The 71,213-nt window shown below is 42.5% G+C and overlaps 5 protein-coding genes across 7 annotated transcripts in view; 3 read left to right on the top strand and 2 right to left on the bottom strand.

The window, feature by feature from the left end:
- Window positions 1-5,736, bottom strand: part of errfi1a (ERBB receptor feedback inhibitor 1a) — a 6,412-nt gene extending 676 nt beyond the window's left edge. The window contains exons 1-4 of the mRNA XM_061069873.1: window positions 5,518-5,736; window positions 2,828-3,027; window positions 2,541-2,629; window positions 1-2,356 (exon numbers count right to left, since the gene is read on the bottom strand). The exon at window positions 1-2,356 is cut by the window's left edge and continues 676 nt beyond it. Of these exons, the coding sequence (XP_060925856.1) occupies window positions 1,362-2,356; window positions 2,541-2,629; window positions 2,828-2,973 (1,230 nt within the window). The 5' untranslated portion in view covers window positions 2,974-3,027; window positions 5,518-5,736 and the 3' untranslated portion in view covers window positions 1-1,361. The remainder of the gene's footprint in view (window positions 2,357-2,540; window positions 2,630-2,827; window positions 3,028-5,517) is intronic.
- Window positions 5,737-35,028: 29,292 nt separating this feature from the next.
- LOC133000510 (taste receptor type 1 member 3) lies at window positions 35,029-40,190 on the top strand. The gene is made up of 8 exons (XM_061070456.1): window positions 35,029-35,234; window positions 35,318-35,618; window positions 35,956-36,312; window positions 37,542-37,952; window positions 38,062-38,265; window positions 38,409-38,529; window positions 38,964-39,334; window positions 39,431-40,190. The coding sequence occupies exons 1-8, from the start codon at window positions 35,029-35,031 to the stop codon at window positions 40,022-40,024; spliced, it is 2,565 nt and encodes an 854-aa protein (XP_060926439.1). The 3' UTR covers window positions 40,025-40,190.
- Window positions 40,191-41,943: 1,753 nt separating this feature from the next.
- On the top strand, window positions 41,944-48,442 carry odad1 (outer dynein arm docking complex subunit 1). Its single transcript, XM_061069182.1, is given in 15 exon segments — window positions 41,944-41,962; window positions 42,054-42,150; window positions 42,601-42,790; window positions 42,890-43,015; window positions 43,660-43,773; window positions 43,907-43,974; window positions 44,065-44,252; window positions 44,933-45,067; window positions 45,367-45,449; window positions 45,664-45,832; window positions 46,537-46,700; window positions 46,797-46,900; window positions 47,271-47,355; window positions 47,358-47,379; window positions 48,375-48,442. Coding segments are annotated over 15 exon segments (1,632 nt in total).
- A 10,011-nt stretch (window positions 48,443-58,453) lies between these two features.
- Window positions 58,454-61,073, top strand: si:ch211-222l21.1 (prothymosin alpha). The gene is made up of 5 exons (XM_061069647.1): window positions 58,454-58,627; window positions 59,232-59,330; window positions 59,747-59,858; window positions 60,027-60,100; window positions 60,194-61,073. Exons 1-5 carry the CDS (start codon window positions 58,577-58,579, stop codon window positions 60,263-60,265), a joined length of 408 nt encoding a protein of 135 aa, XP_060925630.1. The 5' UTR covers window positions 58,454-58,576; the 3' UTR covers window positions 60,266-61,073.
- Window positions 61,074-63,285: 2,212 nt separating this feature from the next.
- On the bottom strand, window positions 63,286-68,798 carry slc45a1 (solute carrier family 45 member 1). Of its 3 annotated transcripts, none has more exons than XM_061070593.1 (9): window positions 68,378-68,798; window positions 68,177-68,269; window positions 67,296-67,520; window positions 66,451-67,079; window positions 66,187-66,375; window positions 65,937-66,090; window positions 65,638-65,814; window positions 65,269-65,474; window positions 63,286-63,558 (listed from the first exon to the last, which is right to left on the bottom strand). In XM_061070593.1, exons 1-9 carry the CDS (start codon window positions 68,796-68,798, stop codon window positions 63,286-63,288), a joined length of 2,367 nt encoding a protein of 788 aa, XP_060926576.1. The 3 variants fall into 3 exon arrangements, with proteins under 3 accessions (XP_060926576.1, XP_060926575.1, XP_060926574.1); XM_061070592.1 differs by having other exon boundaries at window positions 66,187-66,500; window positions 66,558-67,079; XM_061070591.1 differs by having other exon boundaries at window positions 66,187-67,079.
- Between the last annotated feature and the right edge of the window lie 2,415 nt (window positions 68,799-71,213).

Genomic DNA, 71,213 nt, shown 5'->3' with positions numbered 1-71,213 from the left:
AAGCTTCATCCGGGTCACGTATGGAGCCGTTTACCTTGTGTCTTTTAGATCACGATGTCACGATTTTGCCTTAGGACACAATTTAAAATGGGGGAGTATATGAAGTATAGGATTTAATATCAAAGGGAGGTAGTATTTGAGGCAAATTCATTCCAAGTAATGACTCACAGCTTGACCAAAACAAAAAAAAGAAAAAAAAGAAAAGAAAAAGCTCCACCAACTGTTTGACGGAATTTCAGTAAGAAGAGCATACATTCATTCATTTATGTTCAACAGGTCGATATCTGTGCAAGAGAATGGACCTGGCGACTGACACAAAGCAAACAAATGTGTGCACTTTGAGGAGGGCTGAGCTCAACAACCAGAGCACAGTAACAAATATGGTTGACAATTCCCTACTTCACTGTAGAATGTCACTCTTTTACAAATCACCGCAACACTTTTCCGACCGTTGTTCACATGCACGTATGCACAAACAAGTCCACGCACATATAATATACACAAACACACTCATCAGATAACTACACCATGTAAGCTGCACTAGACATTCCATTGGAAACATGCATAGCTACCAGTAATGTACCCCTCTCTCAGGACAAAATGTACCATGACAATGTGCCATGTGGGAAACACAAATTTACACAGACATAGTATAGGCCGGAATAAGACTGAATCTTCATCAAGGCAGGAGAAGCCATCAGTGTCGATACATAATAGCAAACAGAATTGAGAATTGCGTGCTAACATCCTTCAAATTGTTAGAAAGTAGTTGCCCTTGTGTTTAGACTTCATAGATTAAGCGATCTGTGGTGACATTACTGACCTTCTGTCCCCAGTGAGATAGGTAAGCAGCATCAAACAGCCTCAACCTTACAGACACAAAATACTGAGCACACGAGGTCCAAGGCCCGCTTGTCCCTTTCTTGACTGAACCACAACATCAGCAAAAACAGCACATTATTGAATGTCATCAAATAAAATAAAAATCATATCAAAAATAAGCTCTACAGTGTTGAATTTTGCCCACAGCCTTATCAGAGATACGATTTGTATGTAAGGTATCTCGATTGTGACGGCTACTCCAACATTACCAGTAACTGAATACAGTGCGCACATACCCTGTGTGATCAGAATACATAAGGGGTTCATAAAAAATATTTAAACTGTAAAAGCAGCAATTTGAGGGTTGTTAGTGTCCAGTTTCACCATTTTGTCAAGTGGTTTTTTGCTCATGTACAGCAAAGTCCTCTGCTACTTCCACCAAAACTTCAAATCAGAGTAAATCCTCCGGTGTTGCAGTCGCAGTCCGACATTTCTGTATTGCGAGCTGCAGAGCTGTCCATGTTCCGAAGAAAATGTCTCTACACGAGGTGAGTCTCCTGAGGCAGGATATAGTAATGCGTGTTGCTGACCTTCTCACCGTTTTCCATAACCGGACGTATGCAGGGGGAGCCCTCACTGTTCTGTCTCCGTAAACCTCGAAAGCTCACGTATTTAGGATCTGGTGCAAAGCTTTGGGTTGGAGGCATCACTCCATTAGTGTATGTTGGGAGGCTCTTGGGGCTGGGGGTACGAGAGCTGCCTCTGGAAAAAGGTTCCCTTGGGGGCAACTTAGGTGGTTTGTCTTCGTCACTATAAGCCCCAGATGAGACCTCTGCTGACCAGCGGCGGTAGTCTCCTGTCTTTGTTCGAGGAGGGATAGGGGGGGGCTGCTCAGGTTTATCCATACTGTTGGTGTAGCGTTTGTGGCAAGCGAGGCGCAATGAGACTTTGTTAAAGGATCCAGCCGGGCCTGAGTGAGAGCGCCGGAGCCTCCTCTGAGCCTTGTCCTGCTGTCTCTGACAGACCACCGGCTTAGGGGGTTCCTGACGCTGCTGCGGCTGCTGCTGCTGCTCATACTCTTCCCGTACTTCCTGTGGAGGTTGCATCTGATGGTGCTGTTGGGGCTGTCTCTGGATTTGTGGTCTAAATGGGCCATCGTAGTAAGAGCAGGCATGGTTTATCTGCCCGCCGTCCCTGAAGCTCCGTCGGCCAAAAAGAAAAGGAAACGATTTGGGACTCGGATCGGACACCAGACACAAGCTGTCGTCCGTACTCGTGAAAAATTCCACCTCATTGTCTATGGCCTGCTCATGGGAGAAGTCTGTTCGTGGAGGGATGGGGGGCAGAGGCTTGGAGCATCTGCCCGGTCTCTGTGTTGGGCTGCTGCACTCGTACACCGAGAGCCTCTGGAATGAGGGGACCACCTGGTCGTCGTCAACAGGACTTGGGGTGGAGGGTTCAGCAGTGCAGGACAGGGAGAGATGGGAGGGCCGGCATTTCTTCGGAGGTAATCTCTGTGTGTTGGGACTGTGTCCTGTCAGAGGAAAAGAAAGGACGTTGAGGGTGATTCCTTAACAACAATTGTTACAACTACAACTTCAAGCGATCTTGTGAACTTTCTCTCCATTTCTGGAAAATCACAAATTAAATCTATTCTGTCATATTTGCATTTATTTCAGAGGACCTTTTAATATAAAGGTGATAGGTCATACACTTACTGTCATGACTTAGAGACGGTGGAGGCAGCCCCTTGTGTTGGGTTGGAGAGCTGCGTTCTGTGGGTGCTCTCTCCATACTGAAGTAGAAGCTGTTAAATAAGAAAAAATGTATCTTGTTAGATGCTTTTTTCCAGGCTAATAACGTTTCATTGGGATATACAAATAATCTCAGACTCAGACCATACAATCTAAGCATGTCATGCAGAATAGAATTAAAGAAATTTGTTTTCATTTCTGACAATCTTCCCCTGATGGATTACTCCTAGTCCTGGCCTCTCAACACTCACTTGTTTGGCTCTGGGCGGGAGCTCCAGGAGGATTTGGATCCAGCCATGTTGTGACAGTAGCTGCCCCGCAGGAAGGGGTTTTCTATGGGAAACTCCTGGGCAGTCAGGCCCACTGTGGACATGCTCCAGGTACACTCGGGTCGCATCAAAGCCAGAAAACACTCAGATCGCCCGGCTGGCTGCCCCTGCCTCTGGTGGAACTGCAACATAGCCAAGACACAACCGAGAATGACTGTTAAAGGAGGTTGGAAGCAAAGGCAGATGGACAGACACAGATGATGTGGCAGCACGAGATAACATCCTGTAGTGAAGCCAGGAAGAACCAAAATACTGATATTACACAAACCAAACAAGGCACAGAAACACCCCCCCCCCCCCCCCCCCCCCCGCTCTGCTGCCCACCATAGAGGCAAATGTTTAGTTATGGCCTTGTCTGTTTTGTATGATGACAAGCAAGGCTACAAATCTCATATAACAGAGGGAGGACAGGAGCTTGGTTTCAAAGGACGTTTATACACTTGTGTCCCAATGCGCCCTGAGGACAGATCAGAGTTGTTTATAATGTTCTGAGTGAGAATTAAAGTACTAGTCTTGATCAACAGCGAAAATAAGTCCCCAACAAAGTAAAACAGTTGCTAGGATCTGTTGCATTTTAAGAGAAAGAAACATTTCATTGGGTGTAAATGAGGAGAGCAAGAAGGGCTTGAATTTGAACTGATTCATGATTCAAGTGAAGTGGTATTACAATCGAAAGGTGTAGTTGTATATTGAGTAAATAAATGATCTCTTTACTCCCTTACAAACCTTAATTTTAAGGTGGAAAATCAGCTTTCAGATTTGCATTTCTACACACTGTAACGTCGAATCCCAACAGGTTTACGGTTTATTTTAAAACTTGAATGTGCTGTGCTCTGCTGCTGCAATCTCACTTGTCCTGAACAGCAGAGGATGGGACTCTCCTGTTACCACAGATATACCTGATGTTGCAAGAACTCCTCATGTCAAATCACCTGAACGTCTGTGTCACGTCAAGTATGCGTCGGAGTTGAGTAAACAATGTATACAATATTCACAGAGGAGAACACTCTGCAGCATGGTGATATTTGTGGGTTCAGCAGTAGACTGGATAAGTTTTTGGGGAATATCCCATTCATGATGTCCCAGGAAAATCTAAAAATGTAATGTTCAAGTCCACAGTGTAATATTATATCCTCGGTAACTAAAGGTGTGTTTGTCATACACCATGTCTGAATTCAGTGTGACACCAGCCGTGCATTGCTGAAGCAAATCTCATGACTTGAGTGGACCAGCAGTCGTCTTAACAGCATTAATCCTGTTTTACAGAATGCAGGGAAACAGGTGCCTCCATAACCCCGGTGCATGGTTATCTCTGCTGGAGACCACAAATGAGGTGTGTGCACACACACAGGGACACGCTGTCTTCCTTATAATGTGGGAGTGATGACTGAGCAGAACACGGCCCCCCCTCGCTCCTGGTCCCCTGTGAGCCATATTTATATGCTGCCCTGACAGCTGGCGAGAAACAAAGCTCTAAAACAACAAGAAGGCTTGGGCCATGAGCCCGAGCCAAACTGCCCAACAAGGCACGCCACCCCCTGTCGCCAAGGGCCGTCGATTCGGTTCGGCTGGGGGACGGGAAGCAACATGATCCTCGATAATGAATCCCCAGGGGCCCGAGCTTCCTCTTGCAACAGGTGCAGAGACAGTTCTTCCTGGCAGTTTAACCATAGGAGCATTTACAGGCAACAGGATTAAACAAATGATGTGAAGTCATGCAGAGCATTGACCCTCTTAAGGGAGGATGGTGTAAGTCACCAGTACTGACCATTTGAACACAGAATGAGCCTCCATTTCTTTTAGAATCATAATCATAATTATTATAGGCGTCTGGACCTTTCTGGTTCTTTTGGTGGACTGGCTCCATCTGTGTGTGCAGATGCCACATGGCTGCTGGGGGGTGAGGAGGTCTGCTGGGGTGAGCAGTGATGTCAAACACCAGCAGATAGCAGCGTGGTGGTGGAGTCGCACGCAGGCCTTGAGAGCAAGTTCACACCCCGCTCATGTCACCCCTGCAGCGGTTTCCGAGCAACCATACCCGCTCTACCTGTGCGGCAAGCAAAGAGCGCGCACACCCCCTCACTTTACCGGATTGAGATCATGTAATGGTTAAAAAGCCCTCTAGCAGGCAGGTGACTCACACCACAACACAAAAGTCAGCGATCTGGCAAGGCCACCTTATGATGATACACAATGAATGATCATTTCCTTTTACTTTAGGCGGAAAGGACATATTGAGATGTAACCCAAATAGAAAATTACTCCAGTGTATAATTTGTGAGCGCCTAAAAGATATCCAAAAAAAAAAATACATTCTGACTTTTTGTTTATTTATTTAGAACCGGTCTGAATCTGCTTCTTCTTTTTCTCCTTTATTCTCTAAGATACATTTTTTTCAAATCCTACAAATCTCAAATTTGAAGACAAATTCAACAGCCATGCTACTGGCAACAGCAAGATTTAAAACGTGGACACAACGTTGTTTTTTTTTCTAAAGGAGCCTGAAGTTGCATCAATGTGTGGAGCTGGCAGCAACATACAAAACAACAGGCAGGATCCCCCCCACAGCAGCAGCCTCCACCAGGACATGTCAGATCTCTGTGTGGACTCACCTAAATAACTCTCCAGCTTCCCTCCGCCGGCTGAGCCCATACACTCCTCCGCGGTAAATACGGATCCTCGCTCCTGCCTCTTCCTCTGTGGAGACGGGTTAGGGAGAGGGAGAGGGAGGGGGGGGGGCTTCACTTTGAGTCTCTCTAATCTTCAGACTCTCCTATTGCATCAGGATCGGGGCGCCAGCGGATTGTTGACGCTCCGGCTGCACTGTGACACTTTTTCAGACAAGTCGAGCATTGTAGTGCGCGGAGCCTTATAAGCCTGGAGACGTGCTGGGGCTCCGCCTTCGCGCACTTGCCCTTAAAGGCACAGTCTGGATTTGTTTTTGCACCAGTGTCTCTTTAACCGCTGGAGTTCAGATGGACTGGCACCGGGTCACCTAGTAATTGACGTAGACATATTATTGGTCATGCGTAAAATGCCTTAAACGCACTACTTTAAAGCAAGTGTTTATTTCTGTGAAATGGTAAAAATGATCTTTATTTGTGTAACGCTTTCCAGTTTTGATTACTACTGAAAACCTTGACAGCACAGTTTTGCCATTCACCCATTCACTCACACCGTGAAGCACTTTCTATATCATACATAACTCACAACTCAGAGCCATCAAGGGCAATTTAGGGTTCAGTATTTTGCCTGAGGACTATTTTGGTATCAAAACCTCTGGTTAGTGGACGATCTTTTCTTTCACTTGAGCCACAGCTACCGCAACTGCAAGCTGGAATTTTTTAATTAGCCCTTAAAACAAATTAAAGCAAAAATAATGACTAAAGTGACAATATGAACTTATTGAGCTAAATCTTCATTATGGTCAACCAATCAAACCTCTTGCCTTGAGCGACGAAAAATTACAAAAAAGATTTTTAAAAAGGGTTGTCAATCTGTTTTTATGTTGTGTTATTTTTATGAAAGTTGTAAATAATATAGGATTTTTCTTCTTCCGGTTGCTTGTTCACTAATGGAACGCCTACAGGTGTATAAGTGTATTGTTTTGTTTAGCAAAATTCCTTTTAAATTGCACGGAAATGAACTAAATAAACTAAACACATACACGGAGGGCTAATTTAAGCATGAGTCAACTTGATGTGTTCAAAGTCTGCAGAGCTTCATTTATCACTGGCTTTAACCCTGCAGTCAGAGGAAGTGTGAACACAAGGATCCACGCTCAGCTGACAAACTGTTCCAGTGGGATCAGCAGAGCAGACACATAAACAGTAGCTGCTCTGTGATTTAATTAAAGTACATTGCAAGGAGGCTGTTAAATTCTAGGCACGCAGCCGGATCATTCTCGAAAAAGAACAGGTTGATGTTTTACAGCTGCTCCTTGCAGGAGAAAGCGTCATCCTGCATGTTTAGCCCTTCAAATATAACCAGTGTTATATTTTAAATGTGTGGCTCTCTAAATAACAAGCATGCACGCTGTAGTCAGAAGTGAACTGCATAAGGCGAGATGTGCAGGGAGACAGAGGCAGTAATGGGGATGGCTCCAGGGGAGATAAGGCAGACAGCAGGCAAAGACTCACGGCCAGAAAGTCTCTTATCTGCACAGCATTCTGCCGTCAACTGAATGGAGCCCAGATTGCTCAGCTTTCTTCTTATCACATCAATCTGGGCCTTTTTTCTTTTTGCTGGACAAGATCTGTGTGACTGACACAATGTAAAACATCAAGGTTTGAGACACACATCCCCTGTTTGTTTCACTTCAGATTAAAGTAGGACAGATCTGGGACGTGCAATCCCTCACTCCCTCCATTCCCAGTCACTAAGCCAACTCAGACCCTAACTGGTGTTGCATTAACTATGTCTACTGAGCTGAACAAACCCAGCACTGACATGGACACTAACCAAACACCCCCGGTACAATAACTACAAACAACTCGCATGTTGAATCAATGGTGCCAGAGAGCGGAGCAGAGTGTGGAGTGAGGAGAGAGAACAGAGCGCTGTTGTGCCAGAGTTCGTAAATCCTTTACAGCTTGAACACAGGGGCCCCCCCAAACCCAAAGGGCTTATCATTACATATTTGGCCCCTGCATGGACTGGGCTCTCGCTAATCCCGCTTTATAATTTCACAGGCACATTTTTGGGATTCGGCCTGACCATGTGACCAGCAGAGCAATGGGTGAATATTTTCCCCAGTGAAATTTACAGTAGTCATCACAAACATTATTTTCAACTGACAAGCTCAAGTTTCAGGTCACGACTGGTGCAGGACACACTCATCTATAATCTCTGCAGGTGTTGCACAGCATTGTTGTCGGTTTTGTTGGTCTTTCATTGATTCTTATCGTTTTTGTAACATGCAAACTTGTGTTGTGTTGCCTTGTGTGTTTTCTGCTTTTATTGTTGAGAATTGTGATAATTTTATTTAGTTCACCCCACAAACCACTTTTGGAGTTTCAGGGGTAAACAGTGTTGCAGGAAAATCCAATACAATTAGAAGTAAATGGCAACCACCTCTTCAAACGTAAAAAAAAACAAAAACTGAAAAAGACAAAGCAAAAGATCTAAAACAGCGTTATTTACATTATGTTTATTGCCTCAATGTCCTCTGTCCTCTTCCTAGTCACTGCAGCGTTAACTGCAGCTATCACGAGTTCTTGCATGTAATTATATTAGATTCGGGTGCAGCGCTGTTTACTACCGGAACTCCAAAAGTGTTTTGTAGACTCAAACACTTCCCTGGAAATCGTTGTTTTTTTTTAGTTTAAACAAACAAATAAACCTGCAAACATACACAAGTGAAAACATGACCTCCTGTGCAGAAGAAACAACACAGCAAACTTTTAAAAAGGGGGAAAAAATTGTGCATATTCCTGCTTTACTGCTCTGAAAACTCTCTGTCTCTGTTCCACCAAACACTCACATTCAGGAGGGTACACAGGCTTCATGTCCAAACCGTCTCTCCTCCTACTTCAGCCCCCCTCCCCTCGCTGCGTGTGAGCGGCATTGTGATGTCATCAGTCACAGGAAGCGCCTTATAAAGTTCGTCAGGAGGGAAGAAAAAAAAGGTCAGGGCGGGAGATGAGCACCCTCAGCCAGAGGCAGCTCTGATGAGAGTTTGAGATGGCAGATGAAAGAGGATATCATTCCCAGGAAAAAGTACTTACTTCTTACTAGATATCTTTTCTTTGGTTTCATGACTCACATTGACATTTCTCCACCACATCCAGCTACACCGCCCTTCCTCCTCTGAAAAACTGACACCTTTCGCTCCTTCTCCTTTTCCGCCAAGCTCTGAGCTGAAAGGAATTCCGCTCTGTGGCTCACGCTCACTCACAGCACAATGGTAGAGTTATGATGTGACGCCACAGTCTCTCAGCTGATTACTATGACTCCCTCGCCAACAGGAAGGGTGGAGTCAAGTTGGAAACAAGGTTTAAAAAAAAAATTTAAAAAAGCACTGTATCATCAGTGTAAATGATTTATTCACTATGGAGGTCACAGCATTGATTGCCCCTGCCTGTCCAGGTAATTAAATTACAAGTATATTCGGTCCAGAGTTCACACTGATATAAACAGAGCAGTGAAAGGTTCAGTGTTGTGAGGTGACGTCAAGCCCGTTGGCCTTTGGAAGACTGCAGTGGAGGGTGTTACACTTTGTATTTGTTCTGTTTACATTTGTTATATTCAACAAACAACTCTTTTAAACTAAGGTTTGCTAGTTTTAGGAAAATCATGTGTTTTGTGACCAGAAAATTCTTGACTCCTTGTTTTATAGAGGTACTTTTTTTTGGGGGGGGGGGGGTGTTAGGGTTATGTGTTGGATTATCTCATGGCCGTGCACAGTGATTTCATGAAGTCGCTGTTTGTTGGTTTATTTGTATGTTTGGTTATTTGTTTGTCAGCAAGAGTAAACAAAAACAGCTTAGAGGATTTCATCAGAACTTGGTAGAAGGATGGGTCAGGAAAGAAACCATTAATCATTGGTGTGGATCCGGATCAGGGGCCTCTACTGAGTGTCATTCTAGTTTTGACATGTTTCTGCAAAGATTAATCAAACACTAAGTGATAGATTTGCAGAGATGACTATAGTGGAGAAGACTTTTGTCTTGGGTTGTGGCAGAAATTACACGTGTGAAGTTAGAACAATTTACACAGTTGAGGATTTCAGAATATATAGGTCTTGATAATTGGGGTAAATCGATTTGGATTTACATGCTTAATGTTGTAAGAATGAAGTTTGCAAAACATTGCCTCAGGGACATTTGACAGTAGCCCACAGAAAGAACACACTTTATGTGTTTGTGTCCTTCCCTCACAGTCCACACTCAGCTTCAGTGCTGCGTCCAGGCCGTGCAGCTGTGAGCACAACAGCCAAAGCTCGGGCTGACACATCGCGGCGTATTACTGCTGGATCGTGGTTTCGTCTGGCAGACCCACACACACTTGGCTTCTGCCGTGGAAACACAACACAAATCCCCAGGCAACGGGCTGTCATCTCTCACTACAATGTAAATATGACCAAATTAAAGCGCTTCTACTTGTGAACCATACCAAACTCCTGAGAGTCCCCCCCGGCTACCTCAGTTATTAATCACGTCCTGTGCTCGTTCAAAGACTTCTGGGAAATGGAGGTATTTGTCGGGTAAATTGCCTCACACGCAGGTATTTTCTGTTTCGGAGCGCGTTATAATCAAAAGCAGCAACAGCGAGTCATCGTTGCATCACTCCTCAACATTGTTATTTTGAGTGGTTCAAGTGCAGCCACAGCCTGCTGTTAGTAATGGGTGGAGCGAACCAGTCCGCCTCCTTGATGATGACAGGGTGTGTTTACTCTCTGTGACCTGAGGATCAGTGCAGACACAGACCGGGGGAGTTATCGGTACGTTAATCCAATGACTGAGTCTGAATCAAAGTCACGTTAGTAATCATCACCACAGTTTACATAGTGTTGCGTTGCGAAGCAGTAAAAAAGAATGGGAACATTCTGTCGATTACGTTCACAGTCGCACATAAACACCCACACAAACACTCAATTGTGTCTGATGTTAGTGGGAGAAGCTGTGAAACCGACAGCTGTGGTGTGATGGAGAACGTCACGCTGGTTTCAACACTCTGCAGCCGCTGGTTCAGAGCCAACTCTGCTCACAGGCTGCACCGCTGGAGCTCTGTACGGGATTGACTGACACAGATGGAAACACGCTCCTAATATGCCTTGTTTCCGGCCTCGTAACTTTTATCTGCTACAGGGAACATCAGTAATCTTTCTGCCTACATTAGGATTTTTTCCGTTTTGGCTGCGTTATTGAAATGTCTCGAGAAGGAACACATAATGAATTTCCCGCAATGTAATGCCTGTATTGTATTTCAAACGGCCAAAACAGGAGTCTCTGGCGTTTGGCCGATGAGTATCCCAGGTTTCCGGTGTTCCTGATGTCAGTCTGCGAGGGAGAGGATTCAGGCTTCGCTTAATGTAGCAATCTATTCATCTTAAGTAACACGTGATTGCTGTGGGAGTTTGTCTTTCCCCCTGATTTCCTGGTCCAGCCTCAATCTGGAGGGATATAAGAAACACAGGACGCAGTGGGACCCCAGGCCCCCAGCTTCTCTGATAAAGATTTCAGATGTTCTCCACCAAGGACATCTGCAGGAATGCCATCAAAGGGGGCACTCAGATATAAATCAATAGCCGGCGGGTTAAGAAAGCATTGGACATAGGACAGAAAAACACATGTGAAATGAAGGTTGCAGTCCACAGATGAGCTGAAGTCAGTGAGCTGAACAAGTTCTGTTTTCCTATTTGTGGGTGTGAGAGCATGTGAGCGTGTGCATGTGGCAGAGCTCGATGACATGGACTGAGTCATTCAGGGCAGAGTATGTGCTTTGTCAGAGCACCTTTTGTTCCATTCACACATGGATTTAGGGCCCCTGATGAAGTCACCCAGACTACCTGATCTGGTGCTGAGCCGCAGCCGCATTAATTCCAAACAACAGCGAGGCTCTGGACCATTTCTCACAGAGGCTCCTTAATGAGCGAGCTTATGGGCTCAGGAGAATGTAGATGAAGTCCGGCTCCCATTTTTCCATCCCTGACAAGCAGGTGGGCTGTGCAGACGCATACATTTGGTGCAAAATGTGGCACTCCGGGGAGGGAATGGTGCGTGGGTGGACATGCAGAGTTGAGTCGTGTCACAATCTCAATAGCAATTGGGTAAAGACTATAACAGCCTTGAGGGTACATGGTGAAAACTAAGCCAGATGAATAACTCAACATTTCCACCACCCCATTTGTTTCCTTTCTCAAGAGTTAATGCAAAGGAGAATACTGAGGAGACAATGAATACAGTTTCATCAGAGGGTTTATTTACAGACACCTTGAGTTTTTAGTTCATATAAATACATTTGTTCTCATAATATTACCGTTAACTGTCATAAAGTACAAGCAAAAACGTACTTTAATTCAACGATTGAAAAAAAATGTATATGTTATGCCCAAAAAAAATATGAAGAAGAAAGCAAATGCTTCACTCTTAAGGCTATGCTAAAATAATTGTGTGAAATTATTAATGATAATAATAATAATAGAAATCTGTTATCAGTTATCAGATAGGTGGGTTGTACAATTTCTCAGTGTATGAAAACAAAAAAACTGAACGTAAGTCACCATAGTAAATCAAAATGGGCAATTTTGATCATGTTTGGATGCTGGTATAAAAATGTTAAGTGAAATAAATGAGGACAAATTCTTCTGTTTCAGGGCAGGAGGTGTCAGACAAAGAGTATGGACATTTATTTTTGCGTAATCCTAACAAACATATAGATGAAAACATAACCTCCTTGGCAGATGTAATAAGGGAAGATTGTTTGGAATAATGGTGTTAGTCCCTCAAGAACAGTTCAAAGACTCTTGGGATGGCTGAACCACACACTTACACGCTTTATGTTTATCTTCATATTTGATCATATTTGTTTCTATTTTCTCCTTAAAAAGTCACATTTTCCCACTCCATAGTCCTAAGATGAAGACAAACAGGAAGCAAAGTAGAGGTTTCACTGGAGCCACCTTTAAATGGTTTATAAATTTAACTCCGAGTGGAAAAGAACATTCAATGTCACGTCTAACTAAGGGCTGTAATTATCCTTGAGCAGCAGATTATTCTCAGCTCTGCAGACAAATAATGGGTTGTAGCCGCTCATCACCCTATTTTTAAATTGTGTTACAAGTGAAGGCACAGTCTAATTCAGATTTAGCATGTAAAACATAGTTCAAGCTGGTCTTCATTAATCTGACGGTAGGTTATTGTATGGCTTCAGTTTAAAGAAGTGATGAAATATGGAATTAATGTTTGTTAGGTCTTAAAAAAATAAATAAAAAAATCTCAGTTTATCCTAGTCGTCTTTCCACCTTCTGGTAAACCCTGCAGACGCTGTCCTCGGCGCTCTACTGTGGTCCCCGGCAGGAAGTAAATCAGCCGGTGACCCACCCCAGACCAAACACTGGAAGTGCCTCTGGAGCCTGGAGGAGTGTGGGAGGTGTGCGCCGCACTCATGGGGCACAGAATAGCTTGTTACTTCCTCAACAAGTAAAAAAACAGACTTTGCTGTACAAACAGACGTGCACATAAACTCATATTGACTCATGCAGAAACGTGTGCACACGCTGACGCCAGCACATAGTCGAGTTTACAGTTCGGCAAGGCAGACGTGCACAGGCTCCAGTCAAACATTTAAATTGTTTGTCCACTTCAAACAACACTGTGAGAGTAATAGTCTATACTTAACACCAGCTATCCACAAATCTTCCTCTAAAACTGTGTTTACTGTACAGTCCCCCCCAATATAATTACTCATATTCACCGCACAGGAAGAGAATATCAATTCAAACTTTTCCACTAGATAACGCAATCACATACGTGTTCCTCTGACCTCAGACTGCCTTTGTTGAAGGACTTGCTTTAAATAGGGCCGCACATTGAAGTGGTTCAGACTCACCATGACACTCTGCTTGTGTTAAAGAGCTGTGTAAGTTATCTGCCATGACCTGAACCAGGCCCTGGATGTGTCGGACTGCAGAGGACATTTTCAAAGGAAATAAGATATGAAGAATTTCTGCACTTTCACAAAAAGGAACATCATTTTTAGCAATGGCTTCATGTCAGAACTCAGGGTAATTAGCTGCAAACATCATTCTGCTTTCAAGGGAGATGAAACATATTAGACATCAGACGCTGGCCCTGAAGCATGTCTCTCCCCGACTCACTCTGGGCCTGGTAATTAGCCCTCCTTAATTAAAATGCTGACATAATACCCTGGAATAACTCAGAATACACTTGAGCACCAAACTTCAGATTAAAGCATATTCCCTATGAGCGCGTGTGCCCGTGACATCTGTGTCCTTCATTTGTGGGTGACAGTTTCCAGCCATCCATTTACCAATCACATGTTCCATGGTTCACCCACTCTGGCGTGAAATATCTGTCACATTGGGGCAAGATTCAGCTCCACGATTTTTGCCTCCTCTCCAACACAACAATGACACAGACTACAACACAGCTGCAGGACTCGTATTATAAAACTGGAAAAACGTAGATGCTCGAAGGCAAAATAATTAATGAATGAAATGATTACGATTTTATCATATAAACACATGTTGGGTCAAATAAATAATGGGGGGAAATGCTACTGAGACATGGGAACACTTCTGGCTTCATATCAACCTGAGCCTGGAAAGACATTTATACATGTCAATTAATGGCTAGTGTCCCGTTTTATTTTGTTTTACTTGATGTTAATGTTGGGTCAACATCTAAAGGATCTGTACTATTTCTGCTTTGCGATAAGCTGCACTGTTTTGTTGCAGAAAAATAATTAGAATCACAAAAAAAAAGATGAGCTTGGCTGTTTCAGATTCCCAGGGATACTCTGGTCCCATCTGCTCTTTAGCTCATTATCTAATTCTCTCCATTTCTGGATGAGGAGGAGGGAGGAAGAGCAGCAGCAATGTTGAGATCACCTCTAACACACACACACACACACACGCACACACACACGTCCAGCTTCATTCCCCATAGATTGAGCCTCTCAGGCCACCATTGTGCTTTTAATGAGAGAAAAGGACACTCTGAGTGACCGAGGCAGCCAATCTCCAAAGGTTTGTTCAGATTACAGTTCAAACCGAGAGTATTCATCTTAAAATGCTGTAGAAGGCAAAAGGAGAACAAGATGGAAGACAGTTTATATAAAGAGATATTTGGCACATAAACGTAAAGAAGTGTCATAGAAAATTGTTGTTTATATGAAACAATGCGGCTGCACATTGAGTGTGTGCTTTGATCTTATCCTGAAATCCTTTTATGATGTGTTCCCACTAGAATGTGTCTTAATCAAGCCAATTAAAATGCTGAAAGTAGCTCCTCTGAAAATCTCTCTGGAACGCTGCACACACCAAACAAATCCATAAATCCAACAGTCAGCAGTCAACGTCAGTGTCTGTCTTCTGTGTGCTGAGAAAGTCTAGATATAAAGATGTTTTTACACGCAAGTCTAGTGAAATACATGCTACCATATTTGCAGCTCTGTTAATTGTGTAATACTGTGTTTCCAATGAGTAGGGGGGCAGGGAGTCTCTAACACTCTCCCAAACTCTGCCCAGCACTAACTAGTGATGCATACCAAACTCAGCCCAGATAAGATTGTAAGTCATTGAAAGGGGTCCAGCACACCCAGCTCTTCCCTCCCCTGCCCCAGCAGCTTCTTTCAGGGATATCTCTTCTTGGCCCTGTCCCAGGACAGGAAGCACCCGGCCAAGAGAGACAACAACAGCTCTGCTTCCTCTGGCCTTTCAACCATCCTGGGAAATAGAGAGTAGATAAAGCTTCTTCCAAGCTGACATGTGTTGAGTTTGTTTTCATGAGCTTTCACGTACAGTAATGTCCAAAGGCACAAGTGCAAGTGAGGCAAAAGACATCAGCACAGGATGAAGAGCAGAACTCAGGACGCAGGCGGCACTTCGTGGGAGTATGTCAGCATGTTGTTGGCACTCTATGTGAGAAGAAGCAGACGTGACACTGGATGTGTTCTCCTAGTCACTCGTTGCCTCTTACTGAGACGAACAGCAGACACATGGAGGACGTACGAGTTTTGTAATGGGAAAGCCTAGGACTGGACGTCCTGCCCACAAAGAACACCTTACTTGAACACCACTCCTTACTTTCTACCGGCCTGTTGTGTTTGCATAGGCGCATGTTCATGTGACGTAATGCAGGTCTCTCTTATGACACGGCTGTATAGCTGGCAAACAGAACCGTGTCACGCTGTTCCAACGCCGGTGTAGTATTCAGTCAAATCACGTTGGAGAAGTCAGGAGGAATTTCTCAGGCTGCAAATACATTCACTGACTCGATGATTCACACGGAAACAGGGAGTTAGAGCAGAATAGTGTGTGAGGGAGTTTGTGGAAGATGGGTCAGGGAGTAGTCACAGGAGGGAAGACACCCACACTCGCCACCAAGCCTTGACTCATGCAGTTTGCTTGGCACATGGCTGCGGCACGGGATGATTAAACGGGGTCTCCTCTCCAGGATGTGGTGCCGGGGGCCGAGCCGGAGCGGCAGAGCAGAGAGGAGCGTCACCGGTAACAGCTTTCACGATCAGAGCCACAGACAGCGGCAAAGAGACGACTCATAGGCATGCATAACACATGTCATGAGGGTCACTCCTACAACAGTGAGGATTTGTAGCATGCCTCAGCAATGAACAACTGCAGCACTTTGTCATTCTCTTCATCTAATCATTTCCCTTCCCACATCTATAATGTAAAAAAAAGAGGATGGGTTATTCCAATTACAGAGACATTGAGGAATGACAGTGTGTTCTCTTCTTTGGACAGTAGTTAAACTCACTCTTTACGACCCACCATTTGTCACATTGTGTGCTTGTTATTCTCTTATCCACTATATCCATGTTGCATAATATTCTCATTCATTTCTGAGCGGTGGTCAAAATAAAATGAGACAAACTTTCTTCCTGAAAGAGATTTTACTTTCCTTCACATGCCAAAGTGAAACATCTGAGAGACCAGTGAGCTGTGATCGTCATTCATCCTGAGAATATTTACAGTTCTTGTTCGAGTCAGCTATCAGCAGGTGCGGTTGCGATTATATGTAACACCTGATGTTTTTGTTTGTTCTAGCTGCGGGCCATTCTTTCCAGTTTTCATCTGGCTGGTCACTCGGTGTACGCTCTGTTTCTCTTCAGCTTGTATAGCCAAGCTGATAAAAACCCTCCCTCCTATGGACATTGAGATAAGCCAGTGATTACGACAGGTGCGACAGCTGGTGTGCACTCTAACCTGTGCACAACGCACATGTGGCGTGTATAAATCTATTCCTAACACAGCTCCCTCGGGTGTTTTTCTGATTAGTTGTGTCGATACCTTCTCCTTCGCCTTCAGAGGCCACACTGTAACACAATCTCAAATCTTTCCTCGAGTGAGTGCCGTGTTTGACACAGTTTCTCACAGCCCAGGGGCCAAGTTGTGTTTGCCACCAGTATTTTGAACTAGAATGGGACTCAGTAGAGCACATACCTCCCCCCAAGGCCCCACAGTCCCCATAAATTCAAACATGCTGGATGGAACGACATTTAAATCTGCCTTATTCCAATTTTACTTTTTGTCACACACTTGTAGATCAGTCCTCGAAACATGCCAGATTTTTTTTCATCAAGATTCATGAATAATTCCCTGTGGAATAGGTGGATTTGTCAAATAAAGCGATGTTAAAGTAAGTGATCATGGATCAACCCTTTTGTCTGGATTCACACCAACATTTAATGGGTTCTTCCTGGCCACCAAGACCTTTTGTGGAAACCCATTCAGTAGTTTTTGCATAATCTAGCTAACAAACCAACCACATGTGCCGGAACTTTTCATCAAGATTCAAGAATTATTCTCTGGTAAGACCAGATGCAGCAAACCAATGACAGATTAACCACCATCCAACAGTGGAACTTTAGATGTTTGATATATTTTTGAATTAGTACAACCGGGCAAAACATTTCAGTCTGGACTTTTCCTCCCAAGGTTATTATGACCTGTCATTGTTCTGTTGCACCATGTTACCAAAAAAGCCTGAGAAAAGTTAAACATTTAGGAGTCTGCTCATCCCGGCGTCAAGTCAGCTCCTCAATGGAAAGACCTTTGTGAGCCTTGCATCCAATCGCAACCCAGCTTGCTGGAATAATGTTGTATTGAACCCACATGTTTACAGAGCTTCCCATTGTGGTAAACATGGATTTGAAAAAGTCTGACAGTTTTTAAACTCCCACCACCCACTCTGTCTCGTACAGGCAGGACGTGGTTGAAAATACAGTTTGAACCATGGGTGCAGGCCTCCTTCTGTTCCCTCTAACTGCATTTTGTGTGGCTGGCTGATTTGAGTCTAGTATTTCATACACATACAAAACCCACACATTGTTTGTTTTACTTGTTGCCCTAGTGATAGTGGCATCTCTCAATAGACCTGAATAGATGCAGAATGGAGGAAGGGGGGGGGGGTGCAGGGCACAGCTTACATAGGTTTGCTTCTGCTAAACTTAAGAGAATAGGAACGGATCAGACATCTGTCCCGGTAAATAAACTATTCTGGGTTTGTTTACATTGTCTTCTTTGTTAGGACTTAGTGTCGGCAGCACAGATATACACTTACAGTGCTGCTGACCACAAAGCTTTGTCTTAAATAAGACCTGTCCAGCAGTTCAGGTCAAAATTAGATAGTCTCACTCTCAGTGCTGAGTGTTTAATTAGTAACTCGACCCTGTGTGAAGGGAGGCTCAATGTCTGTATGTGGCAGGGGAGTCTGTTTCTGGAGTGACAGTGATGGAGAGTGACCGAAACAGATCATCTTGGGCCAGATGAGGAGGGGGCGGGGGCCAAAGTGCTGTTTGTTTCGGGATCAGCAGGCTGCTCCTTTTCCTGCTCCGTTAGCTATTTGATAGGCAGAGGGATATATTACCGCTGTCTGATTGCTTTACAACCCATTGGCACCAGACCGTCTGCCTCAGGTAGGATCAGCACCTGTGTGCACAGCTGATAGCACAGGAACACAAACCACACACAGCTCTGAAGTGTTTCCTTGGTCACAGGAGCTACGAGCAATTACAGTGCGGAGAATAAATGAACCTATACAACAGCGGCAAACCTCTGACATAACATTGCCTCTGTTCTGATAATATTCTTAATCACAAATTATTATAGTACAAAGATTTATATTCATTCCTCCAAATATGTTGTAAGGAGTCCTAACAAGGAATATCCTGGGCCGGCCAAAGAAATGTACAAAAAATAAAGAAAGAAATTCCCTCCAAAGTGTTTTAGCTGCACTATTAAGAAATCACTGGGTTTCAAAGAACGACTTTTGCAGAGGGCTCAAGTGTTTGTCTGATAATCGTGGGGCAACACCGAAGGTTTGTCATCTGTGACTGGTTGGACCTGATCTGTCACATGTATCTCTGTCCTCTCACTGAGCAAAGAGGGTGGGGTTTACCCCTGGCCTGTCTGTGCTGAAGAGTTTAAAAAAAGAGAGAGATTTACAGTAAACGTCTCCATGTCCATATAGTTGAGCACTTTCTTGCATATTCCCATTTTCCGGCAATAAAGCGGTTGAAAATAAAATATATTTTCTGATCAAATTAATAAGAAGTTGAACTGGCAGGTTGTATAAATAGTAAAAACATGTCAGTAAAACTACAATGTGCCCACATACTTTTTTATATCTACAGATTTCTGAGAAAGCCTGACTGTGAGTGAGAGGCACTGACAATACACTTGTCGGTATGTAGTTTATAAAAAGTGTCACATTTATGTCTAGCAGCTGTGGTACACTTAATCTTCACCTTCTTTGATACATGACTTGAATCCTCGCTGCATACACTCACTGGAGGAAAAATAAAAAAGGTCAGCATATTGCGCAATCATTCATCACTGGGATCATTGTGTGTGTGTCGGGTCATGTAAGTAAATGTGTGCAGGCGAATATGCAAATACTGCATTTTGCAATCTGAGCGTGCAACCAAGTGGATCATGATTCCATGTCCGTGTACATGCAAGGTTTTATTTCTCCGGTTGGACTATTTAAACGCTGGTTTGAAAAGAGACAGATTTTTGCAGACTGAAGTACAACTGGATGAGTCAAGCTTGGGCTCGCTTTGTGCTGTGCGTGTATTTGAAGTAAAAGAAAAAAAAAACTTTGAAACGTCAAACAGGAAAGTCAGGATTCATGAAAGCAGAAAAATGTGTGGCTGCAAGGTTAACTCGGTGTTGTACAGGAGAAAATGTACGTCCTGATCTCAAACTGAGCGACCCCCTTTCATCTTCGCCCACGTCCTAACCTCTGTACATGAGTACATGAGTGTTTCCATCACCTGTGGGTCTGTGCATATAAATGTGCACTGCAGACTCTGTGTGTGTGTTATATGACCACGGTTTACAAACACAGTCTGTCTCCCGTTACCGGACACCAGAGCTATTCTGGCCTCCTCTTCCGATGCACACCATCCTAGTGTCCGGTCTCCATGTGGAAGTGAGCAAGCCAAGGTCACCGGGTCAAATTCCTCCAGCTCTTTGGCATTCTGCCCCAGGGTTCAAGTAGTGTGGAAGCGTGTGTGTGGGTTTGTGTGCGGGTATGTGTGTGTGTGTGTGTTTTTGTGGCGTGTGTGCATGAGCTGTTTGTCTTCCATGCCACATACTGCATTCTGTTTGAGGAAAGGCACTGCAAGAGTTCTGTGCTGGTGAAAGTTAGAGGTACACACATACACACACACACACACACACACACACACACACACACACACACACACAGAGACAAACACACACCTAACACACACACACAGGGGTTGCATTTGAAATAGAGCTTTAAAAGGACATGTTATACAGGAGTGTGATTAATGTGGCTGTCTCCACACATACTTGCAGCAGTCCTGGTTGGCTGGAAGGTGAGTGCTATGAGAAACTGCTGTTTGCTCGAGGGTAGACACTGATCCTTAAGGATCAATCGCGGAAAGACATATTTTAAGTCTATCTGGTTGACTTAAACTTTGTGTACTTGACACTTGAGCACACGAGCGGATGTGAAGAGAGTTGGAACAGCACTGCAGTGTGAGAAATTCAGTTTAGCGGCTAAAAAAAAACCAGTGGTAACACTCGAGCAGAGGCAGAAAAATCAGTGTCTTTTTTAAATAGAGTGTGGGACCAATGGGAAATTAACCAGTTTCACAAATTGTGTTTTTTCAAATATTCTCTAATATGTAAATAAAAATAATAATACCAAATATTCAAATAAAAAATTAAACGTTCTGACTATAAAATCAAAAGATGTGCTCATAAAGCAGTGAAATGTAGCATTTATATTTTTAACCCTTATATCACTGGATGCAATAGATAACAATATACATATGATTGTTTACGACTGTTCTATTACCATGTAATATTTTAAATGGTCTGTATTGTCTACAAGTCTTGATGACAACTCAAAGTGCTTTACGGTAAAGTTTGGTAATTCACCTGTTTACACAAACACACTCATACAGTGCATCTATGTGCAGCATCTTCTTTATCACACATCCCTCACACAGGGCCTGCACAGCCGTCAGAGGCAAATTGGGGTTGAGTGTCTTGCCCAAGGACTGGAATGAGGGAGACTGTGATCAGTTGACTTTTAGTGGACGACCTGCTCTTCGCCAACCGTAGACAGTTAGAATGCTCTCAGCAAGTGGAGGTGAAGATTCATTTATAAACTGATCATTCTAGATGTAGGTCAAACTGAATCTTAATCTGCAACTAGTAATTATAGGGCTTTTCTCTGAAATAACATCTTTGTTTTGATAGTGAGGGAGAGAACGCCCAGGTAATCCCAGCATGAAAGACACCCTGTCCTGGTCCTGTTGTCTTCCCTGCACAGCATCTGGAAAGGGAAGAGCTGTCACAGACAAAGACATGCACGCACACACACCATGTATCTCTCTCCGGAGAGGGTGGGGCGAGGGGCGTGGAAGGCGAGACAAAGCTGTTTCTTCTGCAACAGCTGTGATTACATGACAAAACCAGTCAATTACTGACATTAGACATGTCTGATTGCTTCAGACAGACTCTGTGCCACCAGCACTGTCAGGGTTCTGAGTGGATGACCCACTCAGCGGTTTAAAGTGTGCCAATTTTCAAGTCGTGAGCTTTAAATCTCATTATGAAGCTGTGAGCTTCATTTCTACCAGAATATATTCTGGTATAAATCTCTCAATCATACTTAATTGAAACACTTAAAAGAGACTTTCAAAATATAAAAGCAGCGCCTCAAGTCACGGTAACGATTGTAACACAGACAGAAAACTAAATCATTGGATAAATGAAATTAGATAAATATGTGTGATTCAATGTTTACTTATATTTCTGCAGAAATGTGCATTGAGAAAACATTAGCAGGCTAAACATTGGTATTTAAGCGAATTGAATTTTAACACATTAAATGCTAAATTGTACATAGCAGGTTTGCATGCTAAACATTACATACTGTACATTCAATGCCTTCCATGTTGGCATGGGTGACATACTAACTTTAAGCATTTTAGTAGGCTAAACAGTATAATGTTGGTAAACATGTGGATATGCTGTTGCTGACACACTATCTTGGGTCTGAGACTGTTGAACCAGGAAGGTGTGTCAGGTCAGGAGCGCAACCAAGAGCAAGTCAGCCGTTTTCTTTTGACGTTTCCGGGGTTGTGCACTGGGTTCTTTGGCATCTGATGAAGGACATTTGGCACAAACAACCTGACTGCGGGTAGTTCCATTGTGAAGGTTTGCTGTGTGATCTCTAAGTCGCAGCTGCCGTCCAAACTCTAGTCACCAGTGATGCTGCTCCACATGAGTTTTCTCACAGAATTTTAATGTTTGGTCTCCGCTCAAGTGTGAGGTCCATGGTGAAAATCGCAAATATACATCTGCAAGTGATCACAAAGATGTGTTGATCGCATGGCGTAACCCGGATAAAGACTTACAAGAGTTACTGCTTGCACCTGCTGTGTGCGCGCTGCCAATGACGCAAAGTTTGTGTGCTAGAGCGACAGTCTCGTAACTTTTTGAAAACACCTCGTAAAGATATCTTGTGCACACAAGCTCCCACAAAAAAAATGGAGGAAATTCTGGATTGTCGCTTTGTATCGGAACATCTCGTTTTATAAGTAACAATGGTTTAACAGTGACGGAGGCACAAGACAAACGCCAACATGCACACATTGTCTACAGAGACATAGACCATAGAAGCTCTGATTAAAACACATACACAGGAAAAATCCAAAACCAACAACAATATGCTTGCTATGACGTTACATTATATCATAGATAATCAGTCTGAAATCAAAATAACCGAAAATTGCTTTTTGTTTTTTTTACCATTAATTCCAATCATATGCATTATACCTTTGGGATTCAACTTTGGTTAGAACTGTTTACCCAATGGTTAAATAAAATAAAACTTCTAAAAATGTATTAAACTTATAGCCAATAAGTTTGAAAGTTTGAATTGACGGACCCTGATACTCTAATACCAGTTGTATTTACAACATTACAGTGAAAACAGAATCCATACGAGGACATTTTCCAGAACTTCCTGGAGTTCTGTTCCCTGGAATTCCAAGAGTGCTGCCGGAAATCCAACATGAGGCAACAGGCCGCCCCCTGAAAGGGTCGCAGAGTGTGAATGAGTCCACAGAGCGAACATGGCCGTGGCCAACAGACGGACTGAGTCAGCGTCACATTCCAGTGGAGTCAACCATCCACTTTACCCTCAGAGCGCACACACACGCACACACGCACTGACACACACAAACACAATCACCTCTCTGCCACTTTTTTCTTCTCTTGAACACTTTGCAGGTGTGCCAGGTTTATATCATCCACTTTATTCTGACAGAATAATTCCTCTTCTCAGTGATCCAGACCACAATCACTCAGTCTGTCTTACTCATCTGCACGTACACACTGCTCTTCCTCCTTTTGTTCACCCTCAGTATTAATGTCACACTATCCAAATATGTGATAAACATGTGATGATTTAGGATATTTTACACATGAAGAGCAGGTTCTCTCTTATTATGTTTTACCTTGGAGCCCCCTGGTTTGTCTCCTCTCTCTCTCTCCACTCAGCTACCAAATGGAAAATTAGCTGAATGGTGATTGTTTGTGAATAGCTAGTTCTCCACACTGTCCACTACTGACAGGAAAAGTTCTGGAAAATGTCTGGAGTAACTGACATTTGCGTTCTCATTAACAGCCCCAACGGAAAATTTCCAGAGTTCCTTGGATGACAGAAAGAAGCTTCACGTACAAACAAACTCATACACGCTGTCCAATCAGCCTTACAGCAGTAAGAGACAGGCTGACTGTTCGTCTCTCCCATCGACCCTGAACAAACACATCTCTCTGTAGACATGACAGTCAGTACAGTATATCCCATACAGCTGCTGTGATAGTTGAATAGCATGTGAATATACCCCCAGACCTTTAAAACGTCCAATTACGGGCTGTGTCCGTGACCGAAAAGCCAACATCATGCTGTGATGGACCGGCTGTGCGGAGGTGAGAAAGGAGACTGTTGAACTTTTTTCTCAAGCTCCTTTTTTTCCATTCGTCACACAACTATTTTCATGTGAACAACACTATGACAGCAGATCATCCGAAAATGTGTCTTGTTATCCCTGAATTTAAACTATATGCCGTCTCCTACCTCTGAAAGAAGGTCAAGTTTTCGCTGGTGCTGTTTGATCATGACCTGAACCCAATCCTGAAAACTATCAATCCTCAAAGTCATACTTCATAGGAATTTGTATGCAGCAGGTTTCGCCAAATGCAATAACTCATAGTGTCTGTGCAGTTTTGTCAATCTGGTGTTGATTTAAAATGTAAATCAAAGACGCAGTACACTGCAAAAAGTATGCGGACACTGGCTTTTTTGCATCTATGTGGGCCAGTCAGGTCGCTCAATTCCAAATAAACCAATTTGTTTATGGACTCTGCGTCATATGATAAGTTCCCATTCTTTCATGTATCTCTTAAACAAAATACTCTAATGCCTAACTGTTCCCTGAAAACATTGGTCACTCAAATTGTGTTTCTCTGTCCATATTGGCCACAAAGAGATCGTTTCATAAAACAATTTCAAAGAAGTGATGGACATGTGAGAGTTTGAGCATCAAACTTGACTTGGGAAATGAAAATGCCCTTTAGACACAAGGCCATTGTCGTGCCAGAGAGAAGAGATTTCCACAAAGTGTTGGAATAGAGTAGAACACCTATATTGTATTATATATGTATAAATAACTAATATATGAGAAAAAGGCATTTTAAAAGTAGAGATATTTTAAATTGTAATTACATCAGTAATTTGATGACATTAAAAAACAGCTAAGATTTGTGAGAAAATGTTTGTATGGTGTGTGAAATAGTAATAATAAGCCTTGCATGGTGAGTTTAACTGTGGAGGTGGTTCATCACTCAGTCATTAATAATACAGAATAATTAAACGAATGCTATTTATAAAAGAAAATCTAGGTCTAATATAGATCAAACAGATCAGCGGGTGTCTGAACCCATTGTTCTCTGTGACTTTCCTCTCCTCCCTCAGTGTGGAACGGTGCTGCGCTGTCCTGCTTTGCCGTAACGGCGAGTGATTAACTCTGTGTGAGTCAGGTGAAGGTGTTTTGCAACGGAAGGGAGGCCTCTGGCACCGCCCCCTTCCTCAGGTTTATAGCTGTGACACATCTTTTCACGCAAGCTTACTGTCAGTCAGGTGCACTGGTTGTCATTTATCATACTGGAGGCAGTTGTAGGGTCTGCAGCTGTGGAGTCTGCGTTCCCGTTCTGTAGACCGGCCGTAGATATATGACAGATTTCTTAAGGGGGAATTGATGGGTTTGTAGTTATATGGTCAAGGATAACAGCTATAAAGCAAACAGAGGTAAAGGTGGATTATGTGGTAAACTCTCTGTGGACTCTAACAGAATATCTTTGGAACAGAGTCTTGGGTATTCAATCTAATCCACAGCCCGACCCTGTATCGCAGTGCTAAGTTGTCATCATGAGGGCTATAACCAATGCATGATAATAGTGATGACTGGTATTGTCACTTGCCCGGAGTAATGCAATGTGGATTTTCCTGTAAGGTCACCAGAGTGACGCAAAACCCAGTTCTCAAGAGCACAAACTGAGTCATCTATCCAAATAAAATACAATATACCTTGTGCGAGTGCCATGATTTCAAATGTCTTCTACTGCGTTGTGCCAAACTTGGTGCACAGCAAACATAATGTGCAGCAGCCCTCTTTTCCAGGTGTTCAGAATGTGCAGATGTCCCGTTTTGAGTAATACGTTTTTCCATTTCTGGAAAAACGTTTCTTTATGTTACTATAGTTACCTACAGCAAGATGGTCCAACGCAGTCTGATATTTCTGTCTGACGTTTGCATTACCTTCCCATATGGGTTTCCAATTTATTCCCACAGGCCAGATTAACTGATACTGATCTGTATCACATATATATGCTGAGTTTATATAGGACAGAGGACATCTTAAATAATAGGATCACATTTTGGTGTATGTTGAAACAATATTAAAAAATGTCCATATGACTGGATGATACTGCATGTATTAAAAAGTTAATGGTTTGTCCATATATTGGACAGATGTTCTTCAATGATTCCCCCAGCTTAAGCTGAGCAAACTGTCGGTAAATGTTGTATTCAATAGACTCAAGAGACTCATTTAGTTCTGCAAACTCAGACTGTTACAACCTCATATTAGCTCAAGCTGAAGGAGTGTGAACTTGGGCCCCATCTCAAGGAGTTCAGGGCCAACTTTTCCGATGTATTATGGAGCAGAGAGTATTGTTTTAGGACAGAATTATAAAAACAAGTGAACCTATCATTGGTCATAACCAATTTTAACACCGCACCAAACTTGTTCTGAATATTACTGTAGGGTATCTCCAGATTTATCTTTTGGAGCTGATCGTTCAAAGGTCAAGATCAACAAGAATATGATGTGAAAAAAACATTATCCAAGATATCCCTTTGAATAATCAAGAAAGAATGTAAAGTTTTTATTGATCAGAAAAATATTCATCATTGTATGATGCTATATGACGTCATTGAAAAGTCACAAAGAAGTCCGATAATTATGTCATGCTTCAATAATGCATTGTTGGAGTTATCTCTACATCATGTGCAGGGTATGCATCACCCGTCCAAAACTGAGACATTTAGCATCGTAAAAGCCAGACATTTTTCTCAAAGCTGGTGGAGACCAAAACAGAGATAAAATGAGAATTAGAATTAGTATCTATGGACAGAAACACACCTCATAATGAATCATAATGTTTCTAGAGTTATAGATAGGTCAGTAGTTAGCCAAACAGAGAAATGACTAAAAATAGTATTTTTCCTTGTTTTGTATTTTGCATATTTCCTTTATCTTTCCGTCTCGTTGCTTCCTCTGATACAAACGTCTGTCCTTGTGCTGCAGGCACTAAAAATACTTGAAATAGTGATACACTGTCAAGAAGTCTTAATGAGCAGCTGGAAACTACAGAGGTAGTGCCTTCATCTGCAACTCATCAGTGAACACTGGAAAATTTGAGCCAGTGATGCAGCGATAACAGTGATGTGACGGCTGCTCTGGTTAAATTATGTTCAGGCTTAGCTGCTGTGCTTACTAATGAGGAGGCAACTCGCAGCCCCGGTTTCCACTCATGGTGCCAAAAGATGCTGTTTCCATGTTCCCACTTCATCTAAAGACGAGGACAACAAATACTCAATACTAAAACATCAACATTTGAAAGTAAGAATTTCATCGAGCAAAATATAGATTTTTTTACCGTTTTGATGTGACTTTATGATTTTTTCTGGCCTAAAACAATTGAAATGGATTCATTTAAGAAGAAAATACAACTGAAAAAGCCCCCCGTCTCAGTCACTCCACGTCTTTATGTTTGTGGTGCGAAGCATGAAAAGGACTATGACTGGAGTCAGAGTCAGGTTTCCTGAAATGACTGGGCATGTGGCTGCACGGGGGCAGCTCCTAACCTGTGCTGAGTAGGACAGACACCCCGAGGGTAAGACCGTGGCAGCTGGTATGTTTCTAAAAACAGGCAAACCTCTCCCCCTCCTCCCCCACCTCTTCCTCACCCCTTCGTCCTGCTACCCTGTGCTTTGTAGCAGATGCTGATCTCTGTCTGTCTTCAGAAGGAAGCAATTATTGAGTCAGAGGGAAAGACGCACCTCCTTTTAATAAACCCACATCAAATCATCCGATGACTGACAGCCCCGGAGCGGTGACTCACGCTCTAGCCGGAAACTGAGAGAAACATTTCAACAGTGACAGAGAGGAAACTGAATGAGAAGTCTGAAAGGAGGCAGAGTCATGCAGACAGGACAAAGCTCCAGAGCACCAGACACAGCACACTTTCATTCCCCTCACTTCCCTCCTCATAAACATCATTTCCCTCCTCCACTCGGAAAGGATAACCTGGTCAGAGTGCCTCTCTCTCCCTCTCCCTCTCCCTCTCTCTCTATCTCTATCTCTCTCTCTGTCTGTCTGGCTGTATGACTCTGATCCTCGGACCTATGGCAGCTCAGCCTCTTACATAAGGTCGACCTGGTAAAATTCCACAGTGCTCACTTGCTCCCTGCTCCTCTGACTTCCAGCCGTTTCAACAACAATTTCTCACTGTTCGAATCCTGCCGCCCACTCGTAGGATGTTTTTCCAGCTGCTCACAGACAGGCTACCTCACTTCAAATGAGGCTTCGAAAAGAGAGAGGCTTTACCTATCAGAGATTTCATCATCTGAGAACACTGCGTGTCATTGTTGTGACGGGTCTCGCCTTCCGTTCTGGAGCGTCTCCTGAAGATACACAGGGGGGGGGATTGGCTGACACTGATCTGAAGGACAATAAACAGTGGCTTTTAGTTTTATTTTAAATTATTCTTGAAAAAATGTGCACACATTGAAAATACAGAACTTATAGTTCTTTTACTTTCATTATTTGATTACTTATTACTAAATTTCGTTTAAAAATGAATCATATTTGAGGTTAAATTAAACCTGCAGTGAGTTTTTCGGCCACTCAGAGGCTATGTAAACAGATCATCTGCCAAATCATCCCCTTGCAAACGTTTTAATTTACACATTGAGCAGTCAAACCAAAACATTAGCATTAATTTGAAGGCGTGTGTGTGGCCAACTGATGAATGCATCGTTCACTCTCTTTGAACTCTCTTTTTGGTCTCCACCAACTCCTGAAGTAAGTATCTGACTTTTCAGCTGCTGACTGCTCCAAAATTTTTAGAATCTAGTCACTAACTGCAGCTCTCTGCACAGAGGGTTGTGTATAGGAAGGAGGAAAAGTCACTACAAAGCTCCATAAAGCTGAGGGGTCTGAATATTCAGGTATTATTTCTTTTTAGATTCTTAGAACACTAAAAGTAACACCTTTCACATTCTTAGTCATTCTCAGACCCATATAGTTAAACTACAACGTCATTTAAGTATTAAATTGCTGTTCACATGTTGTGTTAGTCTACGTGTTGAACATCACCAGCTCCAGTAGGAAAAAACCGCAGCAGGAGATGAGACAGAGATCACAGATAACTTGTCTGATGAGTCACAGACCGGAGGATGACAGATTAGACCTATCAGTTAGCTTTGGGATGTAACACAACACCACCGCACAGGCACGAGTGCGCACAAGCACACTCACGCACGCGCACACACACACATACACGCACAAACACACACACACAGATATGGAGTGCTACCTGTTGCAGTACCCATGTTCATTTGAAATCCATTGAATTGAAATGGATCAGTTACATACTTCCTGGGAAATGTAATTTAAAACACATTCTGTTGTCTGGAGATACTGAAAGAAATGGAGAAGAAAAGGAAACGTCTCAAAATATTATTTTTCTGGGCACTCACAGGTCAAACATTATCAGATGACCAACTAACTCATTTTGATTCTGTACGTTGCATGCCCTATGCATGAGGTACAGTTACATATATTTAACTGTAGCTTTGGTTCAACCACCCTTATCTAATTTATTTGTCCATAATGTCACCATAGTATACACAGCTGTGACATCCTGGTTTTTCCAAAGACGCTGCTAATGCACAAACTGAAAGATCAGTTGTTACTACTATGTCAGATTTCACAGTCTGTGGTCATCCTCCTCTTCCTCAGTCCCACATGGCTTTTTGCATGACTTGCTTCTCTTTTCAGTTCATTTCATAACACAGAACAAGATTCCAGCACAAGGTAAAACACTTTGTTCCTCAGATTATATTCCACATGCTCATAAAGTTTCTATACTGGTTCACCCCTAATGGGCAGCTGTGAGTCAGTCATCCGCTGCTGTGTGGGGAACAGAGCAGACTGGCAGATGTGAAGCCAAACACTCTTGTCCCTGATTTGAACTGTAAATGGTTTTCAGACCTGAACACCAGCGAAGAGTTATTTACCCCCCCGCGACCTGCAGGTTAGTTAATCCAGTGTGCAAACATCACTGTTCCAGTCCTTGGGCAGTGCTAACACAGTTCTAAGAATCAGGTTAATTAGTAGGTACTATTTGTTTTCCCACTGCCATGTACAGTAATATTGATAATATATTGTAAAATGCATGAGCATGAGCTTGTATGTGATACAATGTAAAAGACAAGCAATGCACAATAACATATTCCATTGTTTATGTCTCTGCACATGTGGATGTGTGCAGAAATACAAGTTGCAACACACTTGTGAGCCACACATACACACACACACACACACACACACACACACACACACACACACACACACACACACACACATAGACAGTGTGAAGACACGAAGAAGAACAAGTTTTACTGCTGGAAGGAGGGAGGATCAATCCTTTATTTAACCCTTCGATGTGAGGCACCAACACCTGCATACTAGGCATGTGTTCAGGCTGAGATAACGTGCAAAGCTTCGCTGCATGCTGCTGTACACTGAGTCATGTTACACCACCACAGCTGGTTCAACCCTGACCAGCCGCCCCGCTGTCGCACAACAGGATCTCGGCGTTCCCACATTTCCCTCCAGCATCATCGCCACGGAGCTGATCAAGACAGATGGTCCCATGTCCAGCAGCACAGTCTAGTGTTTTGCTGCCTCGTTGGCTGGCTGTCCTCACTCTGCACAGAGAGAGGCTGGCTAATAATTTGTCAGCCCCTGTGGGGTATGAGGTCAGCATGTCAACAACGGGCCCAGTGTTTCGCAGGCCAGCGATGGAGATTAGAGAGCGAGGCTGATCCCGGCCACTCTGCAACCAAGGGGGGAGGGAAGGAGGGCGAAAGGAAGCAAGGGAGAGTGGGTGGTATTCCTGGGTCTTTCTCTCAGGGAGGCGCAAACTGTGTTTTTCAACAATCAAACTCGTTTTGGACGTGATAAAGGGCTCTGGTGGCACTTATGCTTGCCAGCTACAGTGCATAAACACTGGCACAAAGGCACTAAAGCACCCTGACGTGCAAGAGTATTTCTTCACGCCAGGATGTGTGTGTGTGTGATGTTCCCTTGATGCAAAGAGCGTCTTATGTTGTGTCAATCTGAGAGGTGTTGTGCAACAATGTTCCCTCCTCTGCAGGTCATAAGGCTAATAACCCTTGGAAATCTACAGACAGAATATAATTCCAGACTCGTAGAACAAACCGAGTTTGGTCAGATTCTGGGGAAACCAAAACACAGAGACAAAAAAAATCCTTTCAACATTTACACAGGTTGACTCGCCTCTGTTATCAGTTGTTCAAACAGCACTTTGCTACACAATGTACCTGCTGCCCACACAGCGGCAGGCGGCTTCAATTCGCTCCATCACCGGCAGCAACACAATACTTTTTCTCACCTCAGTCTTCCCACTGTTCATGATATATAAAGATTCCAATTTTCTCTATAAAGACACAGATGTCAACAGTCAACAAGAAAGAGAGAGTGCACGAGTCCTATAGATGAAGTCTATAAAATACACACCGCCGACCCCTACTGGCTGAGCTACGTAAATGTCTACACTCATGAGGTGGTGAATACTGTAAAACAAATAAATGTGTATTGAGTATCGAGGTAACATCTAGACTTGTCGGACTGTTCAGAGAAATCAACTTTCAAATGATCACCATCATCATGTAGATGTTTAGTTTTAATTTGCCTCCTCTTCAAATGGTTTCACAAGGTATCATTTCATCAGTGGGAAGTTCCACCGAAAACAGTTGGTGTAGATTTCGAACAGACGTAATGCAGGACTCACCATATAAATGTAAGGCTTTTAATTTTAAAGTTAATACCTATTTTATGATCATACTGGAAACATGATTGAAAACTAGAAGGGATAATATGGCGTGTAAATAGTATAATTATATCACCATATATCAGAATTCTTTATTTATTCTTATATCAGAACTTCTCAACAGTACATACCGATTCCTAATAACTTACTTTATAACAGTGGTGTGACCGATATGACTGACCTGTTGAGAAAGTTATGAAAAGGGTATTAAATAATTTAACTTAATTATTATTTTTGCTGAAAGAAAAAATACAATAGCATTGGTTTATATTGAAATAAGGAGCTTCCTACAGCTACTATGGCTTCCTGTCGTAAAACTGTTACAGAAACAAATTAAACCCAAAATGTATCTAGGTGGATTTTTTTTTATAGCAATTCTTCAATCTGAGGTTCATGAAGCAAAACAGTGATGGCACTACATCCACAGCAGCTCTTAACTACAACATTATACAAGTTATGACTACAGGGTTTCCACTTGGTTTTTTTTTTGTGCTAATGTAGGTAGTATATATTGAGAAATGTACATATAAAATACAAAAGAAATCTACAAACATGATTTACGTGGCTCTGATAACTGAGTCTACAAACACCCTGGTCAGAATTTACACTGTGGATACTGTCTCGTGTCCCTGCCCGTAGTTTGAGAGATAAGATGTGTAAGAAATTACTCCAGTAGACATAGTTTTTTAATTTCATTAATTATGGCTTTAACTATTTGCAACCTTCAGAAACCCAATACTATAATGAACAGCCCATAGACAGTTTACTTTAATAAACCTCAAATGGCCCAGTGTAATTAGGATAATGAACGCTTCCATGTCAGTGCCAGACTATTGAGACACACACCAGGAAACCAGTGAGAAAATGGGCTTGTATGTGTTTGATGGTGGCACAGATCCTTAAATGAAGGTTTTCTGAAGCTACAACAAACAACAGGTCAAAAGGTATATTCCCGCTTGAGAACGAAAGCTGCTCAAACATAAACAAGATGTTAATCTGAATTCACGAGACGCACACGAGATCCAGCCAGCGACTAGAGATTTAAAATGGCTCTGCAAAATAGAGTGATTCTTACTCTTCACGGGGAAGATAGTCTTGAATGCAGGTGCGTGATAAAAGATTGAAGTGTAGGTGTAACGAGCGGACAAGACTTTCATCACCTCTCTTCTTACGTCAAGATGACTAAGATAGGCAACATAACTCCTCCTTCATGTCCTTGAACAAACCCTTCCTGTAACTGATACATCTTCAGATCAGGCCTGTTCACATCAGAAACATAGAAAAGTAATTTTCGTATATATGCTATTACGTGTACTGTATGTACAAGAACATGCAGCCCTGCATACTAAAGATCTGTGGTTTTAACAGAGCATAGATCGTAAAGGAGAACGAGCTCCTATTTGAGGAATATATATTGTTCTGTAAGAGATATAATGAAAAATCATAAATAACAATGCTTTTGAAATGTCAGACTTTTATCATTGCTGAATAACATAAAAATGTGAATCTCATGTTGAAAGTTTAAAGATATGCACAGTAACAGCTTCCTCTGTCGACCGAGTCAAGCTACTAATGCTCGATGTGTTAATCACAAAAACTACCTTGTGAATCAGAAGAATACCTCTGGCCGTGTTGGGCACTCCCTCCTTTGAAAGTGAATATGCAGACATCAAAAAGACACGCTCAGGAACTGAACCGGTAAAACCAAAACACTTTCTAATAGAGCTGCGAATAAGTTTCCCTTTTGTTTCCCTTTAAAGTTTCTTCCTCTTGTTAATCTACACGGCAGCTGAGTAATTCCCCTGAATGATTCTGGAACATTACTAAGCTGTAATCTCCAACCTGACAACACTAGTGTATTCAAAACTGAGGATGTTATGAAGTAAAACGTTAGTGCTTTGATTTTAAAGACTATTTAAAAGTGCAAATGTCAACAGGTGGTTTATTCAAATATTGTGGCAGGAAATATGTCATTTTGCTAGTTGGGATGAAAAACTATGTTTGCAAATGATAATGCAAAACAACACTGAGGTGAATGCAAAACATGACGACCCAGAACAATAAGCTGTAGATCCTCTTCATGATGGAATCTCACCGTCTGCTACACCCATCATACATCCAGTACTGAGTACTCATCACTACAATATAACACAAGTACTCAGTAGTCATCATACTACATGAGCACTCAGTACTCATGACTTCAACAGTACATGACTACTCATAACATTATTACACAAGTACTTAGTACTCCAACTTCAATACTACATAAGTACTCGGTATTAATCAGTACAACACTACATGAGCACTAAGTCCTCATCACTTCAATAATACATGAGTATTATTACTCCGTTACTACAACATTACACAAGTACTCAGTACTCATCACTGCATTATCACGAGTATTCAGTACTCATCACTTCAATAATACACAAGTACTCAGTAGTTATCATTTGAATAATACATGAGTACTCAATAGTCATTACTACAATATTACAGAACTCTGTACTCATCACTAAATCATGACAAGAGTCGAATGATAAGAGACACACACAAACTGATATTTTGGAAGAACAATTGCTGTGGTAACACAGTTCAAGTGATTTGCTAATCTTCCTACAGATAGTTACACCAAACAGCATCAAAGTACAAGCCACAAGCAAATGTCAGGAAAATGTTCCGGAATGAAGAACACCACATGCACCGCAAACACGCACCAGTCGCACTCAAGGGAATCTTTCTTTTTTACAAGCAAATAACCTACAGAACATAGATACCGGTTATACCGTCAAATACGATGCCACCTTTTTAAAACTCATTCAATGTTCTGTCAATTTAGACAAAATATTGCAATGAATATTATAAATGTTGTTTTCTTTATAAATAAGAATACAGATATCTCTCTATAAACTTGCAATAGTGAGGGGTTAATTTCATACCACAAATGTAAATGTAGGTCAGTATTATAAGGACCATTTAACATCATTTGCAGTTACTTCATTTTATTTCTTCAGGTGGTCAGGGAAGGGAGGGGCCAGGGAAGGGAGGGGGCAATCACAGCGACTGACTGCAGAGCTTGGTGTTGAATTTGCATACAACAATATTCTACTGACACATATACACACACTGTTCACCTCACGCTAACTCCAGTCTACGGTGTATCTGCATCATGGCCTCAGCGTTCATTCTGCTGGTCCTGTGCTGGCACTTTAGACCGAGCTACAGTGTGAAGGCTTCACCTGAGTGGTACCACAACATTTCCACCAGCCTCTTCAGTCTGCCTGGCGACATTATGCTTGGAGGCCTTTTCCACATTAACCAGCTCTCCAGCAACCTCAGCCAGAGGACGGAGCCCAACAACATCAGCTGTGACAGGTAAGGTGTTATGAAAAAGGACTCTATTATCTGATATTCTGCACCAACCTGTCTAATGTGGCTTCTCCTTTGGGATCCCACAGGTTAAATGTATATGGACTGGGCCTCTCTCTAGTGATGAAATATGCAGTGGATGAAATCAACGCAAACCAAATTGTGCTCCCCGGTGTCAAGTTGGGTTATGAGATCTATGACACGTGCAGACAAGCTGCCGTCATCGTGAAGCCTACCATCGCCTTCCTCGCAGCAAAATCCACCAACGCGCTGTCTGTGGAGTGTAATTACACAAACTACGAGCCAGGCATATCAGCCGTGATTGGTCCGTTTAGCTCTGAAATGGTGTCCATCATTGGGAAAGTCCTCGGGTTCTTTCTCCTGCCACAGGTTTGGTTACAAATATGTGTTTCTACACTTTTTACTTACAAAATCTAAACCGCATTTCAATTTGGTCATTCATTGTTGTCAGATGTTCACTTGTTTGGTTAAAAAAACACTCTCTACTTGCAATGCTAATTGTACCGCAACTTCAGTAAAGGGTGTCATCAAGGATGGCAGTTAAAGAGCGCATACCTCCCCATAAGCACCAAATTGTTAATACTCATATTCATCAGTCCACTGAACATGCCCGTTTTTCAGAAATCTAAAAATATTAAAATATCTCAAAATCAGTGTAGTAAAATACTTGATACTCAAAACCATTGTATGACTCTTCTCATTCCAGATAAGCTATGGGGCAACCAGCGACAAATTCAGTGACAAACTTCTCTACCCTTCCTTCCTCCGCACCGTGCCTAGTGACAAGTGGCAGGTGGACGCCATTGCTCTTCTACTGACAGAGTTTCACTGGAACTGGGTGGCCGTGGTGGGCAGCGAAGAAGAGTACGGACAACAAGGCGTGCAGCAATTCTCCAAAATAGCAGAGAAGATGTCGGTATGCGTGGCCTATCAGGGGCTGATTCCAGTTTACAGCGACCCCATACCAGCAGTCAGAACCATCATCAACAACATCCTGGCAACAAATGTCAGAGTGGTGGTGGTCTTCGCTCTTCCAGAGCCAGCTGAGATCTTTTTCAAAGAGGTGAGACAATGTGGTAAAACACGTATGATAGCTGTTACACTGACTGACAGTGATGGAGAATGTATACGCAAACATTTTACTCAAGTAATAATGCGAATAAATAGACAAAAATCTGCTTAAGTGAATAGAAAAGTACAGTATTAACTTTTTCTTCTTGAGTAAAGGTAAGTGCGTTGCTTTTCAAGGCTCCATAATGTGACGTAACAAAAAATTACAGTGAAGTGAAGATTATTTGATAATCTACCTTGTGTGTCTCCCTGCAGCACATTCTCTATTTCTGTTGGCACCATGGCACAATTACCACAGCTGCACCTGTAGAGGGAAAAGCAACATTACTAGTGAAATAACAGCGTTTAAACTTACTGTCATGTCCACGTTTACGGCAACATAAGGAAAACACTAATTACGTAACAACAAGATTATTCACATGATGAAACACGCTTTATATTTTCAACCTTATAAAGCAACTGACCTCATATCAAATACAGTATTTTGTAACTAAGCGTTCAGTTACATGAGCTGAGCCTTTAAACCGAGCAATATTAGAAAGAATATTAGAGTACTATGAAGTCAAAGCAGAGGAGGCTCATTCATTCTGGACTTCGACAGAGGAATGCTCAAAAAGTACCTCATAATATTTGTGGCAGTAGTAAACGGAGCTTTTTTAAATAAAGTTTTGAGGAGAAAAATAAGCTCATCTAAACCTCAGGGCGACTACCGTAAACACGCGATAAATTGCGAGTAAAAGTGAAAAGAACACCTAAAAACAAATGTAATCAAGTACAGATACTTCAAAAATGTACAGAAAGGTTTGGTTTATACGATTTAGTGACATCTAAAGGTGTAATTGCATGTTGCAGCTGAATACCCTGCAACCCCCCCAACCTTCAGTTGTCTTAAAAACCCAAAAGGTGTACAGTTTGACCTACTGTAAAAAACATGGCGGCCTCCGTACAGAGGACCCGCTCCCAATGTAAATATTAAGTAATTTCATACAAAGGGGCCATTCTAGGGTAAAGAAAAATAACAATTTGTACAATTTAGATGATCACACTAGTGAAAAAATCATTGGATTTATATTAAATGTTTGCCAATAGATCCCATTCACCTAAATCTTACACACTGAACCTTTAAGTACAGTAACGGAGTAAATGTACTTTGTTACATCACACCACTGCTGACAGACTAAACTCAGTTCAGTACCAATCCTCCTGTCTGATCCCTTCCAGGTCATCAGGAGGAATGTAACAGGAGTGTGGATTGGCAGCACATCCTGGTCCCTCCACAACAGACTGACTTCTCTCCCCAACATCCAGAGAGTGGGAACCATCCTGGGCTTCACTGACATGACAAAGACCCTGGATCTGCTCATTCCCTACACACAGGAGCTCCTCGTCAAGCTGAGCCAGGAGAAGTCTGACATGTCACGTCCAGCAACAAAGTCATACAACAATCCCTGCCCAGAGTGTTGGGACTTCTCGCCTGATAACATCAGTTTGGTGAAAGACCCAGCAGTGCAGCGCTCGGCTTTCAATGTGTATGCTGCCATCTACAGTGTGGCAGAGGCACTGCATACACTGCTGGAGTGTAATTCAACTGCCTGTATGTGGGGATCAGAATCTAAAATCTATCCCTGGAAGGTGATGTTTGTTTTTCGTCTGCTGTTGTAGCTGATTGCACACAGTTGGAAATTAAAAGTTTTTTTAAACGAAAATAAAATCTAACAATGACCTAAATCTTCTTTTGCAGCTGTTGGAGGTTTTGAGGAACACGTCAGTAAACATAGGTGGCACAGAGATAAAGTTTGACAGTAATGGCAACCCAAACCTGGGATATGATTTGGTCGAGTGGAGCTGGGAGGCCTCAGGGTTAAATTTTATAAATGTTGGAAGCTTTTTTGGAGAACTGACAATCAACAAGTCCCTCTTCAAATGGCACACTGCAAACTCAGAGGTAATTTCAGCCACGCATCAGATACAAACCTCTAAACATGTAGTATATGCACTTTAAAAGATTTGTTATTACATTCCACCTGAACACAGATTTTTTTCTTTTGTACCATAACAGTCCTGACTATGATGCATTCACTTTCGCAGGTTCCCCAGTCCACCTGTTCAGCAGAATGTGAGATAGGACAGGTCCGCAGAGTCAAAGGCTTCCACTCCTGCTGTTTTGACTGTATTGACTGTTTGCCAGGAACGTACCAGGCAAATCAGGGTAAAGTGGTTGTACCTCTCACCCACCTGTTCTGTTCAAAGGTCAACAAAATCAGTTTACCAGTACCTCTGAAGGCCATTAACTAAAACGCTTTATCTTTGTTTTTACCCATACAAGTTGTGAAATTTACAATTTCATGTTTTGTTCTCACTGTGACGTCGCAAGAAAACCAGCAATGATTTGGCCAATACATAATCCTGCAAATAAAATCTCATCTTATGCTTTCACACTTCAGTTAGAATGGAACTAAATCAACAAGATATCACATGTAAATGTTGAATCTGTAGAGAAGCTCATACGTGGGTTTTGTTACCTCTGGATCAATCCAGACTAACTGCTTCCAGGGAAGTGGCACACGTTCATGGTTTGATTTGATTCCTCAGAGTCGTTCCTGTTCATCACACTAACTTCCTGCAGTTCTCTCTGACTCACAGACGACATCCAGTGTACCAGGTGCCCTGAGGGTCAATGGTCCCGGATCCGCAGCACCAAGTGCATCGATCCCATCTTTGACATTTTGTCCTGGGACGCACCTGAAGCTCTGCTGATGATCATGGCCGGGTTGCTGTTGCTGCTGTGTCAAGGGTCGGTTGGTGTCGTGTTCCTCAAACACCGGGGGACCCCGTTGGTGAAGGCCTCAGGTGGAGCCCTGAGTTTTGTGGCTCTTGTCAGCCTGATGGGAGCGTGTCTCAGTCTGCTGCTCTTCCTGGGACAGCCGGGAAACGCTGTGTGTCGTCTGCAGCTGCCACTTACCTCCATCTTCCAAACAGTCGCCCTCTCCATTATCACATTCATCTCCCTGCAAGTGAGGAATGACAGATGACCTACATTATTGTCATGTAGAATGATATAAAGAGAACACATTGTTAACAGGCTGAAACCACGTTTTTTTTTCAAACAGATATTCTTTGTGACTGAGTTCCCAGAGACAACCGCCTCTCACCTGCCCATGCTCCGAGGTCCTGGGATCTGGCTGTTCGTGCTGGTCTGCTGTGCCGTTCAGGCTGCTCTCTGTGGCTGGCTCGTTCAGGAATGGCCCTTGTTATCTGACCATGTGGCAAACATGAAAATAGACTTTGTGAGAGCTTTCCTGTCATGTCCAATGTCACCTTTGACTGGATTTGCCTTAATGCAAGGTTTCAACTGTGTTATGGCCCTTATCTCATTCATGTGCACCTTCATGGCGGTGAAGCCTCTTCATCAGTACAACCTTGCCAGGGACATCACCTTTTCCACCCTGCTCTACTGTGTGACTTGGGTGTACTTTATTCCAATCTACATAGGCTTGAATGACAAGAATAGGACCATTGTCCATGTTTCCTTCATCCTGGCAAGTAACTTTGGACTGGGGGCCGCCTACTACTGTCCAAAATGCTACTTGATGTTGAGGAAACCTGACCTCAACACAGCAGAACAATTCTGTACCTTTCTAGAGGGTGTTCCCCCAACAGCGGCTGAGGGGGAGGCAGAGCAACCGACACAGACAGACCAATAAACAGGTCTTTGACAGCCACCACAGTGCAGTTTTATCATATGGATAAAAACTCTGATAAACAATATTCAAGAATCAAGTATTTCGTCAAATTTACATTTGTATAATTTGTAGAGCCTAGGCTTGAAGTCAATGAAACATACTGCTACATTAAGTTAGTTATTGTATTACTTATATCACTGATAAACTGTTCATATACAAAGTATAAGTACAGAACACTGTACAATTTCAATATATATATATATATATATATATATATATATATATATATATATATATATATATATATTCATGAAAATAAATACTCTTCAATATGGTCCATTTATGAAGTTTGGTTCTTTATTGTCTCACCCAATTGTTTTTCATTCTTATGCAGTTGTAAACTGATATAGCAGTATTACTTCTCTTGGTGCATAAAACCACATGCTCTACACACTCTTGAAGAAAAAGGTTCTAGATGGAACCAAAAGGGGTTCTCCTCTGCGATGCTATAGGGCAGGGGTATTCAACTAAAATTTAAAGAGGTCCAGTTAGAGAAAATTTCTTGAGGCAAAGGTCTGGAAGACCATAGTGTCTTACTATTTAGTGTGATATATATATATATATATATATATATATATATATATATATATATTTAAGTAGCCTAGTAGTTGTATCAACATCTGCATTTTCTTACTACCTGACTGTCAAATCAAATGAATTCAGTACGATTCAAAAACTTTTTGACAATATTTATTGTCACGTAACGTAGATCTGAACATATATGTATGATTGCAGATATGTATAATGTTCTCTAATTAACTAAATAAAAGTAGGGCTGCATTTCAAAATAAGAGAAAATAGATAAAATGTGAAAATTGTGCATGTTCAAATAAAGGGCTTAACTTCAGAAAAATAAAATGAAGGGAGCAAAAGCTATAATTTCAAATTTTCCGTTTCACATCTTGACTCAAAAGTCTCAACCAATTACAGATAATAAATCTCAACACATCTTAACAATTGGACAGTTTTAGAATCACTTTCTTCCCCTCTTATATCCCACTCCAACTCTTTTTTCGTCTGTTTCTCTCCCTTCCTCAGGCTCAGTCGTCTGTATCTCTCCCTTGGTTTTCTCTACCTGTATCGCTATCTTTCTCATTCTTTCTACCGTCTTTTCATGTGTAACTTGACTCTAGCGCTCTCATCTGTCTGCACTGTAGAGTCGCAATGTTAACCGCCTGGAATGCACAGACCTGATTGGCTGAGTAGTGACACGTGGGATGGCTTAAATCGCATGTAATTGGTCTGTGCGTTTCCTCATCCGCTAAACCACTACCGTAAAGCCTGCAAAAGCTGCGCCGGTTACAAATAGAAGCGCACCGTAAGGTTTTCATAACCTTCTGTTTTGGCTGAAGGTCCGGGTCCGTACGGGACGGCTTCTGGGTCAGGTGACCCCTGGTCTAGCATATCTATCCAATATATTTTTTTGTTTGTTGTGAAAAGACAATCGTGGTCCCGATGCTGCACTTTAGGGGGCGCTTGTCTGTTTTTTTTGCCACGCCCACTCCGTAAAACCATGTGGATGTCTTCGGGGGGGGGCTGTTGTTACACACATGTAGTTTGAATGAGAGTTAACAATGAACACTGGAGTTACAATAATTTCGTGTGATGAATTTGATGAATTTTAGCACAACGCCACTAATATGGCTTTTGACGAAAAGTCACAGTACTCTTATGTCTACTTTATCAATGTCTTGAGACCGTTTGACACAGTTTGACCTGGTTGTGGATGAGGAGGGACAGTGGTGTTACTGCAGCCTGAGAGCCTGGACTAGGGCCTACGATTCCTTACACTTAGCAACGGTTGCTAACAACAGGAAGTTGGGCCACTGCTGTTTATGCTGAGAGAACCTCTGGGTTTGAAAAACGCTGAAACAGATCAGATGGATATTGATAATACAGGTAATATTATGATAAACTTACATTTTGATCCTCTCTCTGTGATTTTATTTGTCCAGTTGTAACAATCAGCATGATGGTGTTGTTTAAACAGAGTCAGAACTGGCCAAACTGCAGAGGCAGTTCAGGATCATGGAAGGAGATCGGCAGGCCTACAGCCTTCAGGCCCGGGAGCAGATCCGCAAACAGCAGTAACAAAAACAAACACTTTACCCACATCAGTGTTCATAATAGGGCTGCAACAAATTATTGATTTATCCATTATACAAATAGTTGGCAGCGAATTTAGTCATCGATTAATCGTGTCTGTTATAACATATGTGATAACATAGTAAGATTCAAACTACTTTTGTAATTCTTGTGGGTTATTTCATTATCGAAATCTACAATTCAGTAAAATTATATTATAGTGTACTATAATCTTTCATTCCACTTATCCGATATGCACTATTTAATTCTGACTTGTCATAAATACAACACCGTCAGAATTAAATTGCAGATATCTGTAATACATATAAAAACGCATTGTACAAGAAGAACTGCTGGAAAGGTTTTTATTAATATTGAGTAAATCGTTTGTTGCAGCCCTAGTTCACAGTGTGTGTTTGTATTCAGCTGCTGTTTGTGTGTTGTGGGTGAAGGCTGGAGATGGACCAGCTGCGGAAGGAGCAGGAGGAGCTGCATCGCAACCTCTCCGTATGTAAGAGCTCTTCCCACAAGCAGCAGGACAGTGAGGACACCCAGCGAGTACAAGCTCTGCTGGAGCAGGGAGACATGCTGGAGGAGGAGCTGAGAAAGGAAAAGCAGTGTCAGAAAGGCTTAAAAAGAGAGGTTATCAAGTCATTTTCACATTGTATGTCAGTAATGTCCAGTTTAAATTAGCGTTTAAACTAATTTGATCATCAAGACATGTGTCTGTATTGTGAGCAGATCTCAGACATGGAGCTGAAGCTGTCTGAGCTGAAAAAAGACGAGGTCAGCACCAGTAACACACGAGGGTCGGCGGTACAGCGGACTCAGAAGGCCATACAAACGCTGGAATACAAACTGGACAGAGTGAGTTCTGAAGCATCTTTGTCCAGTCAATAGTACAAATATATAAATTCTGACTATTCCAAATGTCTGCATCTTATGTTGAAATTCACCTATTTTTATATCTGCACATACCATTTTATATTCTATCGTATTATATACAATTGTGAAATTATATCTATTTATACATAGATAATTATCTATGCATATATATTTACATATCTTTAGATAGTTATACTATTGAGTATGCTACTGTGAAATTATACCCACATATATATGTAACACTTATTTTGATTACCATTGATTACCATTCGAGCCTATATACTTATAACAGTCTTTATATAAATATACTCTACATGTACAAGTCTATGTCGATATCTCTTTATGCTCGAACATAGTATACATACTCATGCAATCCTCCTGTGCTACTGCAGTTTACTCAAGTACATTTCTCTACCAATAATATTTCCATTTATAGTGAAAAGGGTAGGTACATATTTTCTGTATTTTTATTTTAGTTATATTTAATTGTATTACCCTTTTTTGATTTATTTTATACAGTCACGTGTTATCTTATTTTGACTTGTCTTAACTCGTCTTACCTTTTAACAGCTATCCTCCCATTTTCACTGTAATTTTTAAAGGTTTGTGCACAATGTCCTTTTCAGGCTTTGACTCGCTTCAATGAACAATTGTCCAAAAACAGCCACCTGAGGGAGGAGCTGCAAATGCTCTGTGTTGAGCGTGTCCGTTTTCAGCAGCTAGACAACAGGCTGGACAAGGTCAGAAGTCACACCATAGATAAGTCAAACTATTTTTGGTTTTGTTTGCCTGTTATTTAGTCTTGTATTCAGGCTTTTACGCTGGTTTTAAGTTGTCAAGAAAAAGCATGTCTCTGCACTTTGTGAGCTGTAGGAGCTGCAGGAGATCCGCAAGAAGATTGGAGAAATGATCAACCTGTCCACTGCTGCTTACGATGCTAGGTCAGGCTTGACACGGGTATAATGATGTAAAAGTCCCTATGATCTTGGTTTTTGAGTCCCCTTATTTATTTATGAATCCTTCTACTTCAGGGTGGAGGCTCAGTCCAAAATGGCCATGATGAGGGAGAAGGCAGTGAAGGACCTCGCCCAGTACAACACTGAGATGAAGGAATTGGAGAGAGTTATTGCACATGAGCAAATCCTGAAGGACTTTATGACCGTCAAGTGCAGCGAGAGGAGCGGGCAGGACAACGTCCCCGAGATGGGACACAGACACTGTAAGACAAGGCCATCCTGCTGTTGCTAATATTTCTACTTAGACATAATATTTACAATAAAAGGTTTTAGTTGGGCTGTCAGTGATCATATTAATGCGAACATATTTAAAGTTTATCTATCAGGATGACCTTCCCTAGACAGAATATGGATGTGGGCCATTTCAGGCCCCCTTGTGGAGGAAACTGGTCGGCTTGTAAAATAGCAAATGTGGCCCATTACCGGCAAGCAGGTGGTGCTCTTGGCTGGGTGTAATCTGGATGTGAACCTAAAGTGGACACACATCCGGTATTGATATGGCTTACTTTGTGTTTTCAGTTCAGGCTATAAAAAGACCTATCTCCTTCAGGGCTGTATATCCCATGAGTATAAGAGAGAATGAAGAATCCCACCCTTAGAAAAACAGAGACAATCTTACTGCAGGGTTGGGGGAACCTTTTCTCTATCAAGGGCCATTTAAATTTTCATAACATCCTTCGAGGCATACTAAATTATTGTTTATCATTAACACATCACACCATGTGCGCATGTTTTTTTTTGTATTCATGAATTAGTTCGCGGGCCAGACTTTCTACACCCCTTTCTTATTGTAACAATGGTCATTTTTAGGGGAGTCTGCACTATTTTCTGCCGCTGACTTTGACAATAATAAGAAAAGTAAAACAGTGATGGTTTGTCCTAGTGTCTGAGGGGAAAGAGCAGCAGAGGATGGATTTGAATGAAGAGTCTCTGGATGTTCTCGAGGAGGTTTTCAAGAGGATCCACACAGTGACAGGAGAGGACAACCTGGACCTGCTGGTCACCAGGTTCATCCAGGGTAAATCACATCCTGACTGCCATACACAGAGACAATGCTGTCTAATGACTCAGTCTATTGAGGGATCAGTTTCTGCAGCTTCAAATCGGCTCTTATTTAATGTAGATATACTTGCAATACATTTTATGTTGCGCTGTCGCCTGAATCATTTCTTTTTAGCAAAATCTTACGATGATTCATTTTCATTTCTCTATTTTTGGAAGGACAATAAATCTAAATAAATGTAACGTTCCACTTTGATGATTGGGATAATCAGTTTTGAGGATTTAAATGTCTCTCATTGCTGTTTCAATGTGTAGGTGAAGACCGCAACTTTGCACACTTCAATGTTGTTAATGAGCAAAATAATGAGACTGAAGCTCTGAGGGATCAAATCAAGCATGTGAGTATGTTTTATTTGACAATATCCATGGGACTTTGCTTATTCTCCTATAGGTGTAGAATAAACTTAAGTCCTTGTTCGCAAAGATTATTTGAAACCCGTTCATGGCAATTTGTGATTTTTGAAATGGGTTAGAGCAACTTCAGTGAGGAGAACGTTTATTAATTAATGTCTATTATCTTTTTATTTTTTCTGTTTGTACGGAATGTGTCAGATCCAAGAGGGGAAGGAGAACTTTCAAGTGAAAGGTTTGCAGCAGGAGCACGATCACCGCTCTTTGCTGAGAGACATCGAAGAACAGCAAAAGAAAACTGAATCCCAAACTGACGAGTATGAAAATCAAGCCAGCATCATAAGCAACATCCTGGACAAGAGTAAAGCAGGTTGGGCATCAAGTTAGTTTATGGGTCTATCTATAGTCTCTGAATTATTTCCTGGGTAGTGTCCTTGACACATGTCATTATAGGGGAAATAGAAACACTGCTTAATTAGTCTAATTCCATAATTCAAATTTTTGTTTAGCCTGGACTCTTTTAAATGAACATACTGTACAAACTTGGGAAATTTTATTTTGTTGTCTAAAGGAGAAATATTTTTCTCCTTTAGATCTGAAACAAATTACAAAAAGAAAATTCAGGAAATATCATATGAAGTTATAAGGAACTGTGTTTTTTTCCGCATAATCGCACCAAGGGCACTAAGTAGCTCCATCAAGGCCTAACATTCCACGTATGAAACCACATCTAAATTCACAAGATCCAGATTTTAGTTTGGATCTGCACAAAATTACACACACTTATAAATACCAGTCCCCTAAACATGACTGATTATTTGGCAATATTTATGAATTATCCTCGACTATATGTTAAAGAAAGTGAAAAGCAATTTCTGGATCCACCCCTGATCCAGAGCCGCACAGAAATACTGGGTTCTTTTCTTTGTCCATATGGCATCCTTCCACCAAGTTTCATGATAATCCATCCAACAGTGTTTTTGTAATCCTGCTAACTATAAGAAAAACTGACAAAACGCAGATGAAAACACCATCTCCTAATAAATCAGTGTCTCTCTTTTCTTCGTTCCACAGGAGTGAAAAGCACCTTCTCCACGATGGAGTGTGACCGCTCGGTGATTGAGGATGTGCTGGGCTCCTCCACAGGGATCAGTGAGAACAACATCATGTCCTATCTGGGTCTGTTGGAACAGAAGACTAATGAGCTGCTCACCATACAAGCTTTCCTCAATTCTAAGGTAACCTGCCAACCTAGGCGTCTGATATTCATACAATACTTTCTTTAATTTTCTGCTTTGTAACATCAGACGTCTCTGGTTGTTTTACACTTGCAGGATCTAGAGAAGGACTACAATCCAAAAGACCTGGCCAAATTCCTTCTGGGTCAAGATCCAGAGCTGCTTCAGCAGGATACCCCTCTCCACCCTCCAGTCAACAGGTAGGCCTCTTATCTGTCCCCTAATGTTGTAGATAGTCTTGTTATAAGTCCATTTCACACTGCAGTGGGTTAACTCGGCACCAGACACACAGAATGGCCACACATATGATCCACTGTGCACGTGGTTGCCCGGCTGTTCTTACGCACAGTTCCTTTCATATATTGTCATGTCCCATGTTACCTCCTTGATTCTGTAATTTCAGTCTCAGTGTGTGTAGCTCTCTCCTGTTCTGCCATGCGGCCACCTTTTAAGCAGGGAGAGTGATTAGCTGTTCTAGTCAACCCCCCCTGGAGGTGCTCTCCTGAGCCACCTCCTTACCCTGGCAGCTTGAAAAACAGTTGATGAGTGTGTCTGTGTTGGATTCCTTAGCGTCGAGCATGATACAGAAGAGTCTCTGGTCGCCCTTGAGGAAGACCGGCCCCTCTCACAGGAGGAACTGCGCAGAAGAATAATGGGGTCAGTGCAATTCTACACTTGAGTAATTATTTACAAGTTAATCATGATCAACAGTTGAAATCACTTATCTGTTGCTTTTTATTTATAGATACAGCAAAAACAGAGATCAGTCAAGCAAGCAGCGATCAAAGCCTCAAAGACCAGGCAGCAGTTTGGAGACTGAAGGCGCTCTGCTGAAGAAGAACTGATCCGACACGGCCCCCCCGTTCAGACCAGGTGTTCACATCCGCCCTGAGAGATCCAATCACAGAGGGGCCGAGTTAAGTACATGTGGTCACACCGGACGTTGAAACATGTCCTGAATGTTTGTCTCGAGTCGTGACTGGCTCTCTGAGGACAGATGTTGACAACAGGACTGAACAGGGTCACATTGACCTGATCAGTGCAGCTCATGTGAATCCTTATTATCTGCCTCTAAAGGGCCTGTTTTCATTATATACCATTAACAATGAAGGCTGAAGTATTGCAGCTTGCACAAGCAAACATTAAAAGCGTTATTATTTTACATGTACTTCACTTTTTCATGACAAATCACTAGCATGCCTGCTGTATTCCAGACTGATGTGATTTGTTTAGCCTTAGCTAATTAGCTTTGGCGCAATAAAAAGGCCTTTTCCAGACTCTGGTAGCCAGCTGTTCTTTTGATGTGTGACTCGCCATCTGGCTTTGACTACAGTCTGGTCTCAGCGCAGCCTCGCTTACTGGCAGGGCTCGCTGCAACGCTCAAACTGACCGGCTGGGGGCAGCAGAAGCTTTTGTAATTCCAATTGTCCTGAGCCCTCGATTCAGAGTTTACAAAAAGCAGCTGAGGAACTATTGTCACTTTGGATTCTGAGCACATTTTGTTATGATTATCCAGAATATTGAGTCTAATATATATCATAAAATCTGTCATTATTTTAAAATGATTTCATATGACATTCTCAATAAATCGAATCTTTGTAATATCTGCAAGGTCTATATCTTTTTTTATTTCACACTGAGGCCTCCAGAAGTTTCAAATGTCATCTTCTCCAGACATCCTGAAGGGAACCTGTGTTGGGCTGAAGATGGCGTTCGCCGCCGCAGAGAGCGACTTCCTCTGAAATCCAGGACGGGGAAGTTATTTTAAGAAACATATTTTTACCCACTGCAGCTCAGTGAAACAATTAACAAAGTCTCTGACTATATTTAGGCTTAAATAAAAGGTCACATCATCGGTGCCATCATTATTTATATATATTTGTATCAGGGGAAGGGGGCGATTCAACAGAAGTGTATTTGTCAAAATAAACGAGGTCTTCGTGTTGATTATCCAACTGGAGTCGAGTGGGTTTAATTAGAACGTTTGTTGAACTTCTTTTCGACCCAGGTTCTGGCAGCTGCCATTTGAGGAAGTGAAACTGCGACTGTGTAAACACAAATCCAACCAATGGCTTCGAGTTGAGCTTTCAACTGTGTGGCAACGAAAACAGATCAGATCAAAGATTTAAAAAAAAGGGGAAAAAAAGAGAGGCCGCTTTGGATAATTAGAGTAGGGGGGGGGGGGTGGAGGATGGCTGCTTTCTTTGAAATCCAACTCTCACTTAGTGCGCCGCCTCCCATACACCCCCCAATCCCCCCCGCCCCTCCCAATACATTATGTGTGCACACGACCCTCCGCATCGCCATGGAAACCTTCACTTTAATCGCAACAGAAAAACCTCATTTCCTGCTGCCGACAAAGGAGTCCTCACTCCCTGTAGAGAAGGCCTGCAGCAACCATATAAGGCCCACCTCCTTCAGCAGGCCCACCTCCTTCTGCAGGCCGACCTCCTTCAGCAGGCCCACCTCCTTCTGCAGGCCGACCTCCTTCTGCAGGCCGACCTCCTTCTGCAGGCCCACCTCCTTCTGCAGGCCCGACCTCCTTCTGCAGGCCCACCTCCTTCTGCAGGCCCGACCTCCTTCTGCAGGCCCTACCTACCAGCACCAGCACTCTACACCCCCCCTCTACACCCCTCCTCTCCACTTAAGCACATTTTCCACCTTGTCTCCTCCCTGTAACCTAACACTCTTTACTTTGTCCCTTTGCAAGTCTTCTTCTACTTCTTCGCATCTCCTCTCCTTTCACCTCGTGCCCTTCTTCCTATTCATTTTGCGTTAATGTGGCATTCAGCTCAGCTCAGCATAATTAAAAAAGTAATTATCCACGCAGCTCTGTGGAAACACCTACACGCCCAGGCCGTGCCAACAAGAACAAGCAAGCACAGGTAGTGTTGCCCCTATGGTGTTGCCTCTGAACTCTACTGTGGGAGCTGTGCTGGTCTGTTCCTTCAGACAGCTGCACTTCATCATGTGCTGTTGGGCCGCTTCTCTCTCACTTCCACTCCCAAGACTCCAAACACTGGAGTTCATTAGATGTCAAAGAAACCAGCAGCTCATGGTTTGACAAAGTTTTTTTTTTTGTCAACTTTCATGTCACTACAGATAGTTTTAAAAAAAATCAAAGGAAATGCCCTCTACTGCTTTGTCCTCAGTGTGATTCTGTTCTGAGAACAAACTGTAAGCACCTTTATCTCCGACGTGTCTGTTATCTGAACCCAGAAAATACCTCTCTCTCTCTCATTTGTTTATTTGGGACGTGTTCCAGGTATTTCCCCAGAAACATTGCCCTCACTCACAATGCTCCCTCCTTCCCTCCAACACTCACACCCTCCCACCCTCCCATGAATGTTGCTAGGCAACCATCCGCCATGAGAGCTAGTGCAATTCCCAGCCAATGGAATTACTGAACCCATTTTTGAATAGTGTCCAGGATTAAAAGAGGATATCGTTGTTTGACTTCTGCTTTCATGAGGATGTAGCGTCTTGTAACCGATTGTGGCTTCCCACCCCCCATTCGTACTTGCACATTAGTGCTTTTGAGGGGTGAGCTCTTGATCATTCGCTGTGATGATTCACCCCCCACCCCCACCCACCAGCCTGTGCCACCGGTCCACCACTGGAGGGCAGCACTGTCAGTTTCTTTGCTGCCACACAGGCTACAAGATTTTTTTTTTTACTGCTGTTGCTAAGCAATCCTGAGTCTCATGTCTTACCTGTGAAACATTTGTGATTATTACAGATGCCCCCGACACCATTTTGTCTCTGTTTTCTCTATTTTTGCAATTCACCCTGAAATAAAGTCAAATACAATAATAAACTTAACACAGCCTGGAAGAGAGATCTATTCACATCTGAACTATTAGCCCTCTGATTCAAGATATATTTTAAAACTCAGATGAATGCAGAGACAAAGCCTGTACATTTCTGATAAATGAATTAACAGACACAAATTAACACACCCACCATACTGAGCTCCAGTTTTAGGTTAATCATTATCCTAAAACAGCTTCAGTTGACTTCATGTCATCATGCAGGAGGCAGGAAATGTGCACTTGAGTGATTAGGCCAGCGGCTCTCGTCTTCCTCTTAGAAAGATCCATGTTCTCATGGTGGGCAGCTGCATGCTTTCTCTGTGCATAAAAACCTCAGAGACATTCCCACTGACTGTTTTAATATTTCAGACATTATCTTGCTGATCTAACCCCCATTTAAATTCTCCTTGATCACTGATCACTGATCTGTTTTCTCTTTCACACGCGCGCTGTGCACCCCCCTCCTTCAGTTCCCCTGTGTGCAAGTCCCTCATCTCCGCTTTGGTTGCTGTGCAGATGGCTCTTTGTTGGTGCTTCACAATGGGTCTAAGGTCAGAGTGCCTCATGCCATCCACACACTCAAACTTCTCCACTCCAGCTGTCATTTATATATGTTCTTACAGATCATCTTCACCGCTCATATTTACATTATGGTCTCCAATTATAAGGGAGATATAAAACCGCAGATGAAGCGAAGAGATTAACCGGTAGCATCTTCTTTCCATGTCTGAGCCAAAGCTAAGCCTGCGCTGTAATCACCAAAGTGCTCGTCACATCACTTGAATCTCCGATCTGCGACTGTAGCTGGATCAGCTGTAGGAGAGAGAAACAAGCCAGACACCAGAATATCAAATTAGCCAGAGAAATAAAAATGCAAATGTACAATCTGTTCCGTGATCCCAAACCAACCCTTGTTCATCATTCAAGAGCTAATGTGACAGTTACACAATGCTTAACCCCTTACATTTATTTGGCAGGTAACAAGGTATAATGTACTGTATAAACATATAAACTGTGGCAAAGACAGCCAGGGCGAGTGACTTATTTAAAAAACAGCTTTCTAATCGATGTCTTCAAACTAAAACAAGAGATTTAATCATCTCACACTAAACACCGCCAATAGAAAGATCATAATCCTGTGATTAGATGCAGAAATGCATAGGAAAAGCTGAGTTATTTAAGTTGTCTAAGTAAAAGCTGCCTGGCACCACAGGGCCAAGCAGTAGAGGGCCATTAGGTCTTCAACTCATCTTGCTGCAGGAAGGAGCAGGTAGAGTGAAAGGCGGGAAACCAGAAGGAGGAGGAGGAGGAGGAGGAGGGGGAGGAGGAGTTTCTTGCAAAGTAGAAGGAATTACTGGAAATTTCCACTTTTCCCTGGCAGGACCTTTGCAGGGGTGGAGCTTAGAGGTGAAATAAAGAAGGTAGTACAGCTTAGGTTGGAGTTAAGCGCTGGAGGAGGAGAAAAAAATGTTTGCTGCTCTTTCATGCAGAGAATACAAGGTTTATAGAACCTAAGAGACAAATTTCATTCATTACTTGATCTAAATCCTTTTTCTTCACTTGTATCCATTTGATCACTGACACTTGTGTCACATTCACCAACCACCATGTGTTCGGTAATGTGCCCTCACTAAACCAGTATCTCAAAGGGATCATTCAACCAAACAAACATCCGTGTTTATCAGATTCTGGCAACATGGTTTCACGTGCAGCTCTTTCTTCTCCGTGTATGTTTTACAGTGAAATGTATTATGCATGTGTGGTATTGGTTCTAATACGGTGTACAATGTATTATTTCTAATTCAGGAAGAGCAAAGTGCCTGCTGATGTTTTTGAATATTTGATGGGTTGATTGATGCCTGATGTGCTGCTGAGATAAGAAGAAGTGAGCAGTGAAACATGTTCGTCTGTTGCTGTCGCTGTGTTTTCAATTCATGCACTTTTAAACAAATCTGATCAAATCTTGGCATCTAATTAATTGAAATCCAGCCGGTGGTAAATTCCTTGACACAGGAAATTAACACAATGACGTACATGCTGTGTGAACATGTCACAGAATATATATGGTATCTCATGAAAACATTTCACAATTTCTCCATCTGTCCATCCATTGACTAATTTTCTCACAGCTTTTTTCGAGTAAGGTTCGCTGTGGCAGCAGAACCTTGAGTGTCCTTTTCCCCAGCTGTTTGCACCGTCACCACCTCCACTGAGCTTGGTCCTGACTGAACTGTGCTGCCACTGTGGCCGGTCCTGGCTCTGTGGAGTCTCTGCAGTCATTTACATTATACTCTGTATTGACCCTTTGTGGTCAACCCAACCAATATTAAGATAATAATAATAAGATTTAAGCTGCTTACATTATAAACATTGGTGCACTATATAATGGATTAGTCACCTTTTCACGGAGAGAGGAGAAGATACATTAATCTGCATCCCAGCTACTTTACTAACAACGAGCATTTTACCCCTCTGCATCCAAACTGGATCCAGAAACACCAGCTCATAATTCAGAGTAAACTGTGTGTTCTCAAGACTTTGCCTGCACCTCGATATCTTGCCTGTGGTTAACACAAACAGGGAATTAAGGTGGCATTTGCAAACACTGCTGCTTTAATTCAAAGTGTACTGAGACCAAAGGCCTTGAAGCATTGGGAAACACTAACACAGTGGCATGTTCCAAATCCTCAAAGCACCTACAGACTAATCCATGCAACAGTGAAGAGACATATCAACAGCAGCAGCCTCAACAATATCCAGGGCTGCTGGATTTCAGGGTCTCTTGGCACAGAGTAGCTTTGGTACTTTGTGTGTGTTGCTGTGAACTCACATTGAATTTCATATTACAGATACATGACATATACAATCTGACTTCTCTTGTTGTTCTGCTATTGAGTATATTTAGTAACAAATACTTTGTGAATACATGTACTTAGCGTTTTGTACCTTTTTTCCGTTTTGATTTCAGTCTGTTGAATCCTCTTGTTGGCTGCTGTAGTGACACAGTAGTCCAAAAGTGATCTATAAGTAATTAAGAAAAAAAATTGAATTACATTTTTTAAATGTTTTATATCTGAATTGGTCTTGATGCTGACAATTAATGCACCACTTATTAATTTATGTCTACTTTTAAGTGGAAACTTTATTTATTGACTCCTACAAACTGCGGGAGGTCTTGTGGTGTATATATTTTTTACTATAATCGACAGCGACGGTGCATAATTGTGTCAATTATAGATCAATAACATGAGGAACGTTTCCCCATCACTGCACATTAGACAGTAGAGTCCCAGTGAGAAGTCAATTTCATGTTGTCCCTATACTGTGCAGAACTTGCCCCGAGATTAAGTGAAAGACAACCAGACCATGCAGGACACTGCTGTTCAAAACAAAAGAGCTCAGTTTGCCCCCACCCACTCCACCAATTATCAAGACCCTTCCCCCGGCTAATCCTGACCTCTGCTCTTCGATGGGTCCTGATTTGCTCTACCCCCGAGCATTGACATTCCACAAGTTGGGTCAATCCTTTGTCCTGAAGAAATGAAGGTGAATTAAGGTAATTCACCTCCCATCTTATATCCTCTGACCCGTTAGGCCAGTGGACAAATGTTTCCTCAGGACACAGGAACTGATGCAAAACTTTAATTTACTTTCAAACATGTGTCCCTGTGAACACAAAGAGGCCCCTGTTTAATACAGTATAACTTTGTGGTCTAGTAACTTTTGAGTAGCATTTCAAAAAAACTTTTCCAGTTCCTACTTGTGGAAAGTGTGGTGAACACTCAAGTTGTTGGCGCATATGCTAATAAAAATCAACTGTGTCTCCTTTTCAACTTTTTCCTTGACTGCCTGACTTGTTTTGGTGTTTCTGTTTGTTTCTATTACCTGCAGAAGAAGAGGCACAGGTTTTCTTCCCCTCTTTGTAACAGATCAGTGGCACATGGAAACATGTTGAGGTAGGCAAAGCAGGAAAAAAATAAAAAGACAGGAAATTATCTCACAAACACTCCCCCTTCATCTGATTGCTCCCATTTTCCAGCTCCAGAGAAAGGGTGAGTAATGCCTTCTGCTGGCTTTTAGTCTGCCCCACAGTTCTGCCTGTGGACTCACAGCAGCCTCTGCACACACTGAGGCCATTACACTGTGGATGTCTGCCTCAGTGCTCTGCGGTCTCCACAAGGTCGTCATTTCCCAAATAATAAAGGGCGGCATTAAGAATCACAACAAACGCTTGTCTTTGAGAGCAGGGATTAAAGTCTGTAGTGCTGCTTTGTGTATTAATTCTCAACCACACTACACAAATGTTGCTGTGGGAATATGATTACCTCACAGCTTGTTGATTGTATATGGCAAACACTATTTCTGAAGTGATTGGTTTAGAAATGCAGCCCAACCACTTTCAAAAAGGGAGTGCTATATATACACCCCACTTTTAAATGTACAATATTTAACAATTCTTCATTACAATGCCCCAAAATGACCTATCATACTGTGTATTTATATTATCCAAAATGTTTCCAACAATGTCCAAACCCAGCCAAAGCTAAAATTCATTCAAATTTAATTGCATCATAACCACTTTAACTGTGGCTTTGTCTGTCTCGGCTGTAACTTCCTGTCAGCAGTTTTTTCCTTCAACTGTTTGTATTGGTCAATGATAATGGATCATGATTATTCCTTGCCGTTTGCTGCATAGCATGAACAACAATTTAATAAATAAACTCATCCATGAACATGATTTGCGCTTGATTCCTTCAGGGAGATATTCATCGGCAATGGTGGTGAAGACAACAACTCCCATGATCCCACACTCCTTTATGACATCAGCAAACGAGGTATTTTATTGTTGTTTTGATTGAGAGAGCCCTAGAGGCTGAAATGACGTGTTCTGCGTGTCAAATAACAACTCACAGCAAACCTGAAACATGACCACTTGTAATTGGGCTTGAGTGTTATGTGGTCCTTTTTATTTGTCTGTATTTGTTAGTAAAATTGTGGCAGTCTCATGTTTTCTTTTCATCTGCCTCAAAATGACGAATGTTAATTAGCCCTCTTGCTTACTTCAGTATATTCACATTTGGTATTTTGTACTTATCTTCAATAATGTGCTCTGTCCCTATCAATTAAACACTATGAAAAATAAGTAAATAGATTAATACCAGAAACATTTCCACACAGGGCTACTGACCATAATGGAATATCAGAGAATAATTTACACTTTAACATGATACGTTGCAGTAGCCTGTTGGAGAATAACCCTCAATTTGCAACTACAGACAGAAACATGTGGTATCTGTAGTCTATCTTACAGCGAAGCCATGTGTTTGTAGATAAATTCTGATCAGGGTGTAATAAGGCCTGTGTCCAGTGTCATCAGTTCCATATTGGTCTTTTTTTGTAATAATTTTGTATCATTATTAATATCCACATTAATAATGAAAACACACAGCCATTACAAGCTATGCATGCCACCAAAATCATTAGGCATGACGGAAGTAATGTAAATGATCGTTAACATGAATAAGAACTAACTTAATAATTTAAGACCTAATATTTTAACTTATAGATGACAATTACTTTTAAATTATTATGTGCAATTATCAGTTAATATGGTGGAGCAATAGACTTGACATGCTTCTTAAAAGAAATAACAAATACATTTTCGGTAACCATCTTGTACCCTGACACACTTTTTAATCTCTGCATGTGAATGACAGTCTTCATAATTATATTTCAGCTGAATGTGAGTTGAATGACAAAAAACGGCCCTGAGGCCTCTTAAGAAATCCGCAGCCGACATGACAACTGATGCAGTGCAGGATTAGGTTTGAGGAGTCACCAAATTAGAGGCTGAAGAAAAACTTGTGTCAGAAAAATCCTCCTTCGATGCTGCTTAGGCAAGTTCAAGGGGTAAACATTAATAAAACTCAATACAAATATTTAAATTGAAGACCAATGAGTGACATCATCATAGGGGTATGGGTGCAAGCTAGAGTGTATGTATATTATAGTTAAACAAGTGGAAATTACACTGTTGCTATGACACCTATCGAGTAACTGCAGTTTAATGAAAATATGTCAATTGAGGTCAAGTTAGCGTATGTGGCCAAAACTCAAGAAATTCAATTGTAGGCCAGTGGCATGTTAAAAAATATGTCATGTGATTTATACCTTTGGTAAGGCTGATCGGCCTGCAGGCCTGATCGGATGCAGGAACCACAAAGCTGTCTCACTTCCTCTGGTTTTACAGTTGGAGGAATGTGTGCAGAAACAGCAGAGAAAGTTTACCTGAAGCCTCTGGGGGGGGAGAAAAACAGCTTGTTTTGGGAATCAGACAATACTGCATATTTATTATGATAGATTTCATTAACAGTGAAAATATGTGCAGATACATAATTTTAAATCATATTAATCAGCCACATCTGAAATATGAATAAGTGGCAAGCTGTATTAACATTTCACTTATGTATGTGAGGATGTCCAGCAGCCCCTGGCAGCACTTTTTCATCCACTGATACATAGATTTTGTTTTTAAATTTTTTGAATGTGAGTCTACACTCTTAAATGTGTATCTTGTTCAGCTCCTTTCCGATTTCAGAAAACATTACTCTCTCAGTAAATAAAACAATCAGCATCTCCATTAACAAAGCAATGAGAATAGCTGTAACAAATACTTGCTTTAGTAAGTGCTGTATACACACACACAGACACACACACACACACTTAAACTAAGCTACGCACAGTCCACACCCTGTTATTGTCTCTGATATCACAAAGCAACACATTTATTGCCTGGCTTATCTGTTTGATGGCAGACAAGTGAATTCCTTCCCATTGTCCTCTGAAGGAGAGGTATCGCAGGTCCTGGACTGAACTTTAACTCTCTTAACTGTGCAATATTTATGGTGCTATGTTCATCTGTACGTGCAGTATCAATTGTTCGTGTGTAATCCGTTCACTGTAGATACTCTCACACTGCACACGTTTGGCCTGTTTTTACACTATTCATATTATATTAATTCCATTCATATTTTTCTATATTTTTATTTTCCTTACACTTAAATATTGCATGCTACTTATCACCTACTGATTTATATTTTGACTCTTGTTGCTGTAATGTCTCCATTGTGGGACTAATAAATGATTCTCTTACCTTATCATATCTAATCAAACATAGTAAGAAACAGTAATAACTGGCGTTCCCTATTTATTTAGCTCAATTACTTCTGTGGAAAATGTAATCATCGTAAGGATACATTTAATTTATTCATTTATGAACACAAACAATCGCTCAATAATCAGATTTAATTGAGTCATAATGAAAGAAGATACTATTTGTATTGTATAATGCATGTCTAGCTCTCAGTTTAGGTGCGGGTGCTTGTATAATCCTTCATGTAACGTGGACAATTGTTCAAAACTATTGGTGCAAAAGTGAAAGTGTAAGTAAAAGAGATCAAGACATTTCGTTACAGGAGAGTTAAATTTAGAAAGGAGGAGTGGCCGCATGGTTTTCACATCGTTTTTTTTTTTTCTTCTTCTTCTTCTTGTAATTTGAAACCTCATCTGTGCAAAGAGAAGCAGCCGAGACAAAAGATGCGACCTGCTGGGGGGTGATCACAAAGTTCCACCAGCAGGAAGACGAGTCGCCCGGCTGAGTGTGATCGAACAGTTTGAACAAGAAGCCACTTCTCACGTCCATTGTTCGAGATGCAGGTGAAAAATCAAAGTGATGGATGATGGAGGGAGGAAAAAAAACGAGTGCGGCGTTTTAAACCCACCGACCAATCCGCGACGAGTTGTGCAGGAGGGCGGGACGAGCGGGGGCGGAGTGGCGGGACGCTCGCCCAATGGGACGCTCTCTGGGCCGGCGTCGACCAATGGCGTGCGAGCTGGAGCCGCCGCATCCAACGAGAGAGGAGTTCGAAACGAGGTCTGGAGAAAAAGCGGAGTGGAGCGGACATCATTCCTCCGGCAGCGTCTTCCGAGCAGACACGAAGAGGACGAGACAAGCAGAGACAACACTCACTAACAGGAATATACCGTCCACGTTCAAATCAAACAATGGCCGACACCGCTGTTACCAAGACCGCCGCCCCTGAGGTTACAGCCAAGGTGCGTTTCTTTCACTCTCTTTTTCTTTCTTAATTTTCATGTTTAAACACGCCGAGTTGAAAAAAAAGATTTTTCTGGAACTTTTTCGAAGTTGCTTTGTGTGTCGTGCGCACGGTGAAGCTCGCTCCGCTTCGACTCCGGTGTGTTAACTCGACGGGGATTTAAACCAAACGTCACTTCAGAGAGTAACTGAGGTGAACTGTGTTTCACCTTCAATGAAATTAATTCAAATAGCCCCTCGTCGACGACCACTCGCCGCCATTACGTGTCAGGTGTGACAGCCGGGGAAATGTAGCGTCGTTAGGGTGAAATGAAAGAGATGTGTTGAGGTTTAAAAACCCTTGATGAGCAGACAAAGCGCTGGAGACGACGCAGGAGGTGAAGCTGCTGCTGTGGGCGGGAAGACTCAGTGACGCGCAGGGTTACCTTACTTTGTGATTAAACCCCTTAAACATGACTGCTTTCAAATCTTTACTGCATTAAAGTGAATCCCATGTATAGCAACTGAAGCATTTTGATTTTAAATCACGCACTTCAGAATAAAACTCCTCGCGCCTGAACGTTTCATTGATTGGGGAGGGGGGCTTGTGCTTTTATTTTGTAGGAGCTGAAGGAGAAGAAAGAAGTCAAAGTGGTGGAGGAGGAGAAGGAGGAAGAGAAGACGAAGAAGACGGACAACGGGGACGCACCTGCCAATGGAACAGTGAGTTGGACACTTCCCGGCCTCATGGCCTTTTGTCTCCGAGACCGTCATCGTGCAGGTGTCGCTGTTACCGCCCCCCCCCAGCCCCCCCCCCCATGCTGCTCAGCTGCTCCTCACACTGGCTTTGTTTGGGTTGTGAAATGGCACAGATGTTAGTTAGCAAGACGTCCCCACTGGGTTTCTGAGGGGTCTTTTCTTTCCCAGAGCTTGGTGGCTTTAATCCTCTGGGGAGCTGAGATGAGAGCGTCATCCAACTGCTTATTCTTAGTGTCCCCAGGGGATTCAGTAGATGATGTGTTTGTGGGAGGGTTGTTTCAACTGGGCTTTTTTTGTTTTCTGTGTTTTTTTGTTTTTTTTTCTACAATTCAGACCCCATTAAAAGGAATTTACTGACATGACACTTTCTCCTCTTCTAGAATGGAGCTGCTCACAGTGACAAAGTGAAGGAACCAAAAGAAGTGGAGGAGGAGGATGATGATGATGATGAGGAGGAGGAGGAAGAAGAAGAGGAACACAAAAATGGAGATGGTGTGTTTGAATTGTCATCAGGACTTGAGAAACCATGTTCAAAGTTTCAGATGTGCCATAAAGTGTTCCCTCTTGTGGCTTTGACTTAAATTCTAGCATGCTTTAGTATCAGTAAATCCTTTATTTGTGTTGATTACACTCAAAGTAAAAGATGTATTTTCCTTGCAGCCAAAGCAGAAGAGGCGCCCCCTGCTGAGAAGACCGATGCACAGCCTGTGAAGCGTGCAGCTGATGAGAAGGAGGTGGGTGTACAGTTGAATCACTTGTTCTTCCATACGTGTTGCCTAATCAGCTAATATTTGATTATTAATACATGAAATATTTTCTTCATGTAGGAAAAGGTGGAGACTAAAAAACAGAAGACGGAGGAAAATGGCGACTCAAAAGAAGCAGAAGTGAAGGCTTAGATTTTCGCTCTGTGTTTGCGGCACTGTCTTACCGGCCTGGTCAACATCGCGTTGTAGAGCTTGTGCTTCTCTGTATCTATGAGAGAGATTTCTTTTCGTTTGCTCCCATGTTATCACATTGCACTGGAGTCCTGAAACATAGTGGCCCTGCATCATTTTTTATGAAATGTTATTTATTGGTCTTTAAAATGAGCTTTTTTTCTACTTGTAAAATTGGGCCACACCATGAGATCAGTTCTTTTTTATTTTGAGGTTTTATATCAGTATGTGAGAAGCACAATCTCTGTCAGTGCTGACCAGATGATTCATACATTCAGGCAGCTGCTCACCTCCAAGGCTCATGTTGACCTCTCAGATTCACATAAAGGACCAAAGATGAGTTTTAAGCAGGGGCTAATGGACACTTGTTAGCATTATTAGTTGAGGCATACTATTTTTGTGTTGAGCTGCTAATTAATCCTTAGCTCGGCTGCCCTGTCAACACAACAGATGGTGCAAATGAATAAAGGGGCTGTGTCTTGCACCTCCATGATAAGGCTGCTTGTTTTATGGAGGCAGGAGTTTTGCAATGTTAATTAACCCCTCTTAAATCTTCAAGCTTTGGTCATTGTTCTGTATGCATTCCACGCAAGTTTGTACCATTTATACTTTGTTTTTTCTTACATCTTCAACGAGTTATGTTATGGCTGAGTATCCCAGTTTTTGTGTCCAGGACTGCCTTTTTCAGAAACAGAATGACATTTGGTTACTTCAGCCACTGCTTTGTATATTCTGATTAACAAATAAATTGTCTTTTTACTTAAGTAAATCTACGTTGTGTGTGTGTATATTCCCTGTTTGCACGACAGCAGTGCCTTTTCAAAACCAATATTTAAGTAGATGATGTCACCTGACCCAATTTTTCTTAACATGGAAAATGGCTGGCTCAGACACAGGAAGATGCAGGAATAGTGGCACTCACTTGGTAATGGAAAAGGGAGACTCAATGACTGGTCTTGTCTTTTAGCTCCCCCATGTGGTGTAAGCAAAGATTGCAGAACATATTTCAACTGGTTTGGGTGAGGACACTCAGTGGTAGAAACAATAATTGACACAGGAGTCTTAAATGGCAAAAAATCCTTTTTAAGTTTGAACAGAACCCTGAATAAAAGTAGCTTTTACAGTAATGCTGCTAGTATTGAGCAATAGGTGGTACCATAGAACACAAAAACTCCAAATGTGTTTCTTTTATAGCAAGCTGCAACAGCATGATCCATACAACTGCAGTTTCCTCAGAAACATTAGCACGGCGTGCATCCAGTCAGTCTGTAGGCTGTAATAGCCAATTATTGACATTCTGCAGAGGCAGTAATTATGGCTGACACCATAATGTTAAGTGCCAGTCAACCTCATAATGAAAGGCTTAAAACATGTTACATATGAAAGTTTATGTTACAGCCCTGAATCCAGGCCTGGTGTCTGCTGAGGGCCCAACAGACGAAGCAGTTTGCCATGGCACAAAACATGTAGAAAATAAGTCAAATGGACTATTTTGGTGATGGCTTCTTTAGGATGGAAAGGAAATGTGATTTTTTTTTTCTGTGATTGAAACGCTTCCAACAAATGTTAAGTGATCATTATACTGAGTTGATGGCAGAGGGGGGTGTAGCAGAAGCCTATAGCCTGAAAGCATGCGTCCTTTTGATGACAAAAAGTACTTGCTGCCGGCTCTACGAACCCCTCCCCCAGTCTTTTCTTTCATTGTTGTCCACCTTCAGGGTTACCCATAGTTCACATGAGTCTTCTCAGTTTGCTGTTCTTCAGTTTTGTTCGGTTTCCGACTGAATGCTGATTCACACCCCAGTTTCAACTTCTCCTCTTCCTGATAATGACAAGAATCACTGTCATTATTACAAAGGTATGGCCAGGAGCAGGGTGATAGCTCACTGAGCTTTCCATGGCTTAGTGAGGGCCCAGACAGAATTCGCCACCAGTACACATTTCTCTGCGTTTTTTGAAAAGTTGTGTGTACAAGCGCGTTAGCGTGTGTCATCCTATTAGTCATGGGTCTGTGCTGATTAATTAATTAATTGTCATTGTACTCATACTCGGGGCTCCATTAAGTGTCACCCAGCACTAAACTGAAATTTGGGGATAGCACATTGGTGAATGATTGTGCGGAAAAGTGTCCTTGGTTTATTTTGCATGTTAAAATATGAACAATGGGAAGCCCTTCGAGACTGCAACTGCTATTAAGCACTGTTAAGCGTAACGTAAATATTGTGTATGTGTATTGTGTGAATGCTAAATTAATGCTAAAGATCTTTCAAATGAACTGTTAACCGTGGGCGGTCACTGCCAGCACATTCATTTAGTCAGAAAATCCTGCTTCGGGTGTGATGCTAATATTGCTAACTCAGAGAAACAGGCAGGTAGACATTCCCTTGGCCGTGTGACCGAAACAAAACATTGACACAAGGCTTTGAGAGGTTACAGCGCAGCTCATGCAGACGTAAGGCAGCTGATAAAAGGAAGAAAACAGGGGAAAGCTGTGGTTAGCCTGTGTGTGTGGTGATTGACATGTCTATACTAGATATCAACAAGCAAGAAAAGAGGACGAACAATTTTACAGCAAAGAATCAGACAAAGGATCTATACTCAAAGAGGTCACTCGCACACTCTGTCACACACAAATAAATCCAGTGCCACACTTTAACTGAAAAAGGTCACACACTCCTTAGGAAAAGATAGGAAAAAATGTATGGGCACACGCACTGTATGAACACACTGGTTGTGTATATACAGATTAGAGCAGTGGCCAATGTCTGTCTGTCTGTCTAGCTCTGAGAGGAGCAGTGCTGATTAGCGTGAAACAATATATGGAGTTGTGCTGTACAGTGTGCGGCAGGATGTACAGTGCGTCTGTCCTATTGGTGCTGGGAAGGTCAACACTCAGACACTGAGCGATAGCGTGTGCCATTGAGTGTGTGCGTATGTGTGTGCGTGCGTGACTGTGAGGTAAAGTACATTAAGAGGCTTCTCTAAATGTGCACCAATAGTGGCTGGGTCTCGCTATCGGTGGGCTCACCCTCATGGGGGGGCAGGTGGTACACCACGCAGAGGGAGGAGTACAGGCAGCCCACGAATGACATCAGGCTTGAAAAGTACATCACTCCCTGGGCCCCACCCACCAGTGAGGTCAGAGGTCCCATCGCCACAGAGACCAGGATCTGAGCCAGGAAATACTGGCAGCTGAGCAGAGAGATGTCCACCCCCATCCCTCGTTTGGTCCCTTCCTCTGATGAGCCACAAAACTGTGGGACACACATGAGAAAGTTGAGTTACAGGGCTAAATCTAACCACACGGTTAAAGCATTATTATTTTATTATTTTTGGGAGTGATGCCTAATTGTCTTTCCTGAGAGTTAAATAGGAGGATTGATACCACTTTTATATCAGCTAAGTATGAAGCAGCCATCACCAGTCGATTAGCTCACACCGGGAGCAGGGAAACTCTAGAGCCTAAGGGAAAATAATCTGCTTAGCAGAAATGCTACAGCTAAAGAAACATAAAACCTTAATGTGTTGTTTTTTACACTTAGGTTTTTTAAGGATTGTAGGAATAAGATTTAGAATGTAAACAACAACGTCACTAAGTAGACCACATTCCTCTGCTAAGGCCAAACAATCCTACTGTGATGGGTTGGAACTTTTTGTGAACAGTTTGATTTCTTTGTGGGTCTTTTGTTGGATTCATTGTTGTGTTTAAGGAATTTCGCCCGTTTTCTTCCTTCTACTTGGTTTTGGATTTGTGTCTATGCAATTTTAGCTTATTACTTCCTGCTTTATTTTGTACTCACCATTGGATCTCGTTTCTGAGCACTTAACTTCCTGTCTTTGTCTGCTTTCCCGCTCTATGTGATCACCTGCCCCACCTTTGTTTAGTTACCTCAACTATCGCCATTATAGTTTGATTGGTGTTTGTTTGTTAGTTAGCAGGATTACATGAAACCTGCTGAACAGATTTCCATGAAATGGGCGGAGAGGTGGGTCATAACCAAAGTAAGAATCCATTAAATTTCATGTGAAAACTCAGTTTAATGGTGAGATGGGGCATTCACCTTGGCGGAGTTTTACCTTCTAGTGTCAACTTTATCTAACTTAAACTGCTTTCAGACTGAACTCAGCAGATACTCCATATTCTCTTTCCGAAGACGTGCATGTTCAAATGAGATGCTTCACAGTTTCTGTGAATGTTCTGCGCCTGGCCTCCATGTGTGAAGTCTGTAGAAATTCAGGAGAACTTGATGTGACAACACAGCAGGGGATTCCTTGCTGGTTCCACAAGTAAGCAGAGGGTGGGCTAACACGCGACAGGCGCAAAAATTAAAAACAAATATCTTCCGGTGAAACTGCGGAGCCATACACATAGAATAATATGTAAAGAGGGTTTATGGTGATAAGAGCGGACACCAGTGTCTGTGAGATGTAGAGAAAATCAAGTGATCTCCACAGTGGAGTTAATACGTCGCTTCCTCCCACTGCTTGCTGCACCCGGCTGCACCAGAGCCTGAATAATGCAGAGGATTCGGTGCTGATGTGTCTGCAGAGAACCTCCCGCTGTGTTGTGCATGACTGTAAGCCAAACTGCGGGTAAACTCTGTAGCCAATTCTCCAGCGTTTTTACCCACAGGTCATGTCCGTAAACGGCTTTTGTGTATTTAATGTTTATTAAGGTAATTATTGAGTGTGAGAGGTGGAAGGTGGATGACATTACCAGCTAACTGTCACCAGTCTTTATGCAAAGCTCAGCTAGGCAGCTGCATGGTTGGTGTGTGAATTTGAATTTGCTGGTTGTAGATTTATCAAATTTCTATTTAACAGACTGGTAAAAGAGTGGTATTAATCGTCTTATTTATCTCTTGGCGAGAAATCATTTAAGTATTCTTCTTAAGTATTAAAAATATAATTTAATGAAAAATTAGTGAATGTTAGTCCTACACATGCGGTACCTAGAGACTAACCTGAGGGCTCTGGTAGTATTCACACAGCAGAGAGTAAGGCAGCGTGCATAGAGAGGAGAAGAGCACTCCGTAGGTGACACAGAGAGACAGTATCACGTAGAGGTTGGTGGACAGTGTGGCAAGACCTGTGCCCAAACCAAACGCCAAGTAGGCAAAAAAATACAGAGTGCGGAGAGAGAAACGCTCCTCTAGTTTCTCCAGTATGGCTGAATGTCGAAGAGGAAACAGAAAGACACACAGAGGGGAAATGTTAAGCTGTTAGGATGACAAATGGCCGTAAAGAAAATCCAACAAGGGTGAGTAATTAATCTTCCCAGGGCAGAGCTATGCTAACGCCCAAGTCATGATGTGATTGCAAGTGTAGTTTACCTGAGTAGAAAGCAGCACTGAATGCATAGATGCACATGCCCCAGCAGCCCATGCTAACGCCGGCATTGTAGCGCTGGTAAGCCTCCGAGTCGTGGGGTGCTTTGGGGTCTCCTTTGAACACAACCTCCCCCATGAAGTCGGTGTAGAAGAGCAGCATGCCTTCAAAGGACAGCCAGCCTGCGGCGCAGAGACGCAAAGCCTATTAACTCAGTTCATTTGAAATACAAAACAGGCCGCTTCTAAGATGTTGCAGGGTTTTTGACGAAAACTGAATTTTAAATGGAAAGGATTTCTCTCACCCAAAAAATGATTAGTGCATAAACTCCGCAGGGAAGGAGGCATCCTGTAGATGGCTATACACAGCAGCTTCATTGACATGTGGGATTCTCCTGTCTCCACTTTCTCACTCAGATCACTCTCATACCGCACTCCATTCAGCAAAATGTTTGCAACCTAAGTCGGAGAAAAAGAGACGGGCATTGTGTTCAGAAAATGCAGCGGTGGCTACTGAGTGAACACCTTTTGTCCTTTTCAAAATATGTGTCTGACCTGCTGGCTGAAGGTCACTGTTCTTCTGCGTCCGTTCTCTAGCCCGACAACCTGCGTTGCCATGGGCTCCTCTATCAGTGCAAGACTCTGGGGTCTCTTCAGGATACCAGCGTTGGAGCCCCGGTGTGACCCCACACCTGGATCACCTCCAGCTGTGTCCTGAGATGCTCCATGAGATTGTGCATCTCCCTCGGGCTGGGGCGCTTCTGCCTCCTGAGCTTCTGTGGCTGGATGAGACTCCACCTCAGCCTGGGTCTGTCCTACAGGATGACTCCCTGTCCCCTGTGTGGACCCCTCGGGAAGAAGGGAGTCCCCTGGAGGCATGGGTGCAGTGGTGGAGTTTGGGGCAAGAGCTTGTGGTGTCTGCTGACCCGTGTAGCAGTCTATGAGCACACTGTCTATGTAGGAGGTTCCTAATGAGGAGGCAAACTCGTTAATGCCAGTGAGCGAGCTGTCCCTGCTGAGGAAGCTGCCATATTTGGGAGTGAGGGGGCTCAGTGGTGATATGGGGCTACTGAGGCCGACACAGAGGCATGCATTGGCACTGCAAGAATGGGCCAGAGGGTCAGGAGGGTGAGATTTTGTAAAATTGTAATTGTAAAGACCATCCTCATCTTCCTCGTCCAGTCCCAAATTGGATCCCTGGCGGACCGGAGGAGAGAAAGGGAGGGGAAGACTGGGGCTCTTCAGATGGCATTGGCTGGAGTTTTTGTTTGGCTGGCTCTTTGGTAGAATCCGCTCAGGGATACTCGTCAGAGTCATGGCTGTGGCGATCACCAAGGTGATGCTCGTAAACATGTATATAACCCGCAGTTGACCTCCCATCGACCTTCCAAACTGTGTCTGGTCCCAGTTGATGCCACCCACGATGTAGCCGAACCCACCTCCTAGTCCTTTAAAGAAAATAAAAACAATGGCGTGATAAAAAGTCAAACTTTTAAAGAACCTTTTCCAAAATATGATAATTTCTTAAAGCTCTATTTCTGCTAGTCTTTACCCTGATTGTCATAAAAGAATAATATCTAGAGTTTCTATCTTCTATGATATAAATTATACAGTGTAATAATAAAGTCAGCATGTATTTTTAACCTCGTAAAGTGTTTTCTTACCTGCCAGCAGTGCATGGATGTTCAGGCCCCGGTCCTGGTCTTCTGGGCTGCATACATCCATCATGTAGGCATGGCTCGGGTTGTCGGCCGAATCAGCACTAAAGTCCATCAGGACCACACCACATATTGTCAGGATAATGCCCCACTTGTGATTAAAAGCTGTGTCATCCAGAGCTACTCCAATGTCACGCCCATTCAGCACCAGGGTTAGACCGAGCAGAGCCCCTATGATGTAGAAAAAGTCAATGTCAGAATCATATAGACATCTCGGTGGGGGGGAAGCTTCTTTTGGGATTGTAAGCTACAATACAGAGATCCACTGTTAAAAACTGGGCCTGTTTCATGGACTGTGAAATATATTTACTAGGCAGAAAAGGTCTGTGAAAGATGCTGTCAAGTTGCACTATGGGAGACAAAGATAACAGTGTTTTGTGTTTTTACAAAAGATGCCAGGTTTTCACCCTGTTTTCATTTGTTGGTTGATTTGTATGTATGTTTGTTAGTATCAGGATCAAGAACCAATAAAACATTTTTGCTGATCTGGATCCGAGGGCAGAACCAGGAATTAAGTTTTTCACTTTCGTTAAAATTGTGAGACTGGACATTTTTCAGCATTTTTTTTCTGTTTTCCCAGGGAAAAGTTCACAGATGTTGATAGGAAAATCAGGCGTATTAATGGATTTGATATCTATGAGTGTGTGAAATTGAATATCGACTGCTGGGCCTTGAGAATGTTTTGCGCTCTATTGAGTATCATTCTAGTTTCTTCATTATATGGACTAAAAGTCACTATATTTGGCCTCTGCGGCTCTGATTTTAATTTTCTTTTTTAAATTTGTCTCTTATATTTATGTATTGAGTCCTCTTTGAACATTTCTTACCTATAGCCAAGGCAAATATGAATGGTCTCCTTCGCCCAAACCGGGATGTACATCGATCACTCCATGCTCCAAGGAGAGGCTGAACAAGGAATCCTTTCACCCAAAAGACAGAGGACAGAGTTAGATGTCACTGAGTTGGAGCTACAGGATTATTGCCTTTCATATGTATCACATATCAATTTCCATCAGTTGTTCGCTCACCGAGTATTGGGCTGATAAACCAAACCAAGCTGTAGAACTGATCGGGGAGGCCCATCTGGAGAAGCACAGGCGTCACATAAGCTGTTTCCATGGCATAGCTGAACTCAATCCCAAACAGGACGCAGCCATTGAAGAGCAGCTCATGGAAGGTACGTCTCGGAGGAAGTTCACTGAGGTCCAGCTGGTCCAGAGGACAGGGCGTGTTGGGTGGTGGAGGCGGAGATGGTCTTATCAACTTCCGACGCTTCGGCTGCCTCTGGAAGTTGTTGGCGCGGTGACTGAGGAGCCGGGTGGTGGACAGGGGGAAGCTGGCAGTTTTGGGGAGCGTGCTCCTCCAGATACCTTCCTGAGCTGAGGATGACCTCCCCCCCGGGCTGTCCAGGAGGGGGTCGCTGGGGGTGCCCATGCCCGGAGATGACATCTCTCTCTCTCTCTCTCTCAAGCCAGCTTACACTGCAGAAAGAGAAGAAAGCCTGGTGTCATGCTGGTGGAACACTTGTATTGTTCATATTAGAGGTCACACAGGAGCAGCATGTGTGAAACCCAGCACCACTGATGGTAGTGCAGCTCCACACTGCAGTCAGCAGCAAACAGCGAGGATGGGCACGACGCACTGCCACCAATGCGCATGTTGGTGTAGTGCGCAGAGCCCATGTGCTCACCGTGGCGGAGCACAGCAGTGGAGGATGCGGCAGCAGGCAGTATGGAGCCTGTTTCCATTTTAATTTTTCATGGAGGGAGCTCGGCTCGGACACAATGGAGCCGCTGGAGGAGGAGATGAGGGCGCAAGAGACGTTTACAAGGGCAACGTGACACAGGCGCTCGAACGCAAATGATCCAAATCTGGCCATTATAAATCATTTTTGTAGACGCGCAACCGATCGATCGCTTCTCTTCAGGGTGAATCTGTCTCCATCTATAACGATGATCGACATTTTTCCTCGACTTCACACTGACTCTGTGAAGGTGACGAGCCCACGATGCACTCAGCCGGGTTGGAGGAGGAAGGAGAAGAAGAAGGCGTGCAGAATGAAAGATGATAATTACCTTACCGGGGAGGCTCGTCATTTATTGCGGAAAACTGTGAACAGAGCGAGGACCACTGTGATTTACACGACTCATGGTGGGGGTCTTTCTTTGGTTTTTGTTTGTTTGTTTTTTTGCCTTTGATGCAGTCATCCCCCCGATTTCCTCCTCCGTCCCTTCTCCTTCCCCCTCTTCTCCCCCACCCTTCGCCTCATCCTCCCGTCCTGTCCCGTGACGTCAAGCCCCTCCCTGCAACATCAGCACCGCGCGGGAAGTCTGAAAACACATGTGACTAATATCAACACATCTGTCCATCTGCACATCCGCCCGCTGCTCTGGTACAGTGTGTAGGCTGCACAATGTGCGTGAGGTCAGACTAAGACAATACTTGAATTCAACGAATATATTTACTGTAACGTACTTTTGTGCTACTACTCAATTTTTCAATGTTAGTAAACTCTATAATTCTACTCTCTCTCTCTGCTACATTTGAGAGGGAATGTGGTATGTTCTACTACATTAACCATTTTTATAATTTAGTTTTTCACACCAAGATTTTACATTAAACACATACATTACAAAATAAGATATAACCAGTGGTGTTCAACCCTTCAAGAAAAAACACTCCTTGCCACATCTCATATGTTATTGATTTAAAGATATTGCCTCTCTCAACATACCAGATTGCAATAAACAGTTATATTTCTTCTCCTCTTTTCAATTAATGTCCCTTAAATGTATGATGTGCCCCACTGAATAAAGCCACTGAACCTTACAACCTATTTTTCACATGTTATCCATGTAACTGGCCACTAAGTCCTGTCGTCCATCATTCATTATACTGTGTTCAATCAATTCATTAATCAGTTGAAAAGAAAATGAGCCAACATTTTACAAATATACAGTGGTGTATAAAGTACTTGAAAGCCATACTTGAGTAAAAGTACAGATATCTTACCTGAAAGTGACTTCGGTAAAAGTAAAAGTCACCTGTCAGAAAATGACTTGAGTAAAAGTCTTAGAGTTGCTCATATTAAATGTACTTAAGTATCAAAAGTATCTGATGTTGAAATGTACTTAAGTATCAAAAGTAAAAGTACAAGTACCAAAATTAAAAATGCTAAGTGCTTTTTATAGTAGGCCTATACAGACAAACAACCCAAAATTGTTCAGTTCAGGATTTATTTCAACTGACTGAAAAATTATAACAACACTATATATATATTGTATAATTTTACAAATTTTGAACCCAAGATGCTGAGGTTAAAGTAGTATTGGACAAGTGCATCTGAACTTCTAGCGACAACAAAGAATCAACACAACAGAATAAACAAGTGCCTCTTGATTCTACCTAAGAACACTAATAGACCAAATTAACCTTTTGTGTCTATTAGCTGTATTTTGTAACTGCCTGGATATTGACCTGCCTGTATACCTCCCGCCAGCTTGTCCACGCATCTACATGTAAGCCTGTTTATTTATCATTAGACTATCTTCACTGAATGGGCCTGGGGTTGTGTTTGCATTTGTTTCCAGCAGGGTGACAATACACCTGTAAGGTATCTTGCCTGAAGGGACGGCAAAGTGAAGACACAACCCTGCTTGAGGTTGTACACATTAGCCAGTTTGTACAATATATATATAAAGACTCAACAGCTTCTAAGTTGTGTTGAGTCAGCACAAAGGGCGACTAAGGATTGGAATTGGCAATATATAGATATATAATATCTTTGCAAAAATTATATTGGCATTATAGTGAGTGGAAAACTGGGCCTGATTACCCAGGGTTCCATTTGGCGAGGTCCATTAA

The sequence above is a fragment of the Limanda limanda genome, chromosome 4, assembly GCF_963576545.1.
Source record: "Limanda limanda chromosome 4, fLimLim1.1, whole genome shotgun sequence".
NCBI lineage: Eukaryota > Metazoa > Chordata > Actinopteri > Pleuronectiformes > Pleuronectidae > Limanda > Limanda limanda.
Note: the sequence above shows the minus strand (reverse complement) of the source record. Positions and strands in the feature narration are given on the sequence as shown.

Excerpts from the sequence above, each read along its gene's own strand:
- LOC133000510 (XM_061070456.1), top strand. The coding sequence starts at position 35,029 with ATGGCCTCAGCGTTCATTCTGCTGGTCCTGTGCTGGCACTTTAGACCG. Across the intron at positions 36,313-37,541 it reads CTGAGATCTTTTTCAAAGAG|GTCATCAGGAGGAATGTAAC; the intron begins GTGAGACAATGT and ends GATCCCTTCCAG. Across the intron at positions 38,530-38,963 it reads AACGTACCAGGCAAATCAGG|ACGACATCCAGTGTACCAGG; the intron begins GTAAAGTGGTTG and ends TCTGACTCACAG.
- si:ch211-222l21.1 (XM_061069647.1), top strand. The coding sequence starts at position 58,577 with ATGGCCGACACCGCTGTTACCAAGACCGCCGCCCCTGAGGTTACAGCC. Across the intron at positions 59,859-60,026 it reads GGAACACAAAAATGGAGATG|CCAAAGCAGAAGAGGCGCCC; the intron begins GTGTGTTTGAAT and ends TTTTCCTTGCAG. Across the intron at positions 60,101-60,193 it reads GTGCAGCTGATGAGAAGGAG|GAAAAGGTGGAGACTAAAAA; the intron begins GTGGGTGTACAG and ends TTCTTCATGTAG.
- slc45a1 (XM_061070591.1), bottom strand. The coding sequence starts at position 68,798 with ATGTCATCTCCGGGCATGGGCACCCCCAGCGACCCCCTCCTGGACAGC. Across the intron at positions 66,091-66,186 it reads CAGTGACCTTCAGCCAGCAG|GTTGCAAACATTTTGCTGAA; the intron begins GTCAGACACATA and ends TCTCCGACTTAG. Across the intron at positions 63,559-65,268 it reads AATACTACCAGAGCCCTCAG|TTTTGTGGCTCATCAGAGGA; the intron begins GTTAGTCTCTAG and ends TGTGTCCCACAG.